Consider the following 72,089-nt stretch of genomic DNA (forward strand, 5'->3'; position numbering starts at 1 on the left):
ACTGCTTCCCACTCCCCAAAATCGATTGTCTAGTGGATGCGACCTCGGGGCATGAGTTGTTGAGCTTTTTAGACGCCTACTCGGGCTACAATCATATCAGGATGGACCCAGCTGATGAAGAGAAAACTGCCTTCATAACCGAGCTCGGCCTGTACTGTTACAAGGTCATGCCCTTCGGATTAAAAAATTCTGGGGCAACCTTCCAAAGACTTGTAAATAAACTGCTTGAGCCATTGATTGGCCAAAAGTTAGAATGTTATGTAGACGACAAGGTCATCAAAACCCAACTTTCTTGTGACTTGATACAGGACTTGAGTTTAGTTTTCAAAATTCTGTGTAAATTCAATATGAAGTTGAACCCGAATAAGTGTGTCTTTGGAGTCACCTCGGGTAAATTTTTGGGGTATGTTGTGAACCGACACGTTATCGAGGCCAACCCGGACAAAATAAAGGCTATCTTAGATATGAGACCACCTCGGAAAGTGAAGGAGGTTCAGAGGTTGAACGGTAGAATAGACACTCTGAGCCGCTTCTTATCCAAATCGGCAGATCGCTGCCTACCTTTCTTTAAGGCAATTAAAAGCAAAGGGTTTGAATGGACCCAAGATTTCCAGCTCGCGTTTGACAAGCTCAAAAAGTACCTCGCTAGTATACCAGTCTTAACCCGGCCCGAAGAGGGCGATATTTTAGAGTTGTACCTCTCGGCCAGCGACGAAGTGGTCAGCTCGGTACTAATAAAAGAAGTAGATCGGGTCCAACGACCTATCTACTATGTTAGTAAAGTGTTGTAGGGAGCGGAAACAAGATATCCATAGATAGAAAAACTAGCCAATGCCCTGGTTATCGTAGCCCAAAAGCTCTGCCCGTACTTCCAAGCACATACTGTTATCGTCCTCACCAAAAAACCTCTGAGGCAAGTCTTACTCAAGCCCAATGTCTACGGTCGACTGACAAAGTGGTATGTTGAGCTCAGCGAGTACGACCACCAATATAAGCCGTGAACTACCATTAAGGCCCAAGCCTAAGCAGATTTTGTTGCGGAGTGCACTTTCAGCTCCGAAGTCCCCAGGCTGGTTGAGCACGAGGCCCCCAGTTCGGGCGAGCCCGGAGCTCCTAGGCCGGTTGAGTTCGAGCACTGTGAGGTAGCAGTTAGTGCGGCATCTCTCCTAGTTAGGCCAAGCGCAAACTGGGATGAGGAGCCCTGGATTTTTCACGTAGATGGCTCCTTGAACCAGCAGGGCAGCGGAGCCGGAATAGTTCTACACGGCCCAAGTGGCACAAAACTGGAGTACGCACTACGCTTCGAGTTCGCGGCATCCAACAATGAAATGGGGTACGAAGCGTTGATAGCCGGGCTAGCTCTAGCCAAAGAAGTGAAAGCCAAACATATCATCATCTGTAGCGACTCCCAGTTCGTAGTCAACCAAGTCACAGGCGAATACGAAGCTCCCGAACCGACTATGATTGCCTACTTAGCCAAAGTACAGGAGGCTCTGCTCAACTTCCAGTCATACTTCATCAAGCAAATCCCAAGGTCGGAGAACGCTGAGGCCGATGCCCTGTCCCGGTTAGCCAGCACCAATGATAACACCATGAGGACCGTGTACATAGAGGACCTGCCCCGGCCTAGCATCCTCGGGGGGGGGGGGGGCAGAGGAGGTCACTCCCGTCGTTCAAGTAGAGCCGAGCTGGATCGACCCGCTCGTGAGCTTCCTGCTACACGGGACCCTCCCTAAGGATCGCAATGCCGCTAGAAGGGTAGAGCGTCAGGCGGCCAAATACGTCATACCGAAGATCCTATACGCTCCCCTACTTGTGCTGCCTGCGACCTTCCGAAGCCGAGCTCGTACTCCGCAACACTCATGAGGGCCTGTGCGGCGGACACTTAGGGGGTAGGGCCCTCGCCCAAAGGGCACTACGACAGGGGTACTACTGGCCAACAATGAAAGCAGACGCTATCGAGCTCATCAGAAAATGTGACAAGTAACAAAAGCATGCCAATATCCGCCATCAACCCGCTGTCGACCTCAAGTATCTTACTAGCCCAGGGCCCTTCGCACAATGGGATTGACATACTTGGACCATTTCCACCAGCAATAGGCCAGAGGAAGTTCCTAGTAGTAGCAGTGGATTACTTCACCAAGTGGGTAGAAGTTGAACCACTCGTAACGATTACAGCCCGAAACGTCCAGAACTTCTTTTGGAAGAACATAGTTTGTCACTTTGGGTTACCTCAGGTACTAATTTCCGACAACGGCAAGCAATTCGAGGACATAAAATTCCAGATTTGGTGCCAAGATATGGGGATCCCACAGAACTTCACTTCAGTCGTACACCCTCAAGCAAACGGTCAGGCAGAGGTCACGAACAGAACTATTCTTTGCGGACTAAAAGTGCGCCTAGACAGAGCTAAGGGACTGTGGGCAGACGAGCTACCCAAGGTTTTATGGGCTTACCGAACCACAGAGAAGACCGCCACAGGAGAAACTCCCTTCAACCTCACCTATGGCACCGAAGCAATCATCCCAGTTGAGATCGAGGTTCCCTCGCTAGGACTGGAAGCATACGACGACAAGGCAAACGAAGACAAGCTACGTACCAACCTCGACTTACTCGACGAAGTAAGGGACCTCGCATATATCAGGACTGCCGCTTACCAACAAAGAGTAGCTCGGTACTATAATGCCAGGGTCAAGAAGAAAAACCTCCGCGTCGGCAACCTGGTCCTTCGTAAAGTTATGGTACCCGAGCCCGGCGTTGGCAAGCTCAAGCCGAATTGGGAAGGACCTTACCGAGTGAAACGAGTTCTCGGGGAAGAAACCTACGAGTTTGAAACCCTCAAAGGGAAACAAGTACCTCGAGCATGGAATATTGTCAACTTAAAGCAATATTACCTGTAACACGACCTCGGCGCAATAAGACCTAGTCGCCTCCTTGGCATGGGCAGACTATAAGTCACTCCCTCAGCCTAAGGGCTAAAACACTGAGCTAAATAAGATCTCGGCATTAAGAAAGACTTAGCCACTTTAGTGATGAACCCCATGAAGCATAGCTCATCTCAGTACGTTGGTTGAACTAAGGAATCGCCAACAAGCGTATAGTTCGGGCTTACATGGTAATCACTTCGCGGTATACCATAGAGATGCCTTAAACGTTAAGGGACAGCTCGGGATAACGACTACCGAAAAGTCCTACTTTGGGTATGTAGCTCTAATAGCTCGAGTGATGAGATTGCTTTAGCAAAAATAAAGGGAGCACGCCATACTTTGAAGAAAAAGAAATTTCATTACCATTAAAAAAAAACCGAGCTAAACAACTCAAGAAAGTTTAACAAGAGGTAAAAAGGGCACAACCGCCCAACAAGATCTTTTCAAGACCGGCTTATGGCACCCGGGAGCCACCAGAAATCAAAGCAGAAAAATCGGAGCCGCCAGCCTCAGGGGGCCCTCCTATTTATAGTCTCTGTGCCTCCGAATCAACGGCCCAGATTAAGGTAGATCTGACGGTTCGTAGTCAAGCTGGCCGTACGCCTTCTGAAACCGAAATGTGACTAGCTGCACATCTCCCATGATTGAGGTAATGGCGGCAGCATGACATCTAGAGTTAAGAGTCGCTTCAGCGTGTTTTTTCGGTATTCAAAAAGTCAGAAATCCCCAGATTCCCGCGCACACATTTAATATGAGCAGTCAATCAAATTTGAATTTCGGTCAAATCAACCTGTCACACTTCATGAACTCCTCACGCTAAAGCAGCACTCTTAGCCCGAGGAGTGGGGGCAATTGAAGGAGAATGATTTGACCCGACCTACTGAGATGAGGACACGTGGACCTGACTCAGCACGAGCGACAACTCAGCATTATGGCCTGACCACGACTAAGTAACGAGCCTGTAAAGCAGCTCGCTACATCATAGCTCATTGTGGGGGGACGCGAGCTCCAGGTCCCCCGAGCTACTGAGAAGGGAATACTCCAAGACTATTTCAGCCCGCGAGCTAAGGAAACCAGCTCGCTCCAGCACTTAGGCAAAAGAACTACCCCAAGGACCGACCTTGATAAGGGTCACCTCAAAGTACTCCTAAGAGCTTGCTACAAAGTAGCCCGCGGCAAGGATAGCTCGCTACAAAGTAGCTTGCGACTGAGCAATGTGACGTTCTCAGGAAGCTTCTATCTAACAAGACCGTACCGGTCAGACTGCGCCACGTCTCTCGACTGACGGCGCAGCCCTTGTCCTTTCGATAGTCTGCACCCACGTCTCTCGACAGATAGAGGTGTGCCTGCCCCTTTGGGACATGTCACTCATCCAAGCGGATAGTACACTATAATGATCACCTGTGCAGACCTGGCAGGTAACGGCTGCAATAGGAACCTAGTGGCGGTTACGCCCGATTTGACTAGAACGCCCCTATAAAAGCCTTTTAGGCAAAGGGGAGAGGACACACTCTCATACTCACCCTCACACTCTCGGATTTTATCTGAACTCGAATTCTTACTTGCTCACGAGCTAACCTCACGAACATAGTGATCTAGCGCGACCTATACTCTTAGCCTTTTACACTCTTTTCAACCATATCAGAAAATATGGACATCATGCATCACTGAAAGGTTGATAGGGCATTGCATAATCCAAAGGGCATCCTTTGGTATGAAAAGGTACCATATGGGCAAGTAAAAGTGGTATTTTCTTGGTCTTCTGGTGCAATTGGGATCTGGTTATACCCCGAATATCCATCCAAGAAACAATAATACTCATGCCCGGCTAGCCTCTCTAACATTTGGTCCATAAATGGGAGAGGGAAATGGTCCTTCCGGGTGGCTTCATTTAACTTTCTATAGTCAATACATACACGCCAACCGGTGACAGTTCTAGTTGGGATGAGTTCATTTTTCTCATTTGGAACAACGGTCGTACCCCCTTTCTTGGGCACAACTTGCACGGGGCTTACTCAAGAACTGTCAGAAATAGGATAAATGATCCCGGGATCTAATAGCTTAATTATTTCAGCCTTTACCACTTCTTTCATGTTGGGGTTCAGGTGTCTTTGGGGCTGAACGGAAGGCTTGTTGTCCTCTTCCATCAAAATTCTATGAGTGCAGATTGATGGATTAATGCCTTTGATATCCTCTACCTTCCAGGCTATAGCATTTTTGTGTTCCCGCAACACTCTTAATAATTTTTCTTTTTGTAATGGATTCAGTGATGTGGAAATTATTACGGGGAGAGCCGATGATTCCTCAAGGAAAGCATACTCTAAATGGAAGGTAATTGCTTCAGTTCAAGGGTGGAGGGTTCTTGGATTCTTGGCATGGTTCCTTGCTGACCTTCTCCACGTATCAGACTAATTATCCACAAGTTGGCACGAGTCAACCTTAAATCCAACTAACCCAAATGGATTTTGGGCTGGGTTGGTTTTTTTTATAAACCGGATTAATGAAAAACTGGCTCAGGGTTGATTGGTTGAAGCCTACCTCGGGTAGCCTATCCCAACCCAAACCCGATCCCTATCTAAATTTTTATATTATATTTTATTTTATAGACGTATACATACATAATAAATTATTATATTTATATACTCGTATGTATGTCTTTGTTAATATTATTATTCATAAAATTCTAATTCTAATGAGATCTAGAAAAGTAATTTCACAAAACGATATTGAGTTTTTGTTATGCGTTTATTGGGCAATATGATTTGATATCCATAGCAAGTATCATATCATATTTCATGGCCCTATGTTTTGACTCGCTTGTGTGAAGGTTATTGTTGTAAAGTGAAAGACTATTAGCTCAATTAAGGTAATTCCATCGGTGGTTTCACAAATGAAACAAAGGATCATGACCAACCATTGGATGGATTCCATCAAATACACCACCGGGTGAAAATCACAAGTGAATCTATCATCGGCGGAGGCATTGGTAAATAATAAAACGAAAAAAAAAAAAAAACAATAAAAGAATCTTGAAGTGGAACGAACCATACATTAGGCTATGTTTGGTTTGAAGGAAAAAGTAGGGAAAAGAAAGGAAATTTGGAGAAATTTATACAAGATTTGTGAAGGTTTCCTAACTTTTCTTTCCTTTTTAATTTTCCAATTTTAATTAATCTTTGATCATAGACATGGTTAGTGATTTTATGTTTTCCAATTCTACAAGTGGAGATTTTCCACATGAAAAACGATACGTTTGGAATTTCAAGTTAGAAATTCCAAGAAAACAGAAGACAGACCCATAAGCCAACTGAAAATACGATGATCACGCAAGGTTTAGGTTTCTGCTTTCTGGTATATTTTGAAAATGGAGAATAAATACTTTGGATCGATACTCCAAATTTCTTCGCTTGGGTGGGGTCCTTACGACCAAACAACCTTAGCTGGAGAGATCAGAGATGGATGGATGGATCTAAGGCGAAGGGGAGGCGAGTCAAATTTTAAAAAACTCCACGTAGGGGAAGTTTCCTTTGCTCCTCTCAGAATACTGTACCAGGGAACAATCAAGATTCTTTGTGTATCTCCGCTCTATGAGGCTTTTGAGTTTACGTTACTCCTCCATGATTTCAAATCTGACCCCACGGAGCTTCCCAAGATTCATTAAATCAAAGAAAAAGAGGAGCCAAAAGCAAACGTGAAGCGTAGGATGGTTGCGGGCTCCGTTTCCTCCACGTCTTAAAAGCAAGCGTAGTTGATCTCTGCAGGTAACGAAGATGAGGATGGAGACGCCATGACCTTGTCGTGTTTTACTTTGACCTCTCTCTCTCTCTTTCTCTCTCTGGCTTCACGAGAGAGTAATGAGTCATGGGCGACTTCCTTTTCCTTGATGGAAGACCAAGACTTTATGCAAGGCCAGGACTATGTCAATGTTAATTGTTAATTGGCAACACAGCAATAGAGACCTGTTGCAAGACGGAAGACCAGACTTTAAATGCTTACTAGTTATTATTTGTTTATTTCAATTGCTGGCATCATCGCTGATGTCAATGGAATTAAAAAAAAAAAAAAAAACTGAGTTAAGTTCACACAAAGTACATGAGCCGATCTAATGGGAATGAATGCTAACCACCCATCAGTACATCAACAGTACTACTGCACTAGTTCACTATCAAAATTCAAACATTTAAGTCAATAGAGTTTCCTTTCCATGGGGTGCAATCCTTTCAAGCAAAAACTTGTGTTTCCATACACTAACCCACTCTGGGGAAGTGGGGCCATAGTTGCCACCTGTCAAAGATCAAATGGCCTATGGGCTATGGATCATGTGATTGGACCCTACACAGGATTGATGGTTTCATGGCTTCTTCTATTATCAACCCCTAATGGGAAGGATACAAAGGTCTGAAAGGGGCAAAGAGAAATGTGGAAATATGTAACTTGGTGTATATGATTATTGGGCGACTATAAACAAGCCCAATAAAGTGAATAAATTTGGGGAAGGCGGCTTGACTTGGAAATTTCATTCCTACCAAATGAATGCCATGAGAAGGTTGTAGTGCTGTACGATAGTTGCCGGATTCTAAAATTTCCAATCGATAAGGGGCAGGGTTCCATCCTGCATTCAGGAATTATTATGCAAGGTGTATATTCAAGTTTCAATACGGAACCCAAGTAAGAAATTAAGGGTTTCCTAAGGTTGGTGGTGGTGGGGCATTGGAATTATTATGCATCAGTTTTCCATTCTATTGGTAGGTCTTGGAATTGATTGATCATTGATATTGCAAGCTCTAACTCTGGCCAAGGTTGTTGGAAACACTGACAACTGCTCCCACGGCTCCCTCATCACAACAATTCCCTTAAAATAAACTAATCTATATCAAAGGGAGGGGAGAAAAAAATAACTAATCTTTTTCTTCTTTTGTTTCTCATATATATGGTTATTTATTATTAAATTAAATTATTGAAGATTTCTTTTGATTAAAATAATGATTTTTAATACAAGGGAAAATCTATGATACAAGAAAGATATGATATTGAAAGAATTTTTATCAACCAAAACCCATCTATAAATTTTGATAAATAACACCTAATCATTTATTAATTTATGTCTTTATGATACCAATTGATTGGTCAAAATTTTTTCCGACGAACCCATTTGTAAGTTGTAACATCTCCCTTCTTGTAAGATTTTTAGATGCTGCAATCTGCGATCTTATTGGATTTAAGTGTTCTCCCATCTTAAACCCCACCCCCACACCCAAAAAAAAAAGAAGAAACGTCTCCCTTTTGATAACTATTAAATCTCTTCTTCTCTCTTAAATCTCTCTGAGCCCTTTTTGTGTACTTTTTGATGAATCAGGGGTGTGGAAATCCAATGAAAATAAGTAAATAAAGCAGAGGTGATGGAGGCCCATCACAAAAAAGCCTATCGCACCCCTAGGGGCGGCAACTCTAGGATAAGGATAAGGCAATAAGTCAAGATATAGAATGAGCCAAGATTATCAAGATTAGTCCAAGAGAGATAAGCAAGAACAACTCAAGACTCCCAAGACAATCAAGATTAGCAAGATAAGGCAAGACTCTTCCAAGATTATCAAGAAAGACTCCAAGAAGCATCAAGATTAGCAAGATAATCCAAGATACATGCATCTAGGGAGATCGAACGGTGGAGATCAGGCAAAGAGGAATTAGATCCTATCTAGATTAGATGTTTTGATCTATCCTAATTGTTCTTTCCCAGTTCTTTCACAATTTCCAGTTCTTTTACAATTTCAATTTTCATATGTATTATAAATACTGCTATTTTCCAGTTAATGAACACAATTCATACTTTAGATTTTCAGATTTTCTTGAGTTCTCTTCGTTGAGTTTTCGCTACCTTTTCTCTCTCCTAGAGAAATCGGTGTTATTCGCTAGGTGCTAGCGAACGCCCAGTGCTTGCATAGCCAGCTCCGGTTCTCATTGCTTCCACGCTGCGTCAGGTGGTATCAGAGCAGGGAATTCGCCAGTCATGTCCAACCCAGACGGTAGCAGTCGCAACCCACCCCGTGACGGAGATCAGGGGTTTCTAGCTGTTCGGAGAGCAACCGAAGAACAGCGTACAGCTACACGTAACATCGAGCAGCAGTTGGCAGAGATGGCTGAACAACTGCGAACCTTGTTATGGGAGGTTGTCCCACGGAACCGGGAAAATCCACAGCAGATCGAAGGAGACAACCACGACAGACCACCTGTCGCTACTGCGTCCCGACGTCCAGTTCTTGACGACGACAGTGATGATGATTTCGAATTTGGTGGTGCTCCAGTTCTTCCCGGCAACGACAGAAACAGTAGAAATTGGCACAATCAAGGTAATTTCAATCCCCGTAGGAATAAAGATGAATTTAAACTCAAGGTAGATATTCCTACTTTTAGTGGAGATTTTGGTATAGAGGGACTTCTAGATTGGATCACAGAAGTCGATAGGTTCTTTGATTACATGGAGATACCAGAGGAACGAATGGTAAAACTAGTAGCTTTCCGATTAAAGGGAGGCGCATCTGTTTGGTGGGAACGGATGAGAGAGACCTGGATGAGAGAAGGAAGGGGTCCTGTTCGAACCTGGAGGCGCATGAAACAATTAATAAGAGGTAGATTTTTACCTCCTGACTATGAACAATATATGTTTGAATCTTATCAGAGGTGTGCGCAGGGTTCTCGTAGTGTTAACAAATATACATCTGAATTTTTGAGATTAGCTAAAAGAAACCAATTATCTGAAACTGATAACCAGCAGGTAGCCCGTTATCTAAGCGGTTTGAGACCGTCCATCAGAGACAAAATTAGTGTACAAATGGTTCTTAGTGTGCAGGAAGCAAGGAACTTAGCCTTGAAAGCAGAATTAATGTTCCAGGACAAGGCACGCAGTGATAATTATCGCCGGTACAGCGGGAGCGACAACAGACCGGCAACTGTCGACAGGAACAAGTCAGTCCCGGCAGTACAACCTTCTCACCCGGCAAGTACAAGTAACGCCAGTAAGGCTACTACAGGAGGACATACTCGAGGTAATCCTTCCAATCCTCCTAAACCCAGTAACCCTTATGCAAAGCCTGCTCCTATTAAATGTTTTAAATGTAATGAGGTTGGACATAGATCCAGTGACTGTCCCAGGAGGAAGGCAGTTAATATGGTAGAAAGGGAGGAGGAAGAAGATGTTGAGGAAGAAGTATATTGTGGACCTGATGGGGAGGATGAAGAGGGTCCATATGAACATGAGGAGTATACTTGTGTGGTAAGAAAATTAATGTTGTCCCAGAAAAATAAGGATACTTCTCAAAGGCATAGATTATTTCGTACCAGATGTACTGTCAAGGGAAAGTTATTTGATTTAATTATTGACAGTGGTAGTCAGGAAAATATTATTTGCAGGGATGTCATCCAACAATTACAGCTGATTCCTGAAAAAACATCCCAACCCATACACAATTGAGTGGATCAAGGAAGGGGGCAACGTACGAGTGGAGGAACGTTACAAGGTACCTTTTTCTATTGGTAAGTACCATGATGAAGTATATTGTGATATTGTAGATATGGATGTTTGCCATATTTTGCTAGGGAGGCCTTGGCAGTTTGATACAGATGCAAGGCACATGGGTAGGAAGAATACCTACCAACTTGAAAAAGAGTGTACACGTTATACCTTGTTACCCATAGCAGAAAAAGGTATTACGAATACTCCAAACGCACATGAAAAGAATTTTCTTACCATCACCCATCATCATGCTGAATTTGTTAAAGAATGTAAGGATACTCATGAGATACATTTGTTAGTAGTGAAAGGAGAAGATGTTAATGATGAAAATACAATTCCAGCTAAAATACAGGGACTACTGGATGAATTTAATGATGTAGTTCCAGAGGAGTTACCAAATGAACTCCCTCCCACGAGAGATATACAGCACCATATTGATTTTGTTCCAGGTGCTAGTCTACCTAACCTCCCACATTACAGGATGAGTCCTAAGGAGAATGAAATCTTATGGGAAAAGGTAGAAAATTATTGAAAAAGGGACACATTCAAATCAGCATGAGTCCTTGTGCAGTACCTGCCTTATTAACACCTAAGAATGATGGCAGTTGGAGAATGTGTGTCGACAGCAGGGCCATTAACAAGATTACCATTGGGTACAAATTTCCCATTCCTAGGCTAGACGACATGCTGGACCAACTAAGCGGAGCTGTAGTTTTCTCAAAAATAGATCTCAGGAGTGGATATCATCAAATCATGATCCGTCCTGGAGATGAATGGAAAATAGCCTTCAAGATTAGAGATGGCTTGTTCGAGTGGTTAGTCATACCCTTTGGACTAACCAACGCACCCAGCACTTTCATGAGGCTAATGAACCAGGTATTGTGCCCCTTCATTGGTAAATTTGTGGTAGTCTATTTTGATGATATTTTGATATACAACACATCTATCACTGAGCATGTGGGACATACTAGGGAGGTCCTGAAAACATTGAGGGAAAATAAATTATATGCTAATTTGAAGAAATGCATCTTTATGAATGATAATTTATTATTCCTGGGATTTATTATAAGCAAGGATGGTGTGAAAGTAGATGAGGAAAAGGTGAAAGCCATTAGGGAGTGGCCGACCCCATCCACTGTCACAGATGTCAGGCGATTTCATGGGTTGGCAACCTTCTATAGGCGCTTTATTAAGAATTTTAGTAGTATCATGGCTCCCATTATTGAATGCTTGAAAAAGGGTAAATTTCATTGCGGAGAAGAACAAAAGCAAAGTTTTGCTCTCATAAAAGAAAAATTATGTACTGCTCCTATTCTTGCCTTGCCAGACTTTAATAAATTATTTGAAGTTGAATGTGATGCCAGTGGAGTTGGCATAGGGGTTGTATTGTCCCAAGAGAAAAGACCCATTGATTTCTTCAGTGAAAAACTATGTGAAGCCAGGAGAAAGTGGTCTACTTATGACAAGGAGTTCTATGTTGTGATTAGAGCCTTGAAAACATGGGAACACTATTTAATTGCAAAAGAATGTGTTCTCTATACTGACCACCAGGCCCTAAAATATCTTAGTGGGCAAAAGCAATTAAGAAGTGATTTACATGCCAGATGGTCTGCTTTCCTAGACAAGTTCCCATATAAAATTGTGTATAAGAAATGACAGCAAAATAAAGTGGTTGATGCACTTAGTAGGCACGTAGCTCTCATCAAGACCCTCAGTGTTGAGATTGTGGGTTTTGAGTGCCTAAAAGACTTATATGCCCAAGATGAAGACTTCCAACAAGTATGGGAGAAATGTGTGAATAAGTAGCCAGCAGAAGACTTCTTTATTTATGACGGGTTCCTTATGAAAGGGGAACAACTGTGTATCCCTTGCACTTCCCTCCGCGAAAAGATCATCAGGGATTTGCATGGGGGTGGATTAGCAGGACACTTGGGAAGGGACAAAACAGTAGAAGCAGTTAAGGGGCGATATTACTGGCCAAAATTAAGAAGGGACGTGTCTACCATCGTAAGCAGGTGCTATGTTTGTCAGACAGCTAAGGGACAAACCCAGAACACAAGTCTCTACATGCCCCTACCCGTTCCTACTGCTATATGGGAAGACTTGTCCATGGATTTTGTGCTAGGCCTGCCAAAGACCTAGAGGAACATGGACTCCGTCTTCATGGTGGTTGATAGATTCTCAAAAATGGCTCACTTCCTCCCATGCAAGAAAACAGCAGATGCATCCACAACAGCCAAATTGTTTTTCAGGGAGATTGTCCACTTGCATGGGGTACCCAAGACCATCACTTCAGATCGCGACACACGGTTCCTCAGTCACTTTTGGATGACCCTGTGGAGGTTGTTTGATTCATCACTTAATTTCAGCAGTACAGCCCATCCGCAGACAGATGGACAGATAGAAGTGGTAACCTGGACCTTAGGAAATTTAATCCGTAGCATATGCCGGGAGAAGCCAAAATAGTGGGACTTCGCTATTGCCCAGGCTGAGTTCGCCTATAACAATGCAGTGCATAGTTCTACAGGCAGATCTCCATTCTCCATCGTATACATGAAGGTCCCTAACCATGCACTGGATTTAGTGAAATTACCCAAAGTACCCAGCGCTAGTATCTCAACAGAGCAGATGGCAGAACAAATCCAGTCCATCCAAGAGGCCGTGAAGCAGAAGCTAGAGCAATCCAACGCCAAGTACAAGATAGCCACAGACAAGCACCGCCGACTTCAAGTGTTTGATGTAGGTGATGAGGTTATGGTCTTTTTAAGGAAGGAAAGGATTCCCGTAGGTACTTACAACAAGTTGAAGCCTCGGAAGTATGGTCCATACAAGATCGTGAAGAAGATTAATGACAATGCCTATGTAGTGGATTTACCATATCATATGGGTATATCCAAGACCTTCAGCGTTGCTGACCTTCACCGGTATTTGTCAGAGATCACACTTGCTTATCCTAATCACGACTCGAGGTCGAGTTCTCTCCAAGTGGGGGAGAATGATGGAGGCCCATCACAAGAAAGCCCATCGCACCCCTAGGGGCGGTAGCTCTAGGATAAGGATAAGGCAAGAAGTCAAGATAGAGAATGAGCCAAGATTATCAAGATTAGTCCAAGAGAGATAAGCAAGAACAACTCAAGACTCCCAAGACTATCAAGATTAGCAAGATAAGGCAAGACTCTTCCAAGACTCTTCCAAGATTATCAAGAAAGACTCCAAGAAGCATCAAGATTAGCAAGATAATCCAAGATACATGCATCTAGGGAGATCGAACGATGGAGATCAAGCAAAGAGGAATTCGATCCTATCTAGATTAGATGTTTTGATCTATCCTAATTGTTCTTTCCCAGTTCTTTCACAATTTTCAGTTCTTTTACAATTTCAATTTTCAGATGTATTATAAATACTGCTATTTTCCAGTTAATGAACACAATTAATACTTCAGATTTTCAGATTTTCTTGAGTTCTCTTCATTGAGTTTTCGCCACCTTTTTCTCTCTCCTAGAGAAATCGGTGTTATTCGCTAGGTACTAACGAACACCCGATGCTTGCATAGCCAACTCCGGTTCTCATTGCTTCCACACTGCGTCAAGAGGGCAAAAATTTAATGGGTTGGGTACTTGGGTTGAGTTAAGAACCAAACTAAAGCTAACCCTATGCATGGACCTTATCATGGCCTGAATTCAAACTAAAGTCAATATCTAAATTTGCCAATTCAGACCTAAGCAAATTTCTATCGAATCCCATGAACTCGTGAGACAAAGGGAAGAAAATCATGATTCATGAGCCAAAGCAAAACTATTAGCCATTGAAACTTACACGCATCCAACTGGGTGTCCTCGTTACAAACTAATAAATGATACTGAAAAGCCGCCTTCTCATAAGATTCATGCATAAAGCCAAACAACCTAATTGTTTAACATTTAACCTAAACTAGTTAAAATTCTTTTTTCCTTTGAACCCATTTTGTTCTAATTCATTTATTATTAACCGAGTTGTTATGGAAGGACCAAGGAGATTTTTTTTTTCTTTGTTTTCTATGTAAAGGACGAAGGAGAATTTGGTGCGAGTGTTTATAAGCAAGAGCAACCATTTGTTTGCGGTGTAAGCGTCATTTATGTAAAATCGATGGAGTTTTGAAAAAGTGAGGATTGAAAAAGCTGATTATCAACATGGTTTTTAAAGCCGACCCGGTGACTGAACTCGAACTGGTCAGGGTCCGGTTATTGGGTCAAACAGTCTGATTGTTTGAACTGAACGTTCAGTCCATTCTAATAAAAAATAAAAAACAGTCAAAACCGTTCAAACGGTTTGAATGGTTAATCGCCCAGCTCAGCGGTTCGCTGATCAAAATCAACGATTTTAGGGGGAAATTCGGTTTTTGGGGAAAACGGAACCGGTCACCTGACCGGTTCCTGGTTTTTACGATCCGACTGTTCAGTCCGGCCCAGTTTTGAAAACCATGATTATCAATGTAATACTATATCGATTTTATTGATATAGTTTTTACATCGATAATTGATGTAAAACCTCACTAAAGTGACATTTTATATCAATTTATGATATAAATCTATTTCCATCCAAACACGACAAAACTATGTTTTACACGGCAAACGAATACAACAATAAGGATTCGTTAAAAAACTTTATTTCCTCACTATTTGTCTCATTTTTTCTAACAATAACGAGTGTGCAATGAAGTGCCTAGCCCTCAATTGAAAAATGTCACACTACAAGGACAATCTGGATCAGGTAGGCACAACGTTGTAAGCACATTCAATGAACAATTAGAAATTTTTTTGACACCTATTCCTTAAAATACTCCCATGCCTATTCTTAAAAAATATTAAAAATCACTTTTGATTAGGGGTGCAAATGGACCCGATCCAATCCGAGATCTGATCCTATTTAGTCGAATTCAGATAACTCCTCGTCGAATCACCCCTATCCAATCTGAAAAGATCCAATCTGACATGTTATATATTTATAATATAAATATAAATATATATATGTTATTTATTTATTTGTAAATATATTATTTATATTATATTTTTATAAATTTGTTATATTATTTATTTTTTATAAAAACATGTATATATATATGATGAAAATAATTAAAAAATATTAGTATTTTTGTTTTTTCTTTATTTAAATTAATATATTTTCTTTTCTTTTCTTTTAACAATTTATTAATTTTTAAAGAAAACAAGTAGGATCAAATCAGATTCGAAGATTCAAAGATCCGATAAAATTCGATCAGATCGAGTCCTATCAGATCCAATCGAATCTTCATATCAAATCGGATTCAAATATACCTTGATTCAAATCCCATCAAATCTGTTTGCACCCCTACTTTTGACAGTCGAAGTATTTATCAATAGTGCTCAACGTGCTTACTATATTATGCCTATTAGATCCTCCGGTCCCGTTTTGATGCTCGAAAGTTCTACTTCTACATCTTGTGGAAAACGTTCAACAGGCCAAGAAAAACGATATTTTGAAAAAGGATGAAATAGACCAACAAGCTTTAATCGTTTTTTTTTAATAAACTTGGAAATTAAAAAAGAAAATAACTTTGACACTTGTAGATGGTACAACTTCTAAATTTATAAACAATTAATTTATTTTGAATGAGCTAAATATTAGTCAACATATATTTTGTTAGTCGAAGTCCTTGTAATTCAAATGGAATTAGTAGTAGCAAGGGCTAACAAGAATACAAGATCAACCAAGGCCAGTTCTAACTCTGAGACATAGAGAGGTTCTTTATTGGATTTTTTTTTTTTTATTCTAAGTATAACCAAATATTCTAATTAGTTGTATTTTATATTTTTTTCTTTGGTTTGTAAACCGTTTCACCAGTTTGACCTTCTGATCTGAGTTTATTTTTTTCCTATATCAAACGAGTGGAGGATCATGACATAAAAATGGGCACAAGCTCATTAGCCAACTGGTAATTCATAATTACATTAGAAGAGGCCTGTGGAATGCAAGCTCTGCATTGCTACCAACACCTACCCACAGTATATTACAATTATACATCAGGATTATCTCTTTTATTTGTATGTTGGTCCTTAATGGAGAGATCTTACAAATGTATGGCTGTAATGTCGCGCGGGTAGTCTGTGCAGCAGAGATCCAAAGATTTGTGATGCACTTGAAGTCATATATGAAACGGCGAAATCAACTTTGGTGCTCACAAGATGGAGATATTTTCAGAATTTAGATCTGTTAATCACAATATATTGCTGGTCACACTCATCCAACTATATTGATGCGTGTGACAAACAATGTATTATAGTCAGTAGATCTGAACTCCAATGCAAGGCTCTGAAGGACTTTGTGAATAGTGAGTAGGTCTTGTGAGCAATAAGACGATCTATGCATGATTAGGCCTGTTTATGGGTCGGGTTGGGTTGGATTTTTATTCTGTATGAATAGATTTTTCTAAGGCTCGAGTCCGAGTTCGGCCTGACTATTGGGCCTATAATTTGGGTCTGAACTCGGTCTTCATAAAAAGTCGAATCTCGGGCCTGGGCCCGAGCCCAAAATTTAGCCCATGCTGTTAGCTGTTACTACTATTGAAGCGACTGAATAGAGATAGATAGAGAGAGAGAGAAATTTTAAAATAAAAAATGTATATATTAAATTATAAATATATATATTTCAATAAATATTATATTATTTATATAATATATAAAATACATATTATATATTTTATAAAAGATATAATACTGAATCGGACCAGATCGGGTTCGGACCAAACTTGAAAGACGATACAGGTTGTTGGAGTGGGTCTTGCACCGATTGAATCCGGTTTCCACAGGAGTTGTATGAAGTGATTTAAGGCGGAGCCACAGCAATACATAAAACAGAAAGGTACGGACAGACCCATGCAGATTTCTGATTTCTTACTGCAGAGATATAAAGCTGGCACCTATCCAACAATAATTTGGGCTTATAAATTCTGACTCTAGGCCGAAGCAATGTAAGGAGAGAGAATAAGGTGACGTGTGGATAATTGAGTTTCAAATGACATCGGCGCCCCACACACATCCCAACCGTGTATTCCGAGCATCTCCCAATCATAAATATTAAAGATGGCAAGTGTACATTGAGATGCAATGTAAAATGTAAGAAGACCGGATCTGTTCTCACAACTGACGCCTCATACACACATCCTATCATGCATTGAGAATATCTTCCGTATTTATTAATAAATATTCACGGGAGGTGTTCCCAATACACACAGCGGGGTGTGCGGCGGAGATGTGAACTCGTTTTAAAATACATGAAAATAAAATAGACTGCGAGTGCGATTTGCGACTTTGAAGAATAGCCGCGTTGGTGACGTGGACGAGGTGACGAATTTTTAACGAGTCGGTTGGGAGTTAGACTTTCAAAATTGTAGCGTCTGGCTGGCAGGTTGGTCCTCGAGTCACATTGACTTTGCCTATAAATAAATTCCAGTCTTCTGTAGTTTTCACAAGGCAGCCAAAGGCAATCAGAAAGCCAAGCTGCATTGCTTTGCCCAACCCCTCTCTTTTGCCCCAAAGTATACGCTCCTTGAAACAAAGCTGCCAGACAGAATTAACAGAATGTCGAACCCAGTTAACGTTCCTAGGTGGACTCCAAACGCAAGCCCAACAAGGTTACCTCACCCAGAAACCATTTCGCAGGAGAGGGATGATGACACGGAGATGGGAAGCATTGTGTCTGAAGAAGAACCCATGTCCATGTCCCACGGCATGGAAAGGACTTTCCCTTTCAGCACTTACTCCGCTCCTCCACCTTCTACGTTTCCCAACCCCAAGGACAAGGTCATCCACCCTCAACCTGCCTATAGCTTGAGAATTGAAACCGATGAAATTACGCACCACGTGGAGGCCAGAGAGGTTCAGTTGTCCAACCATGGCCATGCCGCCTATGCTTCTCGCGCTCCACTAACTGTTCCTTTGGAGTACCGACAGGACGGCATCTACTTGACATGGAAGGATCTGTGTGTTACGGTCTCCGACGCGAAAAGCGGGACACGGGCCATCCTTCAGGGTCTCACCGGTTACGCCCAGCCCGGCGAGGTCTTGGCCATCATGGGTCCTTCCGGTTGCGGCAAGTCAACTCTCCTTGATACTTTGGCTGGTAATCACATTCACACCTTCTCCAACTTGTTCTTTTCTCTTTTGCTTTCCAACTTTTCTCATCTTTTTTAATCTTTTAATATATATTAACCTTCCATACAAATTAAGAGATTCTGATCAACCAAACCAAAAATCACAAATTGCAGGGAGACTAGGTTCGAACACGAGACAATCTGGAGATATCCTTGTTAATGGACGAAGACAAGCACTGGCATTTGGGACCTCGGTGAGGCTCTTTTTTGTTTTCATTGTCACATGTCGTCTCTGGAATCTAGAAAAACTAGAGGGGAAACTCACACTAACTTTGCTTGAACCACCAACCGAAGCACTGAATAATTTTCTTGGTTTTAACTCTATCGTGGGTGTTTGGTTTTTGTCATGCGTGGATGTAGGCTTATGTGACTCAAGATGATACTCTAATGATGACATTAACTGTTAGAGAAGCAGTTTACTACTCTGCCCAGCTTCAGCTGCCCGACTCCATGCCGCTGTCCGAGAAGAGGGAAAGAGCAGAGATCACTATCAGGGAGATGGGGTTGCAAGATGCAATGAACACCAGAATTGGAGGGTGGGGTCACAAAGGGCTTAGTGGCGGCCAAAAGAGGAGAGTCAGCATCTGTATTGAGATCTTGACCCGCCCAAAGCTTCTTTTTCTGGACGAACCCACCAGCGGTCTTGACAGTGCGGCTTCCTACCATGTCATGAACCGAATCGTACGCCTAGCCCAACAGGATGGAAGGACAGTCGTCGCTTCCATCCATCAGCCCAGCAGTGAAGTTTTTGAGCTCTTCCACAATCTTTGTCTTCTTTCTGCTGGTAAAACGGTCTACTTTGGCCAGGCTTCAGCAGCAAGCGAGGTAACTACTAAATTTTGGTCTGTGGGAACATTTTTATTAGCAAATGGAGTCCTAGAATAATTCCCATTTTCATTTTATTGTAGTTCTTTTCATCAAATGGTTTCCCATGTCCAAGTCTGAGAAACCCATCGGATCACTACCTTAGGACGATCAACAAAGACTTCGATACGGTAATTTTTTTTTTTTTCTGTTAAAACCTCTCAACTTGTTTTCTATTTAAAAACTTGGGGAAACTTTTCATTTAATTTAAACTCTCTTTGGTTACTCCACAGGACGTCGAACAGGGCTTTGATGGGAAGACTATAAGCACTGACGAAGTAATTAACATTCTTGTAAAGTCATACAAGTCATCTGAGACTTGCCAGCAAGTGAAAAGACGGGTAGCAGAGATATGCAAAAGGGTATGAAATTGCTCCTCTGAATCATGGATCTCTATTCCTCAAGCTAAGAGTCAATATTGAAGACATTGATTTAATTTTCAGGAAGGTGCACCTTTGGAGAAGAAGGGCAGTCAAGCTAGCTTCCTTTCGCAGTCTTTCGTTCTAACGAAACGATCTTTTGTGAACATGTATCGTGATCTTGGGTACTACTGGTTGCGGCTTGCAATCTATATCGCTCTATGTCTCTGCGTAGGTACTATATATTTCGACATCGGCCACAGCTTCGGCTCCATTCAGGCTAGGGGCTCGATGTTGATGTTTGTCGCTGCCTTCTTGACATTTATGGCCATCGGTGGATTTCCTTCTTTTGTTGAGGACATGAAGGTGATTAAATAGATATTCAAAACTTAAGTTTGTTAATTTATTGGAGCTTCAATTTAAAATTACGAGTTTACTAAATGACTTTTGTTTCTTGCTTTATCTCTTATATTCAGATCTTCCAACGAGAGAGATTGAATGGGCACTACGGAGTGGGTGCATTCGTTCTGGGAAATTCGTTTTCTTCCATCCCCTACTTGCTTCTCATTTCTCTGATTCCAGGAGCAATTGCTTATTATCTCGTGGGTCTTCAGAAGGGAGCTGAGCACTTCGTCTACTTTGCTCTGGTGCTCTTCGTATGCATGTTATTGGTCGAGAGCCTGATGATGATCGTCGCGAGTGTTGTGCCAGATTTCCTCATGGGTATTATCACAGGAGCTGGAATTCAGGGTGTGATGATGTTGAATGGTGGGTTCTTCCGACTGCCGGACGATCTTCCGAAGCCTTTCTGGAAATACCCAATGTACTATATTGCCTTCCACAAGTACGCTAACCAAGGGTTCTACAAGAATGAGTTTGAAGGTTTGACGTTCCCCAACAATCTAGCAGGAGGTCCACCCACCATCACTGGAGATGAAATTTTGAGGGACACGTGGCAAGTGGAGATGGGTTATTCTAAGTGGGTGGACCTTGCAATCTTGTTGGGGATGGTTATCTTGTACAGATTCATGTTCTGGGCTATTATCAAGACTGTTGAGAAGATGAAGCCCATGATCAGGGCTTTCTTAGCTACCCCTCCCAATCAAATGGCACAGATCATGGAGACTCCCTCTACAAGTTAAAAAACTGAATTTGGTGTATCACTGTATTAATATTATGCAGTATTATGTGGCATGTGTGCTCGCTCAATTTTCGTTGACGTGCACTTGTTTTAATTGAGTGAGGCGCACTTAAATGTGACTTGCTTTTTCAAAAATATATAGTAGTTCATGATGTATAATCACTTTGTGAGTTTGTGTTATATATTTGCTTCAATTTGAAGATTTTGTATTAATAAAAGGATTTTATTACAATGTTTTCACTTTTTCTTCGTTTTTATTTTTTTACTTGTGTTTTCAGTCTTTAAGGCCGTGTTCTTGGTCTTTACGGCTGCGTTTTCAGCCTTCCGTTCAAACCAAACATAGCCTTTGATTAGATACATGATAATTGTATAACTCCCACCACATACTATCAATGATTTCTTTTAAGATAATCATTTTACTTAATTGTAATTGGAAATACTAAAACCCTAATAAGAATAGCTAGTGCCTTTTTGATAAGAGGAATCAATTTCTGCAATTCACATTAAGATCTAGTGCCCTATAAATGCCTTACATGCACATCTCAGTGTTCGTTGGGAATATTTCCTGAATTTGTATTGAGAGACATTCCCAATACACGATTGGTATGTGCTGTGGGGTGTTGTTAGTGGGTGCGCTATCATTTGTCCCAAAGCCTGTAAAAGAGCCTAAGCCTAACCAAGTTTACGCTCAATTCAATTTTTTTCTTGACCCCACCCCAGCCCAGAAAATGCAGCTCCAACAGTCCAACCTATACAAAAACTCGAATTGGACCATGCAACCAAGTTGTTCCCCTAATCCTAACCCATTATCATTTATTATTATCCTTTTATTTTCATGGCTTGTTTTGCTTTTGCAAAACAACTTATTGTTGGGTAAATTGATGGCCGGGAAAAATAAGATAATTAGGGTCCATTTGGTTTGCTGGATGGAATTGGAATCGTAATTAGAATGACATTTTCCCATACGAAGGAATGAACATTCCCTTCCCTTTTTTGGGGAATCAAAATCCATTTCAACCAATTCTGATTCTGATTCCGATTCCAGACTGAACCAAACAGGTGAAAGGAATAAATTATTGACTCCAATTCCAACTGTGTACCAAATGAACTCTTAGTCTAGCACCATCAGATCCATGATGATGATAATGATGAACAACCATGGAGCAACAGATGGAAGTACAGCCCACATTGTAACATGTAGATGTATAGCCCAACGATCGATCTTCACCTTTTTTTTCGGCTACATGGGAGTATGGGACTAACAACAGGGTATCCCATCCTCCCCCCCAACCCGGCTTCATGCGTTGGATGTCTTGCAGGTTTGCCCTGACATTAAAGACTTTTAGATACTGCAACTTTGCAAGCATTCTCGCGGCAACAAAAACTTAAGCCTCCATCTTTGCCTCTTCTTGCCTAATTACTTTTTGCAATTGAATAAATGCTGTTGGAGCATATTTTTACAAGAAAATGGCTTCTTCAGTCCCTGGGTGGAACCCATGTGCAAGCGATCCCATTCCCATCAAGAAGGTGAAATTCGATGGATTGGAGACAGAAAGAACTGCTTACGTCCAGTGGCGTGTAGAGAGATCTTTTCCCTTTGGTTGCAGTGCAATTTTATTTATAGTATAAATGTATGGAAGTGAAAATGAAAAGAATGTAACTTTTAGTTTAATTTTGTTTTAGGTTTTATTTTCCATCCCAATCGGTTACGTAGCTCAATCCATCTACATGACTACAGCATTCCACCATTTAGAAATCACACATCTATCCGAGGTGAAAAAATGTTCAAATGTCCAAGTTGAACTCTAGCTCTCAGCCTGGTATCTACTTGACATGGTAGGATATGTGTGTGGTCGTCTCAAATGACAAAGTTTTTTTTTTTTTTTTTGCAAGGATAAAACTGGAATTCATTAAACAGCAAGCAAGTTAAGGGAATATTTGGATCCCTTTACATGGTTTCTCAAAAAGATTGGTGAGGTTTACGTAGCTGGCATAGCTATTTACAAAAGAGTTCGTATGCCTATCTCTCTTTGCCATTTTATGGGCTAGCAAAATAACATCCCTGCTTACATACTTGATTTTAATATTTTCAAAAAAAGATAGAAGTTCCAAAATATGGTCATAAAGTGCTTGTTGGTCCCATTGCATCTGTTTTTCTGTCCCTCTGAGCTTCGTTAACACTGCTTTAGCATCTGAAAACAAAAAACCTGTCTTTACACCCATACAAAAAAAAAAAAAATTCTTAGTCCTCTTATCACTGCCCAGAGAGGCCTGTGAGTGAACATATATAAACCAGTAGATGCAGTTTGTGTGAATGGGTTCCATGAGTCATCAACAAGAATGATCGGAAATTCAGAGGAGAAAACTTGTTGTAAATCCCTTTCTGATTGAGGATCTAATGGATTGAGGAGTTTAAGTCCCAATTCTTTGTAACTGCAGTAACTTTCAGCCTTTCTAAATATTTGAAGGGGGTTTGGGTTCACTTTGTTAAATAATTGATTGTTTCTTGCATCACATATGCTTCTGAAGATGGTACATATTTTTGCAATATAGTTATGCTTTATCACTTTATTTTCCAAATGGGAGCTGTGTTGCCACCACCATTGGATTAGGTCCACTTGGCCTGAATTCAAAAAGATTTCTGGTACCAAACCAACCTGAGCCTGAATCCAGATTGCCCTAGAGAGAGGGCATTGCAGGAAAAAGGTGCTTTTGGGTTTCTGGAGAAACTTTACAAAAAGTGCACCCGGTTTCTTCTCTTCTCCTACAGCTCCATATTTCTGTCTTGGTTCGAATAGCTCTATGGAGAACCTTCCACATGAAGATTTGACACTTATGGGAGCATGGACTTTTCTAGATGCCAAAGTTGGGGAGTTCGCATCCTATGGACTCTATAGGTTCACACTTCATAGGATACATGTGCCCTCCTATAAAATCTCGCCGCATTGTTCAATCTCTCCCATTTTCAAAACTAATCGAATTTGCCTCCTTAACGACATTTACTTCATTTTTGGGTGCTACTTCCTAAAATCCTAAGTCTGCCTTTGGAAATGATGCAAATAAGTGTGAATGCAAATATATAGTGTAAATGGGTTCATATAAATTGCAAAGTTGGTTTAGTTTTGCATTAACAAATTTACCTTCTTACCAAACATACTTTTAGCTATAATGGATGCAAACACAAATTCCAATAAAGCATATTTTTTCTATGGAAAGCCCACTTGAATGCAAATATACTTCTTTTCTATTGATGTACTTTTACATCTTATTATCAATGTAAATATGCATTGGTCTGCCATTTATCAATGCATAAATGTATTGTTGCCAAACACAAGCAAAAGTGAACTAGAATGTAAATTTACCCTGAACCGGAATTTACACTCCATTTGCATCGTTTCCAAATGCAGTCTAAAGGGTTAAATACTTAAAATATATCCCTACCCTTTAGCAAATGGATAAAAACTTATAATATTGTTTGAAGAATTAAATTAATGGGAAAATTCTCGATTAGTACATTGTACTTTAGGCCTAGTTTAACTTTGATCTCTAAACTTTAAAATGCAACAATTCAGTACCTGAACTTTCAAAACATGTCAATTTAATACCTACCGTTAACCAGCCTATTAATCGGCCATTAAGTGACATTTTGAAAAAACAAAAATGTCATTTGAATGTCATCTAATTTTCTTTATCAACCATCCAAATGTTGACAAAAAATGAACGGTCCCAACTCCTTGTCTCTTCTATTCAAAAAAGTTGGGGTCACATGAATAAAGAGAATTAGAGGACACTTGAAGGGCATTTGCATCTTTTCAAATGCCACTTAATGGTTGATTAATGGGTTGACTAACAATAGGTACTGGATTGGCATGTTTTGAAAGTTTGGATACTGAATTGTTGTATTTTAAAGTTCAGAGACCAAAGTGAAAGTAGGCCCAAAGTATAGGGTACTAATTGGAAAATTTCTCTTAATTAAAATACCTTTAAAGTTTTTGGCAATTGACATCGTTCCTAAATATTGACAGAAAAATAAAATATCAAATTTGCCCTCTATTATTCTACAACACGTGAGAGTTAGAAAGAGGAAAAAAAATAGGATTGCAATTTGCAACGATTATTTCCTACCCAATCGAAAGGAAAACAGTCACTTTTATTCTCTAACGAGTGCTACTTCTTCAATTACTATCTATTTTAGTTCAATCTACTACTCCATCCTATTGGCCAGTCTACCACCACAGAACTCAACTTCTTTAGATTCTTCTAAATAAATAAGGTAAAATACAAAAACCTCCCTTCAAGTTTCTGACAATCATAAAAGTTTTCCCTATAATTTTATTTTAACAAAAACCTCTCTTGAACTTTTAAAAATTTGACAATAATCACCCTTTCGTTATTAATTCAAATGGAAAACGTTTATTGATGTATAATTTTTTTCAAATACCCATTTTACAAAAGCTCGTGTTCAAAGTATCCAAACACAAAATTTTGCCATGTCAGCCATCATGAGCTGTGCGTGAATTTCGCTGCGTTAGTCTCCAACTCCGTTTAGATTCTTCTCTGGTTCGTGAAAATCTCTTGCTTTTACGAAAATTTGCAAAGCATTTTCCTATCCTTATCTGCTTCATTATGATAACCTCCTGTAGTTATATGAAGTTTTCATTTAGGAGATGAGCTCTAATCAATTCGAAAGTTTACTATTCATCTTCTTTGTTGAGAGAGCGATGGCGAGTAGACTTTCCAACACCAAGTAACAGCAGCAACCCCTTCCAACTCTCTCTTATCTTCTCTCTCCCTCTCCCTCTCCCTCTACTTTTTTGTACTCTTTCTTCTTCTTCGTCCCACACCCCACCACCGTCACCACCCTGTTTCTTCCTCTTGAAGCAGCAATTTGCCATCTCTCCCTCCAAGTTTATCTACTTCTAACGGCAGATCTGAGCTTGGCGAAAACCTCTCCTCCCCCTTTCGTTTTCTATCTCTTTCCCATCTCATCACCGCCGTTGCAACAGCGGATCTAAGCTTGGCGGCAACCTCTCCTACCCCTTTTGTTCTCTATCTCTTTCCTGTCTCATCACCGTCGTTGCAACGACGGATCTGAGCTCGGCGGCAACCTCTCCTCCCCCTTTCGTTCTCTATCTCTTTCTCGTCTCATCACCACCGTTGCAACGGTAGACCTGAGCTCGGCAACAACCTCTCCTCCCCCTTTCGTTCTCTATCTCTTTCCCGTCTCAACACCGCCGTTGCAACGGCGGATCTAAACTCAGCAGCAACATCTCCTTCCCCGATTGGAGGGAAGGAATTTTGAGGGAGTGGTGAAACAGCATAGTTGCTGTTCGTATAGACTCAGGGAGTGATGAGACGACACCATTTCAATCGGGGATTCACGAATGCCTAAAAATTCCTTCCCTCCAATCTCTCCCTGCACAATATTATGTAGGAGGATGAGATATTCTTCATGCTATGTGGGTAAATGTGGGTAAAGTTTTTGTGGGCATGAGATCTGAACTCTAAAGAAACAGGAAAAATTCCGAAAAAATATCATGAAATTTGGAAACGTGTATGTACAAATACTTTAAAATTTTAAATTGTATCTAATGGGTCCTCTCGTTAATTGAAAGTTAGTCAATATAGTTATGTGACATCAAATACACATTAAATAATTTTAAAATGATAAAATTATCCTTTATGATATTTTTATAATCATTTTACCTGTAAGTGTTAAAAAGAAGAATAGGTAAAGATGGATTATGAAACTGGTGATCCGTCCGGTTGATCAGAAAATCAACACATACGAAATGGATAAAATGATTAGAAAATCATAAAAGGTAATTTTGTTATTTTAAAATTATTTAATGCGTATGGATGATATGAACTAACGGTAGTTTAGACTACTGACGCATTTAGAAGGTGGGGGACTGAATTCAGGGTAATGTTCCTGAATTTTCCCAAAAAAAAAAGATACATTATAAGTTGCGAGAAGCCGAGAAAGAGCGGCCGAGCGGCAGAGAGAGAGAGATGGATGAGGAGGAACACGAGGTTTATGGCGGAGACATCCCAGACGAGGGAGAGATGGAAGGAGACATGGATGGAAATGCTGCGGAGGTCGAGATGGCTAGGGCGGATGGCGATGCTGTCAAGGTTTCGTTTCTTCTTCTTTTCCTTTCCTTTATTAGGTCATGGGGTCTCCGTCGAAACCCAGGTAATGGAAGGACTTCTGGGCGGCAATAACATACAAGTCTCGATTTTTTCCGGGTTTGCAGGAATTGGACGAGATGAAGAAACGGTTGAAGGAGATGGAAGAAGAAGCAGCCGCTCTTCGTGAGATGCAGGCTAAAGTCGAGAAGGAAATGGGTGCCGTGCAAGGTTCTTTTTTTTTTCTTATTGTTCCTATTTTTTTGGTTTGAGTTCTTCGTTTCGTTGATAGTTTGGATCCTCTCTTATAGATTTATAATTTCCCCCTTTCTAGTCGAATACATGTATAATGTAAGGATTAAGATTGATGCGTCTGTCCCTTTTTTGCTTTTCAATTTTCGTATTCCTTTTCCTTGGGGAACTATGATTATTAGACAAGTACAATGGATTGTAGAAGTTTTTCGTTTTTGTGTCTTTGTTTTTCTCTCTTTCTTTCTTCTTCTTCTTTGTTTTTTTTTTTTTTTTTTTTTTTTTATTTCCTCAAAGATTTCGTGTATAAATAAGTTAAAGTTAACACCATATCTGTCCCAAAGATGTATTGTCAAACATTATTTGATAAATAAATGGAGGTGGGACTAATGGGATTGGTAAGGATGGTTACCGAGCACTATAGAGCCTTTCAGTGGATCATCAGAAAATTCCAAAATTTAGGTACTAAAGAAAACTATTCGTTGCCTTATGGTAGGATTTGTTTTAGAAGATTATGTAACTATTTTGATAGAAGTAAATGCAAAATCTAGAAAAAACTCGGTTGCTAGTATGGCTAATTTAGGATAGCTCTTTGGATATTTTTCAAACCTCTCAATCAACCAAAGGAAGTGGGTACTTGAAACTGACTTTGAATTTTGTCTACTTGTCTCCATCTGTCTGATTGTGCCATTTATGCATTGTAGTTTTTCTAGGGGCACTCTGGTTTGGGAAGGTTTCCCATGAACCTTTCTCTCTGTCTCTCTCTCAGGTCGTATTGTTGCCAGCCAAGCAAATGTGTGAAAAAAAATTAATATAGAAGAGCAAAGGGACATAAACTTGAGCAAACTTCTATCCTTCAGAAGCAAATGTAGAAGAGTAGTGGAACTTAAAGGGGACATAAATTACTCACATTTTTTTATAGAAGACCCACCTAACTCTAAATCACCATTTTTTCCCAACATAGTAGCTTGGGTGAACACCATCAAACATTTTTGGAAACTAAACAGGAAATTGCTAGGATCAGAAGTTGATTGTAGAGCTTCTTGATTCATGACATTATATAGTATCTGTTGTCGCTCGGATTGGCTGAGGGCAACACTGTAATTTCACTCCTGAGATCTGGGACACGGTCGAGGGCTTTGAGGCTTCGAGGTGCTTCCAAAGGGAGCCGAAGCTGAGGGCGGGTTGAAGGCTAGAGGGGTGTGCCGAGGCTGAGGGCTGAAGGCCGACGCGCATAGCCACCCTCAAGGACCATGCGCTCGGAGAAGCTGACTAGTGGAACGTCAGCAGGATGGAGGCGCTCGGGCGCTATCTTCATCTTCTCAAACGCTTCGTAGAAGAGGACGTCGGCCAAGGAGCCACTATTGACGAGGATCCTCTTTACTATGAAGTTGGCGATGATGGGCAAGATCACGAGGGCGTCATCATGTGGTACCGTAACCCCTCTCAGGTCCTCGTCCATGAAGGCGAGAGTTTCCTAAGGCTTCATCTTCTTGGGGGCAGGCCTATGGATGCTCAACTATCTGGCGTAGGCCTTGCGGGCCAAGGTCGTTCCCCTGGCGATGACGTCGATGATGCCGACTACTTGCTAGTGTTGTTGTTGCTGCTGCTGTTGGGAGGATGAGGCACCGGGCTCGCCTCTGACGAATTGCTTAAGATGCCTTCGTTGGATGAGGGACACTATCTCATTTTTTAACTCGTAGTAGTCCTTGGTGTCGTGGCCGGTGCTGCGGTGGTACTTGCAATATTTTTTCGGGTTTCCCCTCTTGGGGTTCCTCTTCATTTTCTCTGGCCACTTTACGTACTTGTCCTTACTGACCTGCATCAAGATCTGGGTCCTGGTGGAGTTGAGTGGCGTATATTGACTGTAAGCCAAGGCCAAGGCCGACGAGTTCTTGTTGTCCTTGTTGTTGTTGTTGTGATGGTCTCCGCTCTTCCTTTTCTTCTCCGGGGGTCTGTTGTTGTGCTTGGCTTCCCTTTCTTGGTGGTCTCCAGCCGAAGCCTCCTTGGCCGCGATGTACTTTTGGGCTTTCTTGAGGAACTGCATTTTGGTTTTCGGCGGGGTCTTGGCTACCGAGCACTTTAGGGCTGAGCCGGGTTAGAGTCCGTTGATAGCAACGTACATGGAGACCATGGGGTTGAGGTCACGGACCTCGAGATCTTTTTTGAAGCGGTTGATATAGGATCGCAGACTCTCACCCTGTTTCTGCTTGATGGACATTAGCGAGACCATGCTCTTCTGGCATCGCCTGCTATTGATGAAGCGAGCAAGGATAACAGGTTAGCGAACTGCTCTCACGAGATAATTGACCGAGGCGGGAGACTGGAGAACCAATGACGGGCGGCCCCCTGGAAAGTCTGACATGTCAAGGCGTTGAAATACCCATAGAGTATCATGAGCTTTTTGAAACTTTCCAGGTGGTCGTCAAGGTCTAAGTTCTCACCGTACATCTCCAGTGTGGGAGCTTTGAAGTGCTGGGGGAGAGGCTCGGAGATGATGTCCAGGGTGAAGGTGTCCATCCTCCTCGTCGGATTTATTTGGTCGGCCGAGGTGTCAGCTCGGCTCTCCCGAACTTGGCGGAGCTCGTCCCTGACGGCTCCGAGCTTGGCTCGTAGCTCCGCAATCCGAGGGTCAGTTGGAGCTTTCTCCTTGTCTTTGTCTTGGCGGGCCTGGCGGAGGTTGGCACGAACTCTGAAGTACTCTGAGGCAGGACCGCGACTCTCGTTTGGCATGGCGGTCATCCAGGACGTCGCGGAGGTCCGAGACTGGCAGGGGAGAGGTGCGGCATCTGCCCTCGGCCCTTGAGTGGGCGCTACGACGGTCGAAGTGCCCGCCTTCGTCCTGGGGGTTATACCTTCGGTGGCGATGGTGCTGCTAAGAGGGCTGGTGACTGTCGTTGGACCATGCCGACTCTTCCTCCCTTCGGTTGGGAGGCCTTGCACTCTTCTGAGGCAGGCTAGCAGGGCGGTTGTTTCCGGCGGGGTCTTGGCTACCGAGCACTTTAGGGCTGAGCCGGGTCAGAGTCCGTTGATAGCAACGTACATAGAGACCATGGGGTCGAGGTCACGGACCTCGAGATCTTCTTTTTTGAAGCGGTTGATATAGGATCGCAGACTCTCACCCTATTTTTGCTTGATGGACATTAGCGAGACCATGCTCTTCTGGCATCGCCTGCTATTGATGAAGCGAGCAAGGATAACAGGTTAGCGAACTGCTCTCACGAGATAATTGACCGAGGCGGGAGACTGGAGAACCAATGACGGGCGGCCCCCTTGAAAGTGACCTGGAAAGTCTGACACGTCAAGGCGTTGAAATACCCATAGAGTATCATGAGCTTTTTGAAACTTTCCAGGTGGTCGTCAGGGTCTATGTTCTCATCGTACATCTCCAGTGTGGGAGCTTTGAAGTGCTGGGGGAGAGGCTCGGAGATGATGTCCAGGGTGAAGGTGTCCATCCTCCCCGTCGGATTTCTTTGGTCGGCCGAGGTGTCAGCTCGGCTCTCCCAAACTTGGCGGAGCTCGTCCCTGACGGCTCCGAGCTTGGCTCGTAGCTCCGCAATCCGAGGGTCAGTTGGAGCTTTCTCCTTGTCTTTGTCTTGGCGGGCCTGGCGGAGGTTGGCACGAACTCTGAAGTACTCTGAGGCAGGACCGCGGCTCTCGTTTGGCAGGGCGGTCATCCAGGACGTCGCGGAGGTCCGAGACTGGCAGGGGAGAGGTGCGGCATCTGCCCTCGGCCCTTGAGTGGGCGCTACGACGGTCGAAGTGCCCGCCTTCATCCTTGGGGTTATCCCTTCGGTGGCGATGGTGCTGCTAAGAGGGCTGGTGACTGTCGTTGGACCATGCCGACTCTTCCTCCCTTCGGTTGGGAGGCCTTGCACTCCTCTGAGGCAGGCTAGCAGGGCGGTTGTTTCCGGATTCTGAGGGCTTTGCCCGCTGAGGGTCAGTAGGGCCGAGTGCTTGTGGTTCTGCGGACTTGTGTTGGCTTTGATGTCCCGATGCCCTGGCGGGGCGGTCCCCTCGAGGGTGGTCTCCTGCCTGGGGCAAACTTGGTCAACACATTGGGTGAGGTATTCCAGATGGTCGAGGACCGCCTGGAACTACTCATTGGTGACCAGGTTCGGAGCGTTCCTAGCTCTTCGTGCCATGTTGACCGGTGCTTAGGAGAGTTTTAAGGTTTAAGTTGGATGGGAGAATGTCATAGTGACATTTCCCACAAACGGCACCAATTGTTGTTGCTCGGATTGGTCGAGGGCAACACTGTAATTTCACTCTTGAGATCCGGGACACGGTCGAGGGCTTCGAGTCTCTAAGGTGCTTCCAAAGGGAGCCAAAGCCGAGGGCAGGTTGAAGGCTGGAGAGGTGTGCCGAGGCTGAGGGTTGGAGGCTGAGGCAGACTACCTTCTCAAGTACTAGAGAGGCCAAGGCCTAGGGGCCGAGGTGGATGATCTCGAAAGAGTTGGTGTCGAAGTCGGGATGCTCGCTTGAGCGTACGAGGGGTCCAAAGGGGCTTGAGTTTACTCTGCAAGGAAGGAAGTGTCAGAGGCCTCGGGTGAAGACCCGAGGCGAGGACTTCGACGGTCAAGTTAGTGTTCGCACAAGGTAAGTAGAAGGTTCAATGCAGAGGCACCCAGACGAGGTCACTAGTAAGCACTAAGTCCTCGGTAAGAAGAATATCAAGAGTCTTAAAGATTCTAGAGAGCCTTACCTTGTGGGAGGTGCCTTGTATTTATAACCGGAGATGCCTAGGGGGTAGTTGGGCTCGGGCGGCCTAGATGCGAGCCGTATGGGGGCTAGCTTGGATGGTCCAAATGCGAGCCATACGAGGGCTAAGTGTGAGGATATGGCGGAGCCACATGGTGCCCCGCGATTGGGCCTGCCTGGTCCACACATGGCCACACCGCGTGCCTCACTATTGGCCTCTGCTGGTGCCCGCTGGCCGACACGTGTCAGCCCCGCATTGGCCAGCTGAATGCGCCTACATCAGTATCATAAATCATTTGATATATATAGAAAAGGCAAAGTGCAATAAAAGCACTGTAAACTTGCTTCCCATGGAAGTCTTCACAATTGACGAGCTGATCAAGAGGATGATGTGCTTGGTTAACTCTTGCAAGTTATGGGGGACATAATGAACATCTCTTGCATTGCAGCTTTACTTGGAGATTGTGGAAATACTCTATGGTGCCTTTTAGGTTAGGTTGGGTGGTGCTGGATGGAGTGGTGTGGCAAGCATATAATATAAGTAAGAAAGATTGATTTCTTTGGAAAGCTTTAACAATATGAGCTTGTCTTACACCACCAATCCCTATCCTGGATTAAGGAGGGTTGTGTCAGTTTGGTAGCTGGCATTAAAACTTCTGCCAAACTCTTGTTCTCATGGATCCTGGGTTGTCTTTTTCATGCCCGTGCTAGGGTGTGACACTAAACAAAATGGAATGGCAAAACAGGATTTATGTAGCTGACCCCATATAGTTGGGACAAGGCTTAGATGATGATTTATTTGGACCTGACTACTTTTCTTTAACTACTTCGTAAGGGATTTGGAACAAATGTATCTATATAACCTTCAATAGTAGTGAGAGCCTTGTGTGGTTTTGTTAGATGTATAGGCTTTTGCTTTGACATTCAGAGGCATTTTGCATTAGACATATGAAAGTTAGAAAGGGAAGAGTTATGCATAACATAATAGTTAGTTGAGGACAGAAAAGTGATACACTCTTCAATAACAAAATTGCTTCTTTTAGTTTTTGTAGCTATTATAAAGACATTAATGGTTTAGAGTAGCAAGGTGGTTGTACATCTTAATTATTGTAATTCCTTTGTTTAATTTTCTTTTTGTTGTTTTTATTGGCTATTTGTTTCCTCTAGATGAAATTGTGTTGTGCCACAGATCCAGCTAGTGCTGCTGCAATTCAGGCAAGTAGGGAGGAGGGAGATTCTCGATCAGTGTTTGTTGGTAATGTGAGGTTCATGATCCTTCGCTTCACAATTTATCATATGTAGAGTTCTTATGCATTTCCTTAAGACACACTTGAAGAAAACTGCCTCTGCAGCTCTGCTGTGATTCCTTTTTCAGCATGCTGATTCGTTCCTTTCACTTTTGCTCATAAAAGCTCTTTGTGCATGAATAGATATATACAGAATTCCAGATGCCTTTGCTTCTGTTAAACATTGAAATGATATATTTCTAAGTTTCTTTTTTTTATACTTTGTATGCTTGCATGTGTTAACATACTATTGATCAGAAACTTGAATACATGCATGCATTTTATATGCATACATATTTATTACATAGGTTGCATGGCTTTTAGTTTACATTCTATATGCATTGTATCCTTCTTTTAATGGGCATACCTTTTGTTTATGTGGTATTGCATGACAATCAGATTTAGCTTAATGCATGGAATGGGATAATGAAATTTATTTTTCAACTTGAGCAAATTAAAGTATTTTAGTTTATGAACCTGACATTTTCAGTTTATTCGATGTTTCCATCCCTGCAAATGCATCTAATGGAGGCAAGCTTTCAAGTTTTCTAGTGTTCAATGTTCTATTACTGTCTAAAGACAGATATGGTAGAACTGTGCAAGACCAATGAGTGCACACTAATGTGGAATGATTTGGTGCAAGTAGAAGGCTCTAAAAGAGCAAGGAGAAGACAGATGTGCTCATTTGTGTAGAGCAAGTGGTAAACAAATTAAAGTATTTTAGTTTATGAGCCTAACATTTTCAGTTTATTTGATGTTTTGTGTTCCTGCAAATGCATCTAATGGAGACAGCTTAGAGAAGGGCGTAAGAGACTTTGTTGAAGGAAAGTTGCATAATGAGGAATTAGAAAGGATTTGGGAACAGATTTGCATCCTCCTCGAGGAGTATAGGTGCATGGAAGAATTTTTAGAGGATCTTTTAGGAAACCCGAAGAGACCAAAAGTAGCAGAAAAGCCTCCAAGTAGAGATTGATTTTAGACATAGAAGATCTGGAATTCAGTGGAAGAGGGGGGGAGAAGGAAAGCCTCCAAGTAGAGGCTTGCTCTTTGAGGTGGGCTTAGAAATCTTTGTTTTCATGAAAATCATTAGCTGGAATGTTAGGGGTCTAGGGAGTGCGAGGAAGAGAAGGCTTATTAAGGATCTCCTTAGGGAAAGGTCGGATATTGTGATGTTACAGGAGACCAAATTAGCTGAAGTCGATAGAAGATGGGCAAAAAGTATTTGGAAATCAAGGGGAATAAGTTGGGTCTTTGCACCTTCTTGGGGGGCTTTGGGGGGTACCGTTACACTCTGGAGAGAGGATGTTGTGCAGGTAGTGGAGGAGCTAATAGGAAACTTCTTGGTGTCATTAAAGTTTAGGGTAGTGGAGGATGGATTAACATGGGCACTAACTAATATATATGGACCAAGTACTTACAAAGAGAGGAATGGATTTTGGGAGGAATTATATGGGATTCAAGGGATTTGGGAAGGTCTTTGGTGTTTGGGAGGGGATTTCAATGTAATTCGGTTTACTAATGAATCAAATTATCCCCAACAAACCATTACAACAAGCATAAGGAAGTTCAATGATTTTATAAATAACTACGAGTTAAAGGAACTCCCTCTGTTGCAAGCGCACTACATCTGGTCCAGTTTTTAGGAAAAACCAACTTGCTCAAAGATAGATAGATTCCTTTTTAATGAAGGATGGGGAAACAATTGGGGGGATTTGATTTCTAGAGCTCTACCCAGAATTACTTCTATTCATTGTCCCATTAACAGGAGCCTTTCAGGCTAGGACCTCGACCCTTTAGGTTTGAAAGCATGCGGTTGACACACTCGGACTTTGTGAAGAAGATTAAGTAATGGTGGAGCATAGAAATAAGGGGGAGTGAAGTGGAAAGGGGTAAGACTTCACAAAAAATTGAAAAGTTTGAGGTCAAATTTGAAAGAATGGAACATGGATCAATTTTGGGAGAATAGAAAAAAAAATGAAATCTTCTTTGATGTCCCAAATAGAGGATTTGGATATGAAGGAATCCCAAAGAACCATGAACTCTCAAGAAAGAGAGCGGTGGTGGAAACCGAAAAGGGATCTAGAAGAGGTCCTCTTGCGAGAGGAAATTTCTTGGAGGCAAAAATTTAGATGTAAACTGATCAAGGAAGGTGATGAAAACACTAAATTCTTCCACGGACTAACTGATGGAAGGAGAAGGAAAATCTGGTAACTAAATTCGAAGTGAAAGGGCTAGTTTATAATTCCCAAGAGGAGATAGCCAATTGTTTTGTTGATCACTTCAAATCTATTTTGAGGAGACCCCTAGGCACTAGAGTAGAATTGGAAGGTGTGACTTGGCAGAGACTAATTGAAGAAAGCAAAGGTTGGTTAGAAAGGAACTTTGAGGAGGAGGAGATTAGGCAAGCTGTTTTATCAATGGACAGATCCAAAGCACCCAGGCTGGATGGGTTTACTATGGCTTTCTTCCAAATAAGAAAGAGGCTAAGCATCCTAAGGATTTCAGACCTATTAGCTTGGTGGCTAGTGTGTACAAGATTTTGGCTAAGGTCCTATCTCTGAGGATTAAAAAGGTGCTCCCCTCCCTCATTAGTCAAGCTCAAGGTGCTTTTGTTCAAGGGAGATAAATAATTGATCAGATTCATAGCAAATGAATGTGTGGAGGAAATGAGATCGGGTAATCAAGGTTTTGTTTGCAAACTGGATCTTGAAAAGGCCTATGATCTAGTGGGTTGGAGTTTTCTGTTAGAGGTGCTAAGGAAATGCGGGTTTGGGGACAAATGGTGCAAATGGATAAATGGCTGCATTACTCTATCTTAGTCAATGGGTAGTTAATGATTTCTTCCCAGCCTATAGGGGCCTAAGGCAAGGTGACCCCTGTCTCCTTTCTTATTCACACTAGTTGTTGATGCTTTTAGCAGACTCATATCAGAAGCGGACAGGGTCGGGTCATTAAGAGGGTGGAGAATAGGCAGAGACATAGTTCCAATTACTCATCTCCAGTTTACGGATGGCATTATAATATTCTGTGAGTGGTGTGACCTAAGGGTGGTGAGAAATTTGAAGAGCTTAATTTTGAGGTGGCTCTAGGCAGCCTCTACTGGCCTAGGCTCCTTTGTAATGTTATGTGATTTAATAAAATACCTTACCTTTTACAAAAAAAAAAATTGAAGAGCTTAATAATTCTCTTTGAGAAGGCTTTAAACCTGAAAATCAACCTTGAGAAGAGTTGTGTGGTGGGGATAAACCTAAATAGAGGGGAGTTGGAGTCCATTGCAGCCTGTTTAGAGTGAATTTGGTCACAATGGCCTTTATCCTATTTAGGACTTCCCCTAGGTGCTAACATTGTTTTGAGTAGAAATCTGCTGAATTCAAAAATATGAACGAAAAGTAGTTTCTTGAAGAGAGAAGGAGAAGAAGAGATCTTGAAAAGAAAAGAGAGCAATAATTTGGCCGGGGTGGCATAACATAAAACAGCATATATAAGACTCAAAAACATAATAAAATTTGGACTCACATAACTACTGTGGTCCCCACCTCCTATCTAACAACTAACATAAAACATCTAGTCATAAAACAACACAAAACTAATTAATCTTCAACACTCCCCCTTAAGTTGGGAGTAAATGTCATACATTCCCAACTTGCGTAGATCATGTTCAAGCTTGTTCTTTGCCACCCCTTTAGCGAGAACATCAGCCAACTGCAACTCTGAAGAGACATAAGACAAGTAGACTTCTCTGGCTGTTACCCTTTCTCTTATGAAGTGTCTATCAACTTCAATGTGTTTTGTCCTGTCATGCTGAATTGGATTGTGGGCAATATTGATTACAGCCTGATTGTCACAGTACATCATCATAGGTTCCTCTGCTTTCACCCTAATCTCACTCAAAAGAGATCTAACCCAAAGAAGTTCTAAGGCACCATGAGCCATGGATCTATACTCAGCCTCTGCACTACCTTGCCACAACCGCTTGCTTACTCTTCCATGAGATCAAGTTTCTACCTACAAATGTACACACTCCTGATGTAGACCTCTTGTCATCTAAGCACCCTGCCTAGTCTGCATCTGTATAAGATTCTAACTTCGGATTTTCATGATTTGAGAAAAGAATTTCTCTGCTAGGGTGCTTTTTCAGATATGCAAGTATTCTCTCATTAGCTTCCCAGTGCTGAACCCGAGGTGCATGCATGTATTTTCTCACAACACTGACAGCATAGGAAATATCTGGTCATGTCATTCACAAATATAGCAGTCGGCCCACCATTCTTTGATATCTCCCACATCTTTTACTAGCTCACCATCTACAACATTAATTCTATGATTTGGATCAATAGGAGTGTCTGCTAGTTTGGTTCCCAACTTCCTAGTCTCTCACAATAGGTCAAGTACATACTTTCTCTGAGAGATGAAAATCCCATGCTTAGATCTTGTAACTTCAATCCCCAAGAAGTATTTGAGCTCACCAAGATCTTCGATCTCAAATTCTTGTTGCAATGATTTTTTGAGATCATCAAATCTCCTCCAAATCATTTCCTGTAACCACTATATCATCCACATACACAATCAAAATTGACACTAGAGCATCTCTCTTCTTTACAAAGAGAGTGTGATCAGACTGGGTTTGAGTGTACCCAAAACGACTAAGTGCCCCTCTAAACCTATCAAACCAAGCCCTAGGTGACTGTTTCAGACCATACAATGATTTTCTGAGTTTACACACCTTTCCTTTACCAATATTTTCATAAAAACCTGCTGGAATGTCCTAATATACCTCTTCCTATAAATCACCATTAAGGAAAGCATTTTTAACATTAAGCTAAAACAATGGCCATGAATAGGTGGTTGTCAGAGATAAAAGAATACAAATTGAACTCATCTTAGCTATCGTGCAAAGGTTTCCAAATAATCAACACCATAGGTTTGAGTATACCCTTTTGCCACCAACTTTGCCTTGTACTTCTCTATCTTGCCATCGGCCCTATACTTTACAGTGAATACCCATCTACATTCGACTGTCTCCTTGTCTGGAGGGAGATCAACTATTTCCCAAGTTTGGTTTTTAACCAAGGCTTTCCATCTCTTCTTGCATGTCTGTTTTCCACTCAAGTTTGGAGAGAGTCTCAGTAACATTCTTGGTATAGATACAAAATCCCGGGAAAAAATAAAAGCTTGGTAGGAGAGTGATAAGGCACTATAGGAAAGATGGTGTGAAATGCAATGGGTTGTACACTTTCTCTTCCCTTTGCGAAGTGCAATGGGAAGATCAAGGTCAGTGGGATCAGTTGCAACAATGGTTAGGTACAGGAACATTATCATTAGAAAACATAATAGGCTTAGGCTCAAGGGGAATACCTAGAATTGTATCTGTTGAATCTGGAGCTTCAGAAGGACTGATAGAGAGTGGTGTGGGTTGAGGATGTGTGGAGTCGACCATCGTCTGCCGGCGCTGATATTTCTGTGAGACTACTTGTAGTGGCTCAGGCAATGAAACTGATGGAGGCACAAAAGAAACAAGAAGAGGAACAGACTGTAAGTTCTCCCCAAAACTTTCCCCCTGAGGAGAACCACTCGAGAAGGTGGATTCAAAAAAGGTGACACCCATAGTGACAAATCTGCTTCTCGACATAGGATCATAACAACAATACCCCTTTTGATGGAGGCACAAAAGAAGCAGGAAGAGGAACAAATTGTAAGTTTTCCCCAAAACTCTCCCCCTGAGGAGAACCACTCGAGAGGAAGAAGGTGGATTCAAAAAAGGTAACATCCATAGTGACAAATTTGCTCCTCGACACAGGATCATAACAACAATACCCCTTTTGGTTCTGAGCATACCCAAGGAAAACAAATTTTTTGGCCTTAGGATCCAATTTCTTGCGATGGGGGCCGAGAATGTAAACAAACAAAACACTACCAAAACCCTCAGAGGTATGTGAAATATCTCTCCATCTGGAAAAAGAAGGCTAAATGGCACCTTAAACCCCAAAGTTCGTGAAGGAACATGGTTAATCAAATGCATGGCTATAAGAACTGCACCTCCCCAGCAATGCACAGGAACTGAAGCACACACCATAAGACTTATTGAAGCACACACCATGCTTCAAGGATTGTGGTCAGGTCCTCAAAATACTCTCTGGCATTATCTGATCTAAAAGCCTTAGTTCTCACTCCAAATTGTGTGAGAACCATCTGGTGGAACTGTCATACCAAGTTAGGAACCTCATTTCGTGATCTCATCAAATATATCCAAGAATACCACGTATAATCATTCACAAATAAGAGAAAATAACGGTATCCTCCCATGGAAGGAATATGATATGGCCTCCATACATCAGTGTGAACAATATTAAAAGCAAAAGTACTTCTTTTATTACTTGGCTTAAAAGAATGTCTACAATGCTTTCCTAACTGACAACTCTCACACTCCAAGGTAGATAACTGAACAGACTCAAATAACTTTGGGAAAAGAAATTTCAATGAACTAAAAGAAAGATGTCCCAAGTGATTGTGCCAAAGCATAATCTGGCTCACTGACTTTGACCCACTACTACTGCTGTTGCTAACATGATGGCTCTGATGTTTCAGATTCTCATCCAGAAGGTAGACTTCATTCACCTCACGACCACTCCCAATCATCTTCTTTGACTCTAGATCCTGCAAAACACAATTACTAGGAAGAAAGGTCACTGGACAATTCAAATTTTTTGTCAAAGAACTAACAGAAAGTAGGTTGGTATGAAGTCTAGGGACATGCAAGACAGAAGATAAAGTAATATCATTGGTCACTCTAACTGTCCCCTTCCCAGTAATGGGAATATGTGAACCATCTGCTGTATAGACTCTGTCACTAACCAAAGCACAACTGATAGGAACTGAAAAGGGTAGGGACATTAGTCATATGCTCAGATGCTCTTGAGTCTATAATCCAAGGAGGTCCCTCCTTACCTGAAGTGGATGCAAGATTTGCAGTTGCATATGAACTACCTGTGTGTGCAAAAGAAGTGGTGTAGTTAGCTCTTGCACTCTACTATCCATCTGAAAGGCTAGAGCTAGAGCTAGCTCACTGCTGCTACTGCAATGGATTCCCAATCAATTTGGGAAAGAGGGGCTGAACAGTCTCTTGTAGTGGCCACATTTGCATTTCCCTTCTTGTTCCTTATTCGGGCAGGCATAAGATTTGGATGAAGCTTCCAACAAGTATCCCTGATATGCTTAGGTTTCTTACAATAATCACACACACCAAGTCCTTCTTATCTTCCCTTCTAGTCTCACTGCTCCCCTTGTCTCCATTCGGCTTAGGTTTGGTTGTACTAACCATAGTCGACTGGTCAATCCCAGGCTGTCTCAGCATGATATTCCTCCTGCTCTCCTCTCCAGAAACAAAAGCATATGCTTGAGAGAGTGTCACACTCTCCCTAGAAAGAATATGCTGCCTGGCAATGTCAAATTCAGGGTTCAGCCCTACCATGAACTCAAAAACCCTATTTTTCTCTACCAGTTTTTGATAGGTTGCTGCACCACTTACACTTTCCCATACCACAGTTTCTAAGTTATCTATTTCCTGCCAAAGGGTTTTTAGCATGGAGAAATACATGACAAGGGGTTTTTCTCCCTGTTTTACACTAATCACTTGATTCCTTAACTGATAGGCTCTAGCTACATTTTGCTTCCGAGAGTAGGTTTTAGTCACTCCATCCCAAATCTCCTTAGCAGTATTAGCCCATAGGAATTTTTTTCTAATATGAGGTAACATAGAATTACACAGCCAGGACATTACTATGTAATTCTCTTACACCCATTGAAAATAATCTATACTAGGCTTCTTCTCCTTCTCAGTGATGTATCCTAATTTTCCACGGGCACCAATAGCCATCTTGGTTGATTGTGCCCACTCTAAATAATTTGTACCATCAAGTTTTACTTTAGTAATGATTCCAGACCCAAAAAATATCACTACTACCTCCAACATCCAGTCCCATGGTACCGGTGGATTTCACCTCGGTACTCCAACTCTCCATCTTACTTCAAACAGTTCAACAGTAAGAAAAAATAGATTGGAGATCTTCCAAAGGCAATTCAATATCACACACACTGAAACCAACCCTTCTGGAAGAAGAAAACCCTATTCGGAGAGAAATCTCTCTCCTCTCCATGCCTCCCAAGAGAGAGAAGAGTGAATCGATCTCTCCAGGAGGCTCAGAAAATTCCAGAAACTTAAACTGCCCTCTTCAGAATAACAAAAGAAAACTAACAATACCTGGGTGCCCAAGATAAGATAAAAAACAAAGAGTCCAACTTTGAAGCTGAATAGTAGATACCTTCCTAATGACTAGATCCCACCAAAATATCCAAGAACTAGGGCTGCATGAGAATGCTTCAAGAACCTTAGCTGAGGCTCTGATACCAAGTAGAAATATGCTGAATTCAAAAATATGAACAGAAAAAGTAGTTTCTTGAAGAGAGAAGGAAGAGAGAAGGAGAAGAAGAGATCTTGAAAAGAAAAGAGAGCAATAATCTGGCTGCCCCCTTCACTTATTATTTATACTAAAAATATAAGAGTAGTACAAAGACAACGATGCCCTTATAGGGCGGCATAACATAAAACAGCATATATAAGACTCAAAAACATAATAAAATTTGGACTCACATAACTACTGTGGTCCCCACCTCCTATCTAACAACTAACATAAACCATCTACTCATAAAACAACACAAAACTGATTAATCTTAAACATTTTGAAAGAGGGGAGTTGGAGTCCATTGCAACCTGTTTAGAGTGCATTTGGTCACAATGGCTTTTACCCTATTTAGGACTTCCCCTAGGTGATAACATTGTTTTAAAAGGCTTAAACCTTAAGGCATGAGGCATTCAAATTTTGCCTCAAGGCTTAAGCCTCATAACTTTGGTTTGGGGCTTAAGCCTTTGTCAGAATGAGGCGTAAGCCTCAAGCCTCAAGGCGTGAGGCGTAACATGAGGTGTAAAAAGGCGTAAGCCTCAAATATCAACATTATTTAGTGATTCCATGCAAAAAATACATTATTTTATGCATTTTTATAGCTCAAAATATATAGAAAAGGCACTTTAATAATTATGGGTCAAATAAAAAGAGTAAAAATGAAAAACCAATAGGGCAAATCAAGTTTTATTAGTTTCTCTTAGTACTTTAGCCTAATAGAGTTTAATGCAAATTGGGCGAGAGTATTTCTTGGATGGGTGACCTCCTGGGAAGTCCTCGTGTTGCACTCCAACTTTTATTTATATTTATCAAAAAAAAAAGAGTTTAATGCATAAAAAAGGCCAATCAAGTTATTTGTTTCTCTTGGATAAATCAAGTGGATTTTTTTTCTTAATATTCTAATTTAACATCCCAAGTTTGTTGTTTTTCTTATTTTTTTCTAATGGATTTATTTTTCTTTTTATTGATTTTTTTTGCATAGATCAAATCAACTACATTGTTTCTTTTCTTCACAACTGTTGGATGACCATAAATCTAATGCCCATTATATAAGATGATTATTCATATGAATAATTTTGTACTATTGCATTTTGAAACCTAAAATGTAAAATGTTTATAATTGTTAGATGATTTTTTCTTATTTTATTTAATGCTTAAAAGTTAAAACTTATTGCTTACAAAATTCTATTTTATGGATATTTGTACCTTCCATCATTCTAACTTGGTATATTACATGTTATTTTTATCATTTATAAATTTTAATTATTTTTTTTCTTAATTTTTTGAGGCTTACGCCTCATCTTTTTGAGCCACTACGCCTCAACTACGCCTTTAGCCTCTTGGCTGTTAACCCAAAGGAAAGTAGATTTTGGAACCCTGTGGTGGAAAAATTCGAAAAGAGATTGGCAGCTTGGAAGAGAAACTATATTTTTCTGGGGTGTAGAGTAACTTCGATTAAAGCAACACTAGCCAATTTTTCAGTCTACTTCCTTTCAGTCTTTAGGATACCCAACAGGGAGGCTAAGAGGCTAGAAAAATTGATGAGGGACTTCCTATGGGAACTTGGGGAAGAGAAAAAAGATCACTTGGTTAGGTGGGAAGTGGTGAGCCGAAGCAAAAAAGGACTAGGGTTAGGGAATGTAATGTGCAAGAGTGAAGCTCTTCTAGGTAAATTGCTTTGGAGGTGGCCATTGGAAAGAGAGAGAGGTTATGGTATGAAGTGGTAAAGAGTATCCATGGCTGTTCCGTTTCCGGCTGGGATGCTGGGGTATCTCGAAGGGCTTTACTCACATTGCCTTGGAAGGCAATCTCTAGCACTCTTCCCAAATTCCTCAGGTTTGTAAGGTTTGACGTCTTCTCTAGAAATTCTGTCCTCTTTCGGGAAGACGTTTGGGTGGGCACTCAACCTCTAAAAGATCTTTTCCCATCTCTTTATTCTATCTCCCTCTTTATTCCATCTCAAGATTCCTTTCCCCCCTGATCTCCCTTTGGCCTAAAACTAGGATTTTGGGTTTTGTAGAGGCCTAAGGGATGATGAGTCCATTTGTGTTTTAGAGCTCTTGCTTCTTCTAGAGTCTGTGTGTTTGGACCCTCCTAAACCTAATAAAAGGATTTGGACATTGATCCTGAGTGGCTCTTTCACTTGTGCCTCTTTCTTTAAATCCCCTTTTTCCTCTCCCTCCTCTCGGGTTTTCCTTGTTAAAGAGATATGGTCAAGGCCAATTCCTCCTAAAATAGCTGTGTTCTGTTGGGAAGCCTACTATGGTAAGATCAATACTTGGAAAATTTGCAAAAGAAACCTTATATGTGTTTGTCCCCAAACTAGTACTTTTTATGTAAAGTGAAGAATGAGGACTGTCACCATTCGCTGATATCTTGCTTTTTTGCTGCCAGTACTTGGAATTGGTTTTAATGCTATTTGGGTGTAGGTGGAATTTGCCCTCTGAAGAAAATCTACTCTTTGAACCGTTTGCCTTTGGGCGACTGACAAAGAGAGGGAACTTAATGTGGAAGTGCATAAGAGCAACTGGTTTGTGGACAATTTGGGAGGAGAGAAATGCTAGAATTTTTCAAGAGGAGAGAAGTATTGCTGATGTAAAGGAATGTATACTGACAAGGACAATTTTCTGGTTGAAAACTTCAGACCTGTTCATGAACTCTTACGATGATTTAAGGAGGAATTGGGCAGCAATGGCATCCACAGCTGCCACAAAGAACAGACTACAAGCTGAATGGAATCCTCCTTAGCAAGAGTGGTTAAACTAAATTTTGATGGAAGCAGTCATAGTCCAGGGCCCTCGGGTATAGGAGGGATCTTGAGAGACAAGGATAGCAACATCCTATCCTTGTTCTCAGGACCAGCGGGAGTTGGAGAATCTACAAGGGCTGAGATATTAGCACTGGTGCAAGGTTTACAAGTTGCTTACCAATTGGGAGTCAAGAACTTGATAGTTGAGTGGGACTCCAAGGTGGTAGTGGGCTGGCTATCGAATCCAGAAACAGTTTTTTGGGGTTACAGGGACCTTTTGAAGAAAGTTAATTGGCTGACAAGGAATATGGCAGTTAGCTTTCAGTGGGTCAGCAGAACAGCAAATGCTATGGCTGATTCCTTGGCTAAACAAGGGGTATCAAGGGGTGATTTGTTGTGGGCTACCTTGTAATTGTAATTTCCAGTTAGAGTGTGCTTTTTATCAGTGTTCAGCTCTAAGGGGAGGTAACACCTCGTGCCTCCTTTTAGGCTAATTGTACACTTCTCCTATGCCTAATAAAAATACCATTCATTTATCAAAAGAAAAAATGTTGTATTACTGTCTAAGATAAAAATGGAGGAACTGTGCAAGACCCATGGGTGCACACTAGTGTGGAATGATTTGGTGCAAGTAGAAGGCTCTTAAAGAGCAAGGAGAAGATACATGTGCTTATTTATGTAGAGCAAGTTGGAAAGCTACCTTCTACTTATTAACCTCCTACACTTTTGCTTGTAGTATCTAGGAGTATCTAGCAAGAGGATAATTTGGAGAATGCAAGGGCTGTAATACCATGGCTCATATGGAACCTATCCAAAAAAAACATGGCCCATATGGGAAGGAGGAAACACAAGAATCTTTAAGGAAAAAACCATACAAAAGGTCTTGATGGAAAATATCTGGATTAAGGTTGTTCACTGGGTTAAGCTCTTGTGAAAACCTTTAAGTCATTTTCTATTGAGGATATCTTGAGATGATGACAAGTTACGATTGCTTCTACCTCAACAGGAAGAACAATACAAATTTGTTGGCATTCTTTGAAACTAAACCAAATAAAGCGAAACTATGATGGACACAGCTTAGGGAACCCATGAAGGTCCATTGGTTGACTCCATTGGTGCTCTTTGAGGTTAGCGATGGTGTGGTTTTGGCATTATACTCTGGACCTGTTGGCCAAGGTGACTCAATGAGGGCTGAATTATTAACACTACACCAGGGACTAAAATTGGGCAAGACATTAAATTATAGAATTCTCCTGGTAGATTGAGATTCCTCAGTAATAATTGACTGGCTTCCACGTTATAATCCAAGAGTGTGGCATTGTAGACATATAGTGAGAGAAGTTAGACATAAAGATTGGCTAACAGTTTGGTAGATGCCTTTGATAAACAAGGAGTGAACAAAAACCAATTCTATTGGGGATAACTAGTTAACTACTAGGGAATCTGGACCGTATTAATAATATGAAATGGAAATGTAAGGAGGCATAGTCTGTCCAGGATGTTAAGGCTGCTTGGCACAATTCTTTGTAAGGTAGCAAAGGCTACTAGAGAATCTGAACCCTATTGACAAGTGTGTATATGTGTGTCTTAATATAGCACAATTGGCAGGACACGATTCATATAGCCAACCCCAAGTAGTTGGAAATAAGGCTAGTTGAATTGGAGACACATGGGAAGTTCTGTTAAATGCAACATGGATGATTCCAGTAACCATCTTTCTCTTAGTGCTATCCTGGATTTTACATGCCATAGTCACATTATGCAGATAAAGACCAACTTAGTTGGCGAATCTGACTAGCGGTTATTTAGAATCTGCAAATGAGCCTACATGTTCATTTCTTTGAATGAATTCTGGAGAGTGCTCGTAAAAATTGTTAACTCCTTAACAGCTGGAGAGTACAAGGCCTAAGCAAGAAAGGGAAAATTTTATGGCATCTGATTCCAGGTGCCGTATTATGGTCGATATGGCAAGAAAGAAACTCAAGGATATTTCAAAACAAAAGCTGTCATGAAGATGAAGTGTGGCAGAAGATCCTGCAGAAGCTGTTTTCTTGGTCTTTGATTCAGTTTAAAGTTGACAGTTCTTTTTATAGTTATCTTTTTGACTTTGAAAGTCTGTTTGTCTCTCCCAATGGGTTTGTGGTTTGAGTGCTTTTACTTCTAATGAATTGATACTTCTCAAAAAAGTTGTCAACCCCTTAATATGAATTTGGAGCACCCAAGGACCATAAGAATTAAGGACCATCCACTGCCACATCCACCTTGTAACATTCTGGGAGACAGGAGAGGACTGGTTGAAAAGTTGAATAACAAAACAAAAAACACATAAAGAAGGATAGCAGGAGGCTAGCTTAGGGTTTTTTGTGATATGTGACAGCTCACTAATATATGACTAGTTGGCTTCAGTTCAGTTTACAATTAACTAAACCGAAACTGAACTGACTATTTGGGTTCCGCATTTCACTAAACCGAAGCGAACAACTTTATTTGGGAACTGACCAATTGGGTTGAGTTGGGCCAGTTTGGTTGTTTTTTACTATTTGGTGAACAGCCCTACTGGCTACTAACAGGGTCTTCCACATCTATCCACCTTTGCTGTTCTAGGAATGAATCCTTCATATTGAAAATCATGATTAAATCTGTATAATTAAAAGTATAACCTTTTTTCATAATCTCAAAATTAAATGAAAGATCATTTATCTGATTATTCTGTTCCGATCTTTTTGATATTTCTGTTACATTTCCTTGTTTGGGTATTCAGGAAGCATGGTCCATTTCCAATTTAGCAACTGAGATCTTTCTACACTGGTTTCTGCATTGTGTGTTTGTTTTCTTCTAGTGTTTTTGATCAATAATATTTGGTTTCTTCTATTGCTCATTCAGTTGTTGATAATTGAAGTATTGATACCAAATTACCAATGTTTCATACAAAAAGTGTAGCCTGACAACAGTTTTTCTTCTCTTCTTTTCTTTTTTTTTTCTGATGTTTGACCTTTTCTTTTGAAATCTTTGGAATGGTTGTGGGTACTCCTTGAGTCATGAGTTGACTTTATGTCTGACAATGATCGCAGGGTCATTCTCCATTCTTCAAGTTCACTTATAAATTAGCGCTGGATTTGTTACCCAATAGCTGGGGTAGATGAAGTTATTCTGGTATTAAAATTTGTTTGTACTTGAAAAGAAAAAGAAAATTGAAAAAAAAAGTTTATGTATGAATTAAAAAGAAGGAAAAGAAAGAAAAACTAAGAGAAGGCAAGTAAGGGATACTCCCTAGATGGCCATAAGGGAAGATAGAAAGAAAAGGAAAGGAAAAAAACAAAGAATTGCACCATTTTTTTGAAGTGAAAGTGAACAAAAAAATGAGGGGAAAACAGATAAGTTTCCTATAGCAACTAAAGAAAATGGAAAAGAAAAAGACCCCATGATTGGAAATATTTTAGTGTGATGGCGAAAGAATTCCAGCTTGATGTGAATTGAAAGGCAAGTTCCTGGCATATGCTGTCTTAGCTGCAGAAGACAGAGTTCTACTGGTGATGGTCGTTAGTTCATTGGGAACATCTGATTTACCTTGCAACATTTGGTGAGGGATCTTTGATCTCTTTTTCATGACTCTTGTTCTCATGTGGTTTGCCTATATATATGATAAAATACAAGTGATGTTTTCACCAAAGATTCATTGTGACTGCGAAATCATACAAAGTTTACAATATTTTTCTTTGGGAGTTGTCTCACATTTTAGTATTTCATGGATGTCTAAAGCGTATTTGATTGTCTAATACAACTGATGGCCACACCAGCCACAAGATAAAAGGTTTTGAATATTGCAAAATTATCCTACTATCATTGCTGGAGATGTTTTGTGTATTTTTTTTGCTACAAATTATATCTCAACAACATTTCGTACTATCATCATTTCTAGATTTATTTGTATAAATATATGAAAACATTTGCACATTACTCCCATAGGAAGGTGATATTTTATCCTTGATTGAAAATTTCGCATCTTGCAGCTCAAAACACTGTAAGTGCCCCTGGGGGTGTGCAGAAATCTTACTCTATAATATCAAAGTCAAATCCATTAAGAAATCATCAGTGGTCTCAAATTAGAGAATGGAATCATCAGAAAGATTCTGAAGAGAGAATATGTGTGGAAGTTCCTTTCAGTCTCTTTCATAGATAATATACGAGTAAAAGATTATATTTGCATTTAATGTGGTTAGTTGAGTAGTAAAATTATGAAGATAAGCTTATCAAACAACAATCTGGAAATAAAACTGTGTCAGCTCATGCTGTATAAAATGCATGCTTTTTCAAATTATGGGATTTTACCATGTTATTCATAAAAGAATTACGATGTAGTTGCTATTGAAAGTGGAGCTTGTATCATACACTAAATTTTTGACACTTGTAGTTATGATTAGCATCTGTTGTTCCAAATTCCAATCATTGTTCCACTGCTGCTAAATATATCATTTCCAATTGCTCCTGTTGTTCCAATCTTACTAAATTGTTATTCAAAACTACAAATCTATTATATTTGTAGGTTGATTATTCATGCACCCCAGAGGAAGTGCAACAGCATTTCCAATCATGTGGAACAGTGAACAGAGTCACCATCCTGACTGACAAGTTTGGCCAGCCAAAAGGTTTTGCTTATGTAGAATTTCTGGAAATGGAAGCTGTTCAAGAGGCTCTCCTTCTGAATGAATCTGAATTACACGGTCGCCAATTAAAGGTTAAAATTCTTGTAATTCACAGACGTGCATCTTCAGTTTCAGGGTCGAAATTTTCATACTAACATGCATGCACCTTGTGAATATGGCATCCTTGCAGGTTTTGCCTAAAAGAACCAATATTCCTGGGATGAAGCAGTTCCGTCCAAGACGCTTTAGCCCATACTTGGGGTGCCGATTCAGGAGGCCTTATGTGCCTCCTTACTTCTACTCTCCATATGGGTACGGGTATGTTTCTGTTTGTCCCATGCACTCTTTTCTTTTCCCTTCTTCCTGTACTATGGATAACTCTCCTCTGTCTTGTTTTTCTCTTATCAGTGTTATTTTACTGAATTGTTGAGAAATATGTTGTTTGCCTACTGCAGAAAGGTTCCTAGGTTCAGAAGACCTATGCGTTACAGGCCCTACTGCTAAATGGTAGTTCACTGAATGGACGATAAGTACAGAACGCTCTTTCGGGAGATCGTCCTTGAAGAATAATAATGAGACCATCTTTTTAATTTCTTTGCTCTTATTGCTACTATCAATATCGGACATTGTGACCTCTCCAAGGTAAAGAGCAAAGCTTGTCTAATACTCTCTGCATGAGCATGAGGGTAAACAATGTAATTATGATGTTTGGATAAATCCTAAACTACGTGATTATGAATTATCGTCTCTTTATGTCAGTCATTTCCAATATCAGGGATTTGCTAGGGCGCCTCTGAGACTGAGGCATGTTTCTCGGATCAGGCAACTTGGTGGCTTTTAAGTTTTAACTGTTGCTTATGGAGCTACGAGGAAGAGGAATACGAGGGCATTGTTCCTTGAATTGTGGATCTCCAGAAAGTATTTCAGTTATCTGGATCATGGTTTTAAAAATGCCGTTGACCCGGGTGGTTGAACCGTTCAACCCAGAAATTGGTCATTTTCGATTCCATTTAAAGCCTAGACTGTTTTATAAAAAAAAAAATGTTGATTTAATCATAAAAATGCTGACCCGTTCAACCCGGGTAGCGGTTTGCAGGTTGATGTCAAGAAACCTTAACATCCTCGTTCATTTCTTTTCTAGTTTGCACAACCGCTGATCTCTCTAATTTCTCTTCTCCACTAAAGACTTTTCTCTTAAACTCAGATGAGTGAACAAGGGATTTCAGTTTCTAAGCATTCAAGGTTTTACCTAGAGTAGATGGGAAAGGCCGTGAGGGTTTCGTTCTTATTCTCCTCCTATTACATGTTTTACTTTTCTTTTTCTACGAAGAACTATACAGAGGGATCGAACAACAAAGGGGTTTCACTTTACCCCTACTCAAAATTCGAAATATGAAAAACAAAAGGATTTGCAGATTATTTTGCAGGTTAATGACAAAAGGATTTGTCTTTCACAAAGGGGATCCACTTTAATTATTTGAAGACAAAGGGATTTTATCTTTTCACAAAGTCCATCAGAACGACAAAGGGGTTTCACTTTGATTAATTTGTAGATTTAAGAGAATAAATCAAAGGTTCTCTGTGTTCTCCGTTGGATTTTGTAGTTTTAGTTCTGATGGATATTTTTACATAATTCTTGTCAGATTTCATTCCAAGACCTTAAATCATTAATCGAATGAAGCACAGAATCGTTGATTTTATATATATATATACCCTTTACCTATTTGAAGAATACTTCTCTATGCCCTTAGAGGTGTAAATCAGGCCGTTCTGTCCATGGCCCGTGTGCTGACACGACCCATATATAATTTTATTATATTATTTTATTTTATTATTGTATATATAAACAATTGTATGCATAAAAATTCATATAAAATAAAATTTTAAAGTCTTTTTAATTTATATTAAAATTTTCCTTACTTTTTACAAAATTTTTAAAAAACATGGCTTGACCTGGTTCGTGGCCTGGCTAGTCCAAGACTTGGCCCATGGACCAGCTCAGCCCACGACACGGCACTGGCTCAGGCCATGGGCCGTGCCAGACTGACCCCCCAAAGTGCCGTGCAGTGCCGGCCTAGCACAACCCAATTTACACCTCTATATGTCCTGCACTTCAGTACTCTTTCATTCATTCTCTCTACCTGTTTACCCTCCAACTCTTTAATGGTTGCTTACGCCCATTTGCTGATGTTTCACGAGCATTCAACTCTAAATATGCCCATTTGCTAATGTTTCACGAGCATTCAACGAGCCCTGTTTTGATGTAGATTGGGTAAAGTTTTTTGGAATGATTACAAAATACAAATATGTAGAATGCAAAACCTTCTATAATTGAACCTAAATAGCATAGAAATAGAAAGTAGTGTTGCAGAGGGCACTTGCGCAAACATATTCGTTTGCAAAAGCCAAAAGAGATGTAACCTTGTTTAAATTTCCCTCCCCCAATCACCCTTTATCCACAGTGGGAGCTCTGGCGCAAGTGAAAGACTAGGCTATTGTGGGAGCCTTAATGCATGATCACGTTATCATGAGCGTGGGTAAAAGAGCTTTTTTAACCGATTCTTTTAGTTTAAAAAGACAGATTAACAAGGGCCCTGCCAAATAAAGTAACAGAAACCCCAAACCTTTTTAATTAGAAGTTATTTTTGAAAAAAATTAAAATAAATAATATATATATATATATAATATAAATAAATATATTTTAATAGTAATAGGTTTTCATCAAAATTCACGGGGAGGGGAGTATGGGTGGGGGGTTGTAATTGGTCAAAGTCTTGTATTATATAATCAAGATCAAGGAGGGGTAGGGACTTTATGTTCCATCCCCATTACTACATCCCTAATCAGGTATTACTATTAATCTTTGACCTAAAGGGATAAAGGAAATTGAGTATCCAACGGGGTCGGGGAAATTGTCATACTTACCCCTCCCTCTCTCTCTCTGCCTCTCATGGCATTGGTCCTACACAACCCCTCTTATAATATGACACATAATATAAAAATATTTTATATAAAAAACAAATGCATAGAATGAGATTCTGCCATGTCTGGTCTTGGGCTTATATTTCAAGCTTGGAACTGAACGCATCAACTGTGGACATTATTTTTTTCTAAAAAAATTGTAGAAATTAGGTCATCGAGATTTTTTAACCTTCTCCACTACCCTTAAACATTGGATTCAAAGTGAGAAAGGGAGATCATATATAACATTTTATATTTATAGGTATAAATTAAAAAATATATTTTTTTTGTTTAAATTCTAGTCAGATGACCCGAAATATTGGACTTGGAAAGAGTGAATATTTTATATTTATAAACTTTGTTTTTATAAATTTAAAAATATTTTTCAGTTTAAATCTGAGTTTGATCTAAAGTTGGATGATCCAAAACATTGAACTAAAAGAGAAAATAGAGAGAGATTATATAATATTTTTATATTTATAAATATAAATTTGAAAACATTTTGTGTAAATCCGAATTGATATAGGAATTAAGTTGGATGACCCAAAATATTGGACTTTGAGAGAGAGAGAAAGAGAGTGATTTATGTTTAAATATGAACCCAATCTTATGTCAAATGACCCAAACATCTAACTCGGATAGAGAGAATAATTTATATTTATGGATAATATTTTATTTAATTTAGTAAAATAAATAATTTATTGTTGGGACGAAACTAGTAGAGACTATCTCGAACTTGACCAAACCTATTGACAACCCTAAATATTGGGATTGGGGATTCTAAGATTTTGTTAGTAAATTATTTCTAAATAAATTATTAATTAATTGAATAATTTAGTAAGTTAAATAAATATTATTATTGGAAAGAGATTGGTACAAGCTATCATGAACTAGATTTTGTTGATAACCCTAAATATTGAGCTCGAGGAGAGAGAGAGATTTAATAAAATAAATAAATAAAGAAAGAAAGAAAGAAATAACTAAGAGTTTATTGGGATGGGACTATAGGTATAAATTGGGTCGTTCCGCCTGTGGCCCAGCACAACCTGGCCTGAATTTGGATCAGCACGACACAATAGAGCACAGGCCGTGCCAAGCCTGACACGATGGTCTGGGTTGTGCTAGGCCTGGGGTTCCAAGTCCATGGGCTAGCATGGCATGGCCCACAGGCCCGTAGCAACTTTTGCTCAGCCCGCCCGATGAACTAGCCATTAGGGGGGTCCCCAATGGCTAGTTTCAGCTTTTTAGCGGTTTTGTTTTACAGAAATACCCCCCAATTGCTATAAATAGCTATATATGGGGGTGGGGGTATTTATGTATTTTGGTTTTAGGGGGAGAAAAAATAACACAAATGCCCCCCAATAGCTATATAACTAGTTTGAGGGGCATTTTTTATTTTCAATTTGTAACTATATTATATTTTTTATATTTTATTAATTTATTCCATTTTCTAATTTTCTTATTTCATTCATCTAACCATTGTATGCTTTGTATCATTCAATTTTAAATGAAATGAAATTCCTATTTTTCTTCCAATTTGTTGTTCACTTTGAGTCGTTGTCTCTTTGGCTTCTTATTTGGTTAAGTATTTTTTTTTTCATTTCTTTGTTAGATTTCTTATTTTTTCAAGTAGTTCCCAAAGGAAAGTTAACTATTTTAGTTTTACTTAGCAAACAAATAAAAAATAAAAAATGTAAAAAAAAAAACCAGTCTAGCCCGGTTCGGCCCATGCCCAAGGCCCAGTCCGACACAACCCAGGCCCATGGCACAACATACAGCCTGCCCGTTCTAGGCTCATAGCACAACACAACACGAGCCCGCATGAGCTTGGGTTGTGGGCCGTGCCGGGCCGACCCCTCAAATTATCCCTGGGAGGGCGACACGACCTAGAACGGTCCACGGGGCATAGGTGCGCCATGACGTTTACACCTTGGGCTATAAATGAATATATCCTAACCCCATCATTGTACTTGCGTAGCATGGAGATTTTTGAATTTGCCCTACTCCCCACTTTTGGCTTCTACTTTAATTTTTTAATATATTATATACTAGTGAAGGGGGTCCTGCGTTGCAGGGGCTCGCTCATAAACTATCAGGCTCGAGCTTGATTCAAATTAGAGACTTGAGCTTGAGCTCGAGTTTGGCTCGAGTCAAAAGCTCAGAAGTTTAAGCTTGGCTACCTTTGATTGCAAGTCTCTCAAGCAATCGAGGTGTCAAGCTAAGGTCTTCCTTAGTTGTCAAGGTGCTGAGCCGAGATTTCCTTCAGTGACCGAGGTGCCGAGTTGAGGTCTCCCTTAGTGGTTGAGGTGTCGTCTAGCTCGAGCTCGATTCGAATTAGAGACTTGAACTTGATCTCAAAAGTTCAAGCTCGGCTCAGCTCAAACTCAACTTCCTTTGATTGCAGGTTCCCTAGCAGCCGAGTTGTCGAGCTGAGGTCTTCCTTAGTTGGAGAGAGAGTGGCATTCTTGTAATTTATAAGGAGAGAGAGATGGCATTCTTGTAATTTGTAAGAAAAAGAGAGAGAGAGAGAGAGAGTTGGTATGAGAGAGTGGCATTCTTGTACTTTCTATGAAATAAAGACAAAAAATAGTATTAGATTCCATTTCCCTCATCCTCATGCCTTCTTACGTACACATTTCAGCTTAATATATTTATATAGATTATAAAGTATATTATGCTATTTTAATGAGTTGTCATAAAGGGTTGAAACTTAACCATTTTTTTAATAAATTCATCTAAAAGTCCTAAAATTTTTTATGTCTTTTAATTGAGGTGGGTTCAGGGTCGAGGCTAGGGGTAGGCAAATACCACCCCCGCCCCATCCACAGTTACCGTAATTCTACCTTGGTCTTAGAATTCTCTCTCTCTCACACACACACACACACCAAATGTATGGGAGTATAATAATTCTTGGCATTTAAATTGTTGGAATGCCAACAATTTGTGGGACTCATTTATAATTGGTTATTTTTGGATACGACGTTAAGCAAAAAATCAAACATTCTGTAAGTATGTATATGTAATTTATCATCACTGGGATTATGATGAAGACGCCAAAGGAAAACCATATGGAGGAATCTCGATCAGGACACCCCCGCAATGGTACAAAAACACTCTACCGAAAATGACGAAAAGCTCATACACTTGCTATGAGCACACAAAGCCACACGAGACGTGCAATGGGCATGAAATGCCTTCTAGATCTACGACAAGCACAAAGGGCCATCCAACCAAGACCTACGATGAGCATAGAACACCTCCTAGAACCTACGATGACCATAAAACATCTCTTGGGACCTATGGTGAGCAATGAGAGTCACCTAAGGCTTGTGATGGACATAAAATTACATCACCAGTCTAAGACAAACCCGATACACAATGAACACCTTGCGATGGACACAAAACGACAATCCATAACTGTGACGAATGGTGGACAAACCCCGAGGCTAACAGCACCTGCCTACAGGAGATCAACATCCCTTCTAGTCACAATGAGCTATGACACGGCATTTCGATGATAACTAATGAAGCAATCGAACACATTAACTGGATCAAGATCTTATCCTCGACATGCATCCATAGGGGAACCTGTAAGGGGATGTAACCTACATGTGCCACATGAGAATCCTTATAATAAAGGAAACTTTATCCTCGAAGGATCTCACTTTGGCGAAACCCCAATGATGCTCCCTTAATAATTGACATAAAGAAAAAAAACCCTTTTTCCTAACAAGAAAGGTCACATTTTAGATCATTCTCCTTATACCCTTGAGTTTCTCTCTATAAAAGGGGGAACAACTCTCCCCAAAGAGACAATACCACATAGCCCTAACCTAACCCTAGGGTTTCTCAACGAGATCTCTCCCTTCTCTCCTCTCTACCCCATCGTCTCTCCTAACCTTTGGAGACTTGACCAACCTCCGTCGCCTTACCAACGCACCAACATATTGAAAAAAGGAGAAAAAAGCACGCCCGTGTGTGTGTGTAAATTTCTAGTTGGGAAGTGTGGAACCATGTGATGCATAGGTTTTGTTAGGTGAAATTGAAGCAAAAAAAGTCTTTGTGTCCAAGCGAAAATTATTTTTGTGTGATTTAACTATTTATGATCTTTTTTATTAATTAAATTTTAAACTTTTTTGTTTGCAGGACAAGCCTAATTTAGGCTTGAAATATTAGGTCCAATCTCAACCTTGAAATTTGTGTGCCTGGTGTGGGGCTAGACTTAGGCCAGGCTAAAATGATGATGCCTAAGCAAAGTGTGTTTGATTTATTATCTATTTTTTCAAAGAAAAAAAAAGGAAGAAATCAGAATAAAATAAGAAATAGTCAATGAATTTTAAGCAACCTAATGGAGTTATTGAGAGGAGAGACAATTAGTGGTATGAGTTATGAGAGGAGAGAGAGTTAATATCATGATTAATGAAGAGTGATAATCGAGTAAAACGAGAAAGAGAAGAGAACTAATGATGAAAGATGAAAGCTTAAAGATGATATGCAATTAAAAAAAAATCAAAAAGAGAAAAAAGATAAATGCCACATTAGACTATTCCGTTTTAATGGGACACTTTGGAAGCCCAAAAGTCTCTTCTCTCTCTTTATTTCATACTGATTTTATTGGTTGTTGAAATAATTATGTGGGATAAAAAAGTTTAAAAAAAATAGGAATTTAGAAGGGGGGGTTTGCCATTTTGATATGGAACATATTCTTTTATTATATGCTAGTGGGGACACATGTAATGCACAGGCTTTATTAAGTGAGAGTGAAAGAACATCAACGTATAACGTTTCTAATTGAGGTTTGTCCCAATTGGAATAACTGATTTTCTAATTTCTCTAATTTATTAATTTTATGTATTTACTTAAAATAGTAACTTTATTAGTAAATTATGAAATAACATTATTAGTTTATTAATTTTATAATTTAGTAATTTATGGTAACTTTACTAATTTATTAATGTTCTAATTTACTAATTTATAATGCAGTATTTACCATAAATTTTACTTATATATTGATTTCTAGTAGTTTAAATAATTATTAATTTTATTGTTAACTAACTTTACTAAATGAATAATTTTAAGAAGTTCCTTGATTTTTGATTCAGTAATTTAAGTATGGCTGTTCACAGGTTGGGTTGGGTCGGTTTATTAGTGTTTTTTCAACTGACCCGACCTGGTCGAGTTACCTAAAGATTAAACCGAAACTGACCCTCTGTTAAGTAAAACCGACCTGATCAGTTTGAGTTAGTTTAGGTCGGTTTGGGTTTCAACTGACCCCAAATCTTTAACACTCATGAGCTCAATTTGGCATGCATGTTCACCAGCCCATTTTCAATGACAACCTTTACATCATTGAGGCATGTTCAATACAAACGCATGAACCTCTCTACCTTTCCTTTTCCCTTCTTCTGACACCTTAAACTCAGAACAAGCACTAAGAAGAACTACATAAGAATCACAGGTCCTTAGATAGTAGAGAATCTCTAATCTAGGAAAGAAAAGACTCCTATTTGCCATTGCCTGTTTGGTATAAAGGTCCGTAGAGAGTAGGGAACCTTTCTTTTAATCTTTCCAAAAAATGCATGAAGCTAATCTTTCTAAAGGAGTAAAGGTGTACGGACTAGGGATTTTGCTTGCCTTGCAATGCTTGCCATTAATGCCAATCCTAAAGATTATAAAGAATAGAAAACTAAGTTATTAAGTATCTAGAAAGAATCAAAGAAGTAACTAAAAAATTAATGCTAAAAATAACTAAGTTAGCAAGTAACTAGAAAGAAGTAGGATAGAGACAACCTAGTCAGATAACTTAGTTCGGTTCGATTCAGTTTCGGTTTTCACCGAAATTGAATTGAATTATCGGTTTACCCGTCTTTACAACCCCAAACTGACCAGTGGTGAAGAAAAACCGGCCGAATCGGATTGGGTCGGGCTGGGTTGGTCGGTTTGAATTTGTTTGTGAACAGCCCTAAATTTAAGTATTTTTCTAATTTAATAATTTAAGTAATTTACTAATTTAGTAATTTAAGTAACTTTCTAATTAAACTTTTTTGGTCACTTAACTTAAACACACAAATATATATATATATATATATATAGTACGTTAACTTTAATGGCTCAATGTGAGTAATTAACAAATTTAGTTGGGATCAAATGGGTTCAATCCCGACGCTGTAGTATTTTCATTAATTACAGTATTTATTTCAACTAACGGTATTTATTCAATTCATTATCAGTATTCACTAACATTATTTTAACTACCGTATATATTTAATTTAATTATGGTATTTATTTAAATACCAGAATTTAACGGTATTTATAATTTTCATAATAATATTTTTAGTTAAATTATAACTTTTATAATAATATATTTTTCTTTTTCTAAATTAAATTAAATATTTAATTTAATCATGGTATTTATCTTAACAATATTTATTAATTACAGTATTTATTTAATATCAATATTTTATTATTAATTATGGTATTAAATTGCTGTTATTTAATTATAGTATTTTTCATTAAGTACAGTATTTATTTCAACTAACGGTATTTATTTAATTCATTAACAATATTCGTTAACATTATTTTAAATACCTATATATTTAATTTAATTATGGTATTTATTTAAGTACCCATAAAATTTAACTGTATTTATTAATTGAAATATTTATTTAAATACAATCTTTATTTAATTATGGTATTCTTTTAATCTAATAAGTAGTAGTACAGTATTATTTGTTTATCGAATTGGTGTTATTTAATTGTAGTTCTTTTTATTAATTACAATATTTATTTAATATCAATATTTTATTATTAATTAAATTAATTACGGTATTTAATTAATTTTAATAATATTAAATAATTACAATATATTGTATTAAATTTCAGTAAATTGTTTAATTGTGATATTTTATTGCAATACTTAATTTTCAGAAATTTATTATTTATTTAATTATTTTTAGAAAATTAATGTTGATATTTTATTGCAAAACTTTAATAAGTATTTTCAGATATTTTCATCACACGAGTCTTGAATATTTAATTAACTCTAATAATCCGTTTCCTAAAAATTATATATTTATTTAATTATTTTCAGAAAATTGTTTAATTGTGGTATTTGATTGTTCCAATATGCTTATTTGTGATATTTTCTTGCAATACTTAAATTATTACTAAATATTTGGGAAATTAATTTTTTAAATTTTTAATTAACTCTAATAATTAAATTTCTAAAAAATTAATTATTTTAAGAAAATTAATTTCTCTCTCTCTATTGACATAACATTTATCTTCCATGTGTTAATAATTGAAACAAGTTGTCCATATTTTCAACCAAAATTATCTATGCCTCATCACATGTGACAATTAGATTCGAATAAATACATTTAAAACAATTGTACAATTTCAAGAATTGATACTTAAACATCCCTATATATTTTACAGGAAGGTAGAACAATGTCATGCAATGAAAACATTAGATGTGAATTAAATAAGAGGATTATTGTGCTTAAGATGATTATTAAAAAAAAGCATAGATGTTTCTTTTGTATGGAAACTTGCTTGAGCTATGAGGTTAGCAAACATTCTTTACAATAGATTGTCTATAAAGAGGTATTCTGATTCAAACATAAGATTAGGAAGGCAAACTCGAACAACTAGACATGCAAAAGAGTTTTTGAGGAGGTCATTGATACTAATAGAGGGTTATTCAAGTGTTGTTGTTGTAAGATGATTCAATGAAAGATGGAGTTTTGGAGAGAGATCTGTTAAGTGTAAACATTGTTTTGCACTTATGCGGATTGAGGAAAGAATTAGTAGGTTCCTAAAGGTTAACCCAAAATTTTCCCTTTTTTGTCAAGATGGAAAAGTGAAACTACCATTGCTTCCCACCACATTACAATATTTGAAATTGCTTCTTGGTGACAAAAAATTTAGAGAAAATATAATAAGTCACAATTCAATATTGTCATTTACATCAATGGGAGGAAGAATTGATCATAGTGTATTGGATGGAAAAGACCCATATAACTTTAGGATCAATGGAGAAAACTTTCTCAAAATAGGACCTTTGCTTCCAACCCCCAGAAGGAGACCTAAGTTTTCTCAATTATATATCTATGATATGAAACATGAAGTTCAAAACCGAATGCATGCTATCAACATAACTAATTCATCATCACATGTTGATCCATCAATTGTTCAAGGGTTGCAAAGTATGTTAGATTTATTAAATCCAAATGTGAAGACTTTTCGGAGGGCAAAAGATCTACTTCTTCAAGAACATGTTCCTAATTTACATATACAGATCATAGAATCAAGGAAAGGAAGACAATATATATGGCTAACAGCAAACGAAGTCGCTACATTGGTAGTTGGTGATGGAGTTGAGGTAGGTGTGAATTGAGATATTATTGTTCAAATAAATGAAGGTATTTTGCAAAGAATTGATGAAACCCACTGATCTTATATGCCACTTCAATATCCTTTGTTATTTTCGCATGGTATCGATGGGTAGCACCTTGATATATCATTAACATGTGGGTCAAATACATCTTCATCAAAAGTTTCAATTAGAGCATTTGCTGCATCAAGGTTATAATATAGGGAAATTGAAAGAACAACCCTTTTAGAAGGAGGAAAATTGTTTCAACAATATGTGATTGATTCATATGCAGCAATTGAACATAATCAGTTGAACTATGTCATGTCAAATCAAGATATTTTGCGTTCTGACCTATATAAAGGTTTAGAAGATGTTGTTACAGCAGGTGATTAAGATGCTTCAGCTGTTGGCCGAAGATTTGAATTGTCATCGTCATTTACAGGTGGGCCACGGTATATGATACAACAGTATCAAGATGCAATGGAAATTTGGCAGGACCACCTGATATATTCATTACATTCACATGTAATCCAAAATAACCAAAGATCCAAGATGAATTGAATAGAATACCATGGCAACGAGCAGAAGATAGGCCTGATTTGATTGTTAGTCTTTCACATCAAATTAAACCAATTGCTTTCATATTTGAAGAAAGATTATCTTTTCAAGAAAGTTATTGCAGTACCTATTTTTGAATTTTAGCATTTTCTATGTAAAATGTTTAGTCACATTATAACTTTCATAATAATATATTTTTCTTTTTTCTAAATTATAGATATTCATGTAGTTGAATTTCAAAAATGAGGCATCCTCCACTCTCACATACTTATTACATTGGCAAAAGAAGACAAACATGTTTCAACAGATGATATTGATAAAATAATATGTGTAGAATTGCCTGATAAAGAGATAGATTCACTCTTATATGAAATAGTAACTCAATGTATGATACATGATTCGTGTGGGAAACATAATCCAAATAGCCCATGTATGATTGATGAAAAGTGTTCAAAAGGTTACCCAAAGCCATTTTGTAACGAAACAACAATAAGTAATAATGGATTTGTTGTTTATCAGCGTAGAGATGATGAGAGAAAGATTACGATAAATAGAGTTGAGGTTGATAATCATGGGTCATTCCATAAAATCCTAACCTATTAATACGATATGATGCACATATCAATGTTGAATGGTGCGCACAAACAAAGGCGATTAAGTACTTATACAGAACATCCATAAGGGCACTGATCGTGCAACTATTGTAATTAAGGATAAGAGTGCACTTGTTACAACAGGCAAAAGACTATAACGTAGGGTTGTTAATGAAGTCAAGCAATATTGTGATTGTCACTACATTTCATCAATTGAGTCATGTTAAAGAATATTTAAGTTTGAAATCCAAGATCATTCTCTTACAGTTGAATGCTTGCAATATCATTTGCCAAATCACCAATTATTGATCTTTTCAGATACTGATAGCCTCAACTTAGTTATTTCTCGCATAGGATTTAGAAATAGTATGTTAATAAAATGGTTCGAAGCAAATACAATGTATGAAAATGCAAGAACTTTAACATATGTAGAACTTCCATCAAGATAGGTGTGGAATAAAAATAGAAATGAATGGATGAGAAAAAAGCAAGGACTGACAATAGGGAGGTTATATTATGCACATCCAACTTCAGGTGAGAGGTATTATTTGCGTTTAGTTCTTCCTAAAATAAAAGGAGCAATGTGCTTTGGGGATTTGAGAACGGTTAATGGAACTATGTATCCAACATTCAAAAAGGCATGTTTAGCTCTTGGGTTACTTGATGATGAAATGAATGGCATGAAGCATTGTCTAAAGCATCATTATGGGCATCGGGGTTACAACTGAGAAATATGTTTTGTGAGATACTAATGTTTAACGATGTTACAAGACCTTTAGAGCTTTGGGAGAAACATTGGAAAGATCTTGCTGATGATCTTCAAGCAATCATGAGAAGAAATACTGGAGGTCAAAATTTGGAGATTGATTCGGAATCTTTAAAAGATATGGCACTCTATCAGATCGAAACTATTTTAAATCAAAATGGAAATTCATTGAAAGAATTTCCTCCCTTGCCAATGCCATCACAACAATATTCTCAATTGTTACAAAATAGATTGCTTCGTGAAGAACTAAACTATAATAGTGGCATGGAAGCCAAAACTTTTGTCACATGACATGCAGATTTGAATGAACAACAAAAGTCAATATTTGACAAAATTATGGAAGCATATCATAATAAGAAGGGTGGACTATTTTTTGTCTATGGTAGTGGTGGAACAGGGAAAACATATCTTTGGAAGACAATAATTACAAAATTTAGGCTGAGAACAAAATTGTTCTCTCAATTGCTTCTTTAGGGATTGTTGCCCTTCTATTACTTGGTGGGAGAAAAGCTCATTCAAGGTTTAAAATCCCTTTAGATTTGCATGAATCATCAAGTTGTTTAGTTAACTAACAGACAAACTTGGCTAATTTATTTCAAAAGGCAGAATTAATTATTTGGGGTGAAGATCCTATGACAAATAGAAATGCCTTTGAAGCTATTGATAGAACCTTAAGATATATATTGAAAGCAACATCAATAACTGCAAATGATACTATTTTCGGAGGAAAATTGGTTATTTTTTGTGGCGATTTTCATCAAATATTGCCAGTTGTTAGAAAATGTGGTAGAGAACAAATAGTTGCATCATCAATTCACAAGTCATATTTATGGGATCATTGTCATATTCTTTCACTAAAGATGAATATGCGAATTTTATCCCCCCAAACATCACAAATGAAGAGTGTTGTCAATTGCAAGAATTTGCAAAGTGGGTTTTAAAAATAGGGGATGGAAAAATGCCAAGTATCACTTTTATAGAAGGAAAAGAGCCAGATTGGATTCAAATTCCTCAGAAATTTCTTATTGACAACAAAAATGGAGGAATTAAGCTTCTTATTGATACAATATATCCACATTTTAAGGATAGATATTTAGATTGATCATACTTGTAAAAACGTGATATTTTGGCTCCAAGAAATGTTGATGTTGATGAGATTAACTCAATCATGCTATCTATGTTGCCAAGAAATATGCGAGCATATCTGAGTGCTAATACTTTGGTTCTTACAAGTGTTGATAATAAAATTGACATGAATCATCCAGAATTGTTACATTCTCTTAATTTTCTTGGCCTTCCAAACCATCGCTTGGAATTAAAAATTGGGGTCCAGTGTTGTTACTACAAAACTTAAATCAATCAATTGGCTTATGCAATGAAACTCGCTTAGTAATTGAAAAGATGGGAAATAGAATCATTGAAGCCAAAGTTATTATTGGGACAAATGCAAGGAATATTGTATTTATTCCAAGAATTGTTCTCTCACCCACTGATAAAGAATGGCCATTTGTGATAAAAAGAAGGCAATTTCCTTTGCGGTTACCTTTTGCTATGAGCATTAATAAGAGTCAAGGACAAATAGTGCAACATGTATGTGTTTATTTACCAAGACCTGTATTCTCTCATGGACAAATATATGTTGCTATATCCTGTGTAACCTCTCCATCTGGATTGAAAATATTAATACAAAATAAAGAAGATGAATCAGAAGATTTTACACAAAATGTTGTTTATAAGGAGGTCTTTCAAGATATTTTGAAAAATCAAGTATTTTAATTATCCTTGGTACCAAAGTTTATAGTCCTATAAAGTTATATAATTTGTACATTCAAATTATTAATTCTCTTTTTGTTTAATAATTTATTCTTTTTTTTATTTAATTAGAATGAGGCCTCCATTGCCTAAAGTTTACTATCACATAAGTCACCGATTAATGATTAGAAAGCTAAAAAAAAATTAATGAAGAAATGTTCGTCAAAGGCAAACCAGTTAAATTTCATTGTTTACAAAAAATACAGCTTGCATCATAGTTAAGGGAATATGGTTTCTACATACCCTCTCAAGCCGTAATTGATGTTATTGTCAATACTCTTGGATCAGAGTGGGAAAGAGCAATTACAAATATATTCTCTCATAACAATCCGGATGATCCTTTACAATTAATAAATCTTTTGATGGAAGAAGAACGTGATATTAACAGAATGTGGATTGAGTTTAAAAAAAGGCCAAAAGCAAAAGGAACATCCCTTTGGGATCATTATAATACTAAAATAAACCTTTATTATCAATTAGAAAATAATGGTTTTTCAATTACAAGGGAGATTTTCTATCATGCATATTTGTCCACACTACCGCCGCCATTATCAGAAGTAGGCTTCAGATTCATTGAAAATCAAATTCCTAAAAATTTTGTAGAGTTATTGGATGTTTTATATGACCGTGAAGATGAACTCATGATGCTTTCTACGGTAGAGGAAGTTGAGTGCAAATTAAATCTACGTAATGAAGAAGTCTTTCATCATTATAATTACTCATTTTAAATGTTTAATTATTGGAATGAATATTATTCATTTTAAATGTTTAAAATCAATAACTAATATTATAAAATTATAATTACTCAGGTTTCTAGCATAGACCTTTATGCAACAGGGGACTGCCGATGATATTTTTATTGTTTTAATTTTTTAAATGTTTCATTAATTTTTTGGAACAAATTTTGATTATATATGAGCTTTTAGACTTTTTAATGAAAAAATTATTTTCTAATTTCATTATTTCAATATTATTTGTTAACTTCTTTACTTTCAATTGTTATATTTATTTCTACTATGTATATACCATTGGATTACTCACATTTTGTCATTGCAATAAAAAAAATTGTTAATTATTTGATTATGTTAATAGAATGGCATTTTATCCAGACTTAATTTCTAAGATGAATTTTATTAAAAGTATTGGGACTTCGAAGGCCGTCTTATAAAAATATTTGATATCCACACTTTCGAAAAAGATGATAATATTTAAAACATGTGCAAGTTGATATTTGTTGACTCTCAGGTATATGTGTATCATTTTATGTTTACATAACTATAATTAATATTCATTCAATAAATTTACCATCTTTTATTTTTGCAGAGGGATGATATTAAGTCAAAATGTATGGTGCAGAAATTGAATCATTTTGGAAGGAGTTAAATGAGGGTGTAGTATATTGCATTTCAGGGTTGATTAATTGTGTTGGTTCCATTTATACATTGACACATAGAAATATAAAATTGCAATTCACTAAAAATACAAAAATTATATGTAGTGTTGACAATTGCAAAGAAATCCCCCTATACAAGTACAATTTTGTCACGTTTGATCGTATTCCAGAATAAGCAAGCAAAATGGTTTTTATAGGTATGTTTTAATTTATTCATTTCTTAAATATATTAAAACATATGTCTTTTTCTAACATTTGTATCTAATATAGATGTCATTGGAGCAATCATTTATATGGGTGATATTTCCCTAGTATATCCAAATTCAAAAAAAAAAGGAAATTCTTTCATTAGATCAATATTACGTTTACTTAATATGCTTTTTTTGTATAGTGTTTAATATTTATTTATTTAAACATATTTTATTTGTGATGAAATGTATCATTGATGGCAGGTTGATTCCAATGAGATTCACTTTATGGTACATAATGATTGATAATTATTACTTTAAATAAACTAATAAGTATTTCTCTCAATGAGTAAAAGTTAATGTATACGAGATTTTTACTTCACAGGTTCAATGACAATGAAGAGGTAGTCAAGATGGTTCAACACTACTATAAATTGTAGAGAATTTAAAGTACATTTTTATATTTATTGGTAATGTATTATTAAACCATATTATTTTGGTATAATATCTACATTGTTTTTCTCTTATATATTATATATCATATAATCTAAACATTATAATCCATTGCAAATTATAAGTCGTGTTTTAGTAAAATTTTAACTATATGGTAGATTTTTGTAAATCCGTGAAACTATAAGGGGCATTTTAATAAATAACCCTTTCTATTATTTAACTTTCACTTAATAAATCCCGTGCATTGCACGTAGGGGTGAGCATTCAATTTTTTTGGTTCAAAACCGAACCGAAAAAACCAAAATTTTAAAAACCAACTTAACAATATGATAAACCGAACCAAAACCGAAAAATGTATACCATTTATGTGGTTACTCATTAAGTCAAGCCTTTTGTCAATATGTGTTTTATCCAAAACAGAAAAGAAGAAGAAGAAGAAGAAATTGGAGATGAACGGAGGAAGATGCAGCGGTAGCCGCGGCGTTCGACAATGATGGCAAGTCTTCTATTAGTCCGTGTTCTATCAAAAACAGAGAAAAAGAGGAAGAAGAAGAAGAAGAAGAAGAAGAAGAAGAAGAAGAAGAAGAAGAAGAAGAAGAAGAAGAAGGGGTTACCTGTCCAACTGATGTTTGATTGTGAAGACACATTGACTTAAGCCCTTTCTGATGGTACTGTAAGAGAAAAGTTGAGATAGAGGCAATCTCTTTTGTAGCAAAATAATTTAAGATGGCTGGGCTTGTGAGGTAGGGCAGCCACTAAGCAACTAGCAACAGTAATCTGCCACACTGCAATGGCAGTGCTGATCCGGCGAAGTAGAGTAGAATTCAAAACAGAGAGGTAGGAAAATGCAAGTGAGAGTCTTTGCTTTTTGACCTATTGGGTAGTGGGTTCAGACATTCAGCTGCTATTTTAATGTTTTCTTTCACTCTTTTACGTTAGTCTCTGCTTTTTGACCTACTGGATAGTGGGTTCAACTGCTATTTTAATGTTTTCTTTCACTCTTTTACATTTTTCTTATTTCGGAAACTAGTAGGCGTCATTTTACTTGTTTTTCACTCTTTGATTCTTTATAAATTATAAAATAAATAATATTAAAAATATATAATTATAATTGTAATCAGTTTTTTTAGTTAACCGATTTATAAAGTATGATAACCAAAACCAAAACCCGAAATACAAAAAAATCGAACAACGAAATCGAAACCGACCAAATAACCGATTAGACCGAACTGATTAAACCAAAACCAAAATTGCAGCTCGATTTTTTGGTTTTGACCGAATTATGCTCACCCCTAATCGCACAAATCCCCACTAGTTAATATATATAGTACGTTAATTTTAATGGCTCAATGTGAGTAATTAACGAATTTAGGCCCCGTTTGGTTCATGGGATTAGGGATCTGGAATTGGAATCGAAATGTGAAGGGGATGAGAGATCCATCATATGGATGGCCGATCCCTGTAGGTAGGTTGGGCAAAATTTCAAAAATTTCTCTCTCATGTGGGAATCACAATCCCTATTTTAGAAAACTGCATTTTCAAGGATCAATCTTGAACTCAAACCTGATACGGAGTAGTAGTAACCCCCAATGAAGGTATTCACGCCCAAGGAGAATACCAAAGACTGCTCCCATTGAAGATGACACAGCGTAGATTGGAGCAGAATCAGCAGGATGGTTCTTCAACAAGAACTGAATTCTTCAGAAAGAACTCGATGAAGGGCAGGTGAGCACGACTTCTGATTATCTTTTCTCCCAAAAGATAATATCAAGAAATCTTCTTGATGCTCCAACAGGTGAAGATCAAACTAGCAGAGGTGACAAGAGCAGGAGAGGGTAGAAATATGAAGTAGTCGAACTACAAGATTTCTTTCTTGGGATCTACAAACCAGAAGATCTCTCTTCTTTTCTGTGTGTTTTTGGTTCGCCCCTTGCTGCTCTATTTATAGCCTTTAAAGAGAGGTTCTCCTAATCCCATTAGGAGTTTCCTAATTAAAATCTTGTATTTGGATCTGGAATCTCTTTAAGAGAAAAGGATAATCCCTTATCTTATCTGCAGATAAAGATCAGCCCTCCTAATCTAATTAGAAGTTTCATGATCCAAATCTTTATTTGGATCTGGACTCTTTGAGTGGATAGGGAAAACCCCTTATCCTATCTGCTGATCTAAATCCTAAAATCGCCATGTTTTAATTAATCACATTAAGCTAGTTCAATTTGGGATTTAGGCCCATTAAGTCCATTTGCTCACTTACCTTCCTATCTGCTGCTCATTTGGATATCCTTGTGTGGCGTGGAACCCAAACATTGATCTACACATTAGCCATATGGGTTCAGCCCAGCCTCTGTTACAAGACCTGGCGAATTCACTGTAGGAGATAGTGAACCCCTGAGTCCATCACCATGGGCCCAACATTTACACTAAATGGTCCCTGGGTCAAGCCACCTTATAAAAACCCAAGGACTGTGGGCAAATGCAAGATTAGCTCAATAGGTATTACCCTTAATGGTCTTACACTTAACCTCTCAGCCCATAGTTATCAAACACTGCCCAACAAGAGAGGGCTTCTCCCTCGACTGCAAGGTACAGTGCTGCACTCTCTACTCACATGGATCCCAGGAATTAAAACCTTTTGCAAACATTTCAAAACCATAATATATATATATATATATATATATATATTTCAAAACAAATTTCAACGGTTGAAATCGACTGCCAATAGTTTAGGTTTCCATCAGAGAGAGTACATCCTCGATCATTCACTTTGTCCGACAAGGGGCTGATCCTTTCACTATGATCACCCACTCAGATGAATTCTCGGACTGTCCCAACATACCCAGGTTTTGACCCCCTCTAAGGATCTCACTGATTGGCATATCAAAGATAGCCCAATCCGACACCTAATGCAGTATCATAATCGAGTCTAGGGGTTAGGTGTAACATTCTAGTTTTGCCCATCTATCTCCAAGGTCCAGGGCAGTATTGGAATTCTGGTTTGGTTCAGGGTTTCAAGAAAACCCACACTGCATGTACCTCAAGTCTCACCCTAGCAACTGAGACAAACCACCCCAACCAACTTGGCGGCACATCAATGTCAGCCTTGGTAGGATAAATCTCCCCAAATCTATCCAATGGCTGTAAAGATTCTAAACTAACATGAGTCTCATATGTGTCTAGTTTAAGGGTATTACACAGAAACACACCATAATAACATGATTCAAATATGTATTTTATTCATTTACATTAAATGTCATAATGTACATCATTCTGATTGGAGCTAAGGCCATACATTGTCTAACATAATGGGCTATTCTGATTCCAACTATTTGTTTGGGTGGAATCAAAACCCCATTCCCATTCCTAAATTTAAGGGAATGACCATTCCCTACCCCTCCCTTGGGAATGAAATCCCATTCATGCTGACTTCCATTTCGAATCCAATTCTAATTCTGATTCTGATTGTAAACCAAATGAACCCTTATTAAGTACCATTAATCAAAACTTACCTATAGGTAATATACCAAGTGCAATATAAGTGGATACTTCGATGCACAATCTAAGTGGACACTACAACTATATAGCTTGCTTGTTATAAAAAAAAACAAAAATAAATAAATAAATAATATGGTTGCATGAATCTATGTGAGTCCAAAATCACTTTCATGATTGACCACTTAGATCGTGAGTCCAATTACTTTATTACTAAAATATTAGTATGTTGTTTATATTCCACTACATAATGTAACTGAATTCGGATTCCATTAAGGGTAGAGGTGTAAATCGGGTCGGGCTGTGACAGGCCCGGCACGATGGTCCGTGCCATGCTGGGCCTGGGGTTCGAAGTCCATGGACTGGCACGACTCGTGGGCCCATAGTGGGTTGTGCTTGACCCATCCGAGAACTAGCCATTGGGGACCCCCCAAACGGCTAGTTTTAGCTTTTTGGGGTTTTTTTTACATAAATACCCCAAAATAGCTATAGACAACTATATGGGGGTATTTATGTATTTTGGTTATGGGGGAGAAAAATGACACAAATGCCCCCCACCAACTATTTAACAACTAGTTTAGTGGGGCATTTTGGGTAAAGTTATAAATAACTTTATAATAACCAAAATACCCCTCCCAACAACTAGTTTTAGGGTATTTTGGGCAATTGAATTATTATCAATTCCTATAAACAATCCTATTCTCCACCATTCTCATCACACCAATTCAACAATTCTCTTAATCTCTTCTTTCTCTCTCTCTCTCTCTCATACATTCTCTGTAATTTGAGTGAACTCTGATTAGCTGATTATTTGATTCTCCAATTCTCAACTTTATTGAAGTTTCAACAAGAAGAAGGTTGGCTCAACCAACTCAAGTATCTCAAGTTAGTAATTTGGAAGGCTTGGACTTTTGGAGTTGAAAGGCTTTAACCATTGAAATCATGTAGGGATTCTGAGCCAACAATCCAGGTAAGTCCAATTAAATTAATTTTTATTTTTTTAGAATTAAAAAAAAACCAGTTCCTCCTGAAACCAATTCCCCAACATGTTCACTGTCAACGATATTCAATCGCATCATGACAGTGTTAGCACTAACATGGATGCTATTGATATTGATGGAACTTTCACCATTGGTACTGATACTAAGGGAAAGAAAAAGAGGGCCTCTAAGTTGAGTAGCCCAGTTTAGAGAATACTTAAAGTAGATGATGTTGAAGGGAAGGGAAAATGAGCAATTTTCCAAAAATGTAGGAAAAACTTTAGCTATTGTAGCAAGTGTGGTATTGGCCTTTTGAGCAGGCATTTGCTCACACATGAGAAAGAAGGAGAAGAAGAATGGAGAGAAACAACACAAACACAAATTGGGACAGGGGGTTTTCGTACATTTAAATATTCTCAACAAAAAATGAGACAAGAATTAACAAAATACATTGTACATGCAGAACAACCATTTTTGTTACTATTAGATCAAATGCTTTAAAAAATTTTTATTCATATAAAATCAAATCTTAATTCTAAAGTTGCAATTACTTCAAATGTTTGGACTTCTAAATTTAACATAAGTTATATTTGTGTCACTGATTATATTATTGATGAAAATTGGCTTTTAAATAAAAGAATTTTAAGTTTTACTAGACTTGAATGGCCACATATTGGTCTAGCTATTGCTGCAAGCATTTTAAATGCTTTACATGCTTATGGAATTGAGAATAAATTATTTTCTATTAGTTTTGATAATGCTAGTAATAATGATTCTGCAATAAATATTTTAAAATCTTAATTAAAACCATGTTTAAATGGTAAAATATTTCATATCAGATATGCATGTCACATCTTAAATTTATGTATTCAGGATGCTTTAAATATTATTTTTACTCATATTTCTAAAATTAGAAATTGTATTATATTTATTAAAGGTCCTGGAGCAAGAAAACATGAATTTAAATATTTATGTCAAAATTATGGTTTAATATATAAACATTTTATATTAGATGTTAAACATACATGGAATTCTATCTATGCTATGTTAAAAGTTGTTTTTCTCATAAACAAATTCTTACTGATTTTTATAATGCAAAAATGCCTAATGATATTATATTTGAGGAAGACTAGGAAATGGATGTTTGTAGAAGAAATTTTTAAAACATTTTTATGATGCAACTAATGAATTATCGAGTATTTATTATCCAACTACTTGTAATTTACTTTATCAATTAATGATGATTAGTGATTGTTTTGCAAAATATAGAAATAATCTACAATTTAAAAGTATTGTTGAAATAATGGAAAGTAAATTTAAAAATTATTGGGAGAACAT

General features: G+C 38.6%; 2 protein-coding genes across 5 annotated transcripts; both read left to right on the forward strand.

The window, feature by feature from the left end:
* Positions 1-17,907: 17,907 nt before the first annotated feature.
* Positions 17,908-21,208, forward strand: LOC104608659 (ABC transporter G family member 1-like). The gene is made up of 7 exons (XM_010274709.3): positions 17,908-18,573; positions 18,719-18,798; positions 18,965-19,429; positions 19,513-19,599; positions 19,702-19,830; positions 19,912-20,193; positions 20,304-21,208. The coding sequence occupies exons 1-7, from the start codon at positions 18,033-18,035 to the stop codon at positions 20,967-20,969; spliced, it is 2,250 nt and encodes a 749-aa protein (XP_010273011.1). The 5' UTR covers positions 17,908-18,032; the 3' UTR covers positions 20,970-21,208.
* A 4,371-nt stretch (positions 21,209-25,579) lies between these two features.
* Positions 25,580-49,939, forward strand: LOC104608660 (polyadenylate-binding protein 2). 4 transcript variants are annotated; one of them, XR_016078463.1, is made up of 7 exons: positions 25,580-27,103; positions 27,226-27,328; positions 33,237-33,307; positions 47,610-48,118; positions 49,082-49,273; positions 49,372-49,499; positions 49,637-49,939. XR_016078463.1 is itself a non-coding variant. In XM_088891178.1 (6 exons), exons 1-6 carry the CDS (start codon positions 26,981-26,983, stop codon positions 49,683-49,685), a joined length of 666 nt encoding a protein of 221 aa, XP_088747304.1. In that variant the 5' UTR covers positions 25,627-26,980; the 3' UTR covers positions 49,686-49,939. The 4 variants fall into 4 exon arrangements, 3 of the variants coding, with proteins under 3 accessions (XP_088747304.1, XP_088747307.1, XP_010273012.1); XM_088891178.1 differs by lacking the exon at positions 47,610-48,118 and having other exon boundaries at positions 25,627-27,103; XM_088891181.1 differs by lacking the exon at positions 47,610-48,118 and having other exon boundaries at positions 25,627-27,103; positions 49,372-49,493.
* The last annotated feature ends 22,150 nt before the right edge of the window (positions 49,940-72,089 follow it).

The sequence above is a fragment of the Nelumbo nucifera genome, chromosome 1 (assembly GCF_055504915.1).
Source record: "Nelumbo nucifera cultivar China Antique chromosome 1, China Antique-T2T, whole genome shotgun sequence".
Classification (NCBI taxonomy): Eukaryota; Viridiplantae; Streptophyta; class Magnoliopsida; order Proteales; family Nelumbonaceae; genus Nelumbo; species Nelumbo nucifera.

Coding starts and splice junctions, on each gene's coding strand:
- LOC104608659 (XM_010274709.3), top strand. CDS start 18,033: ATGTCGAACCCAGTTAACGTTCCTAGGTGGACTCCAAACGCAAGCCCA. Junction 18,574..18,718: donor TCTCCTTGATACTTTGGCTG/GTAATCACATTC, acceptor CACAAATTGCAG/GGAGACTAGGTTCGAACACG. Junction 19,600..19,701: donor TCAACAAAGACTTCGATACG/GTAATTTTTTTT, acceptor GTTACTCCACAG/GACGTCGAACAGGGCTTTGA.
- LOC104608660 (XM_088891178.1), top strand. CDS start 26,981: ATGGATGAGGAGGAACACGAGGTTTATGGCGGAGACATCCCAGACGAG. Junction 27,329..33,236: donor GGAAATGGGTGCCGTGCAAG/GTTCTTTTTTTT, acceptor GTTGTGCCACAG/ATCCAGCTAGTGCTGCTGCA. Junction 33,308..49,081: donor GATCAGTGTTTGTTGGTAAT/GTGAGGTTCATG, acceptor TTATATTTGTAG/GTTGATTATTCATGCACCCC.